This window comes from Lontra canadensis, unplaced genomic scaffold (genome assembly GCF_010015895.1).
Source record: "Lontra canadensis isolate GAN:19392208 unplaced genomic scaffold, GSC_riverotter_1.0 scaffold67, whole genome shotgun sequence".
In the NCBI taxonomy this organism is placed as follows: Eukaryota; Metazoa; Chordata; class Mammalia; order Carnivora; family Mustelidae; genus Lontra; species Lontra canadensis.
Window position 1 is genome coordinate 172003 of NW_022631061.1, and position 72089 is coordinate 244091.

The 72089-nt window shown below is 43.5% G+C and overlaps 1 protein-coding gene across 4 annotated transcripts; it reads right to left on the reverse strand.

The window, feature by feature from the left end:
- Positions 1 to 15540: 15540 nt before the first annotated feature.
- Positions 15541 to 59185, reverse strand: LNX2 (ligand of numb-protein X 2). 4 transcript variants are annotated; one of them, XM_032879956.1, is made up of 9 exons: positions 58705 to 59185; positions 46565 to 46812; positions 45145 to 45344; positions 39858 to 40226; positions 36232 to 36372; positions 32658 to 32835; positions 31540 to 31771; positions 28519 to 28677; positions 24642 to 26503 (listed from the first exon to the last, which is right to left on the reverse strand). In XM_032879956.1, the coding sequence occupies exons 1-9, from the start codon at positions 59109 to 59111 to the stop codon at positions 26368 to 26370; spliced, it is 2070 nt and encodes a 689-aa protein (XP_032735847.1). In that variant the 5' UTR covers positions 59112 to 59185; the 3' UTR covers positions 24642 to 26367. The 4 variants fall into 4 exon arrangements, with proteins under 4 accessions (XP_032735849.1, XP_032735847.1, XP_032735850.1 ...); XM_032879958.1 differs by lacking the exons at positions 24642 to 26503; positions 28519 to 28677 and adding an exon at positions 15541 to 15553; XM_032879959.1 differs by lacking the exon at positions 39858 to 40226.
- Positions 59186 to 72089: the final 12904 nt, after the last annotated feature.

Below are 72089 nucleotides of genomic sequence, written 5' to 3' on the forward strand. Positions count from 1 at the left end.
CAGAAAACTTTGGTTTTTTACAATCACATTTGTCATGGAGATTGGGCTTGGAGGCCATATCATCCCCAGCTCAGACAGGTGGGGGTCAGGGGGGCCAGTTCTTACTAAAGTGTTTGCCCTGAACCTAATGCTCATTATGTGGGTTGTCCATAATCATCTCTCACTATTTTTTCCAGAATCTTCTACTGGAGTTCTAGGTGCGATGTCTCTATGCCACTCTCTCTCTAGTGTTTCATGGGTGAATGAAATAGTGATTGTGAACAGATGCATATGTCACGCCGCCAGCAGACACAATTGTGCCTTGCACAGTGGAATTCCTGAGTGAGGAGAGGCTGAGAAGTCTTCTCTGATGTGTCTTTCTTGGCATTACTTAAACTCTTTGCATCTTTCTCCTTCTTAGTTTTATTTTAACCACCAGTGCCTTGACTAACCGAATTTTGGAATTTCTCCCAATGCCTACACCTTGTAAAGATGAGGTCTGTGCCCATTCCCCTCCTCCCCTACCCCCAAAAGCAGGCAATTTGAATTTGGTGGGGAAGGAGTCAAAATTAAATGTCCTGAGCTGAAGTGTCCCTCAAGGCCCTTTCCAGCTATACAAGACCAGGCACTGAGGTAAGAGCAGAGGTGGGAAGTGGCAGCTAATGGGGGAAAGGAGGGAGACAGCCTCTCTTGAGACTGCTTCTCCCTCCAGGTGTCTTCAACAGGGAAGAGCTGCCTGGCCAGTGGGGGAGGTCCGCTGGGCAAGATAATTTGCTGAATTCTACATCCATAAAACAGGAAAGATGATACTCGCTTTGCAGGGTTTGCTTTGCGCTGGGCCGGTAGGCCAGACCCCACTTTTTTCCCTCCCCGCTTCCAGCTTAATGTCCATAAGGGACACGCAAGCAGGCCGCCCAAATGTGTTTCTTCCTTGTCAAACGAGGAGATCTCTGGCAGTACTCAGTACCAGGTGCTAGCTGATGTACCTGAATTCCGTTTTCATCAGAGTAACATGCACACCGAGGTGTGTTCATCATTCGCTAAATAAAAATTCGCTGAATTCAGTGTTTATTTCAGAGAAACACCTTCTACACTGTGTGCATGAGAAAGGTTTGCATTGTATGAATTATTTTCCCATTTGAAACCCAGAATCTTGCTCAAATGGCTTTCCAACCCATATTGTACTGAAGTATCCTGTTTGTTCCATTAACTATTCACAGAGTCAACTGGGGAACCGTTGTTATTAATTTCAATGGAAAGCTAAAATGCAGTTCATTTTCTATAATTGCAGGCCCACGGTCTAAAGAGCCAGCAAAAGCTTTTAATCTGAGGCATTTTTAGAGGAGTATGATCAGAATTACATTGAACATCTTTTGAAGGTACATAATTATGAAAACCTCAGTCACACTGACATTCAAAGAGCCCTATAGCATAGATGCTAAACTCAGCGCAGTGAGCAAGCCGGTCGCGTCTTAGTTACTCTTGGAGAAATGCCCGCGGGGAAGGTCGACAATGTTTGCACACCTTGCTTTTCCAGTTTATGCGAGCTCTCTGCACACACGGGTGGGGATATGGTGCATATCCCTTCTATGCTGTAAGATGTTTGCTCCTCCGGAGAGCCTGCACGGGGCAGGCACAAGTGAGAGGACACTCCCTCCAGCCGCCAGAGGGCGTGAGAAGGCGACTCAGTGAACCTTGGCTCCCCAGATAGCGTTTAGCATGCATGGAGCCCCCGGGGTTCTGAGGCTCGGCCGCTCCAGTTGGCAGAAAAAGCTAACAGGTTTCTCCGCTTGCTGCCTTCCTCCAGACTACTCAGAAGTCACAAGCTTTGGGTCAGGGCTGTCATCCCGTGGGTCGAAATCCCATAAGGATGGAGCCCCCCACCTCTTCCTCCTCTTCCTCCTCCCCCCCCCCAAAGGACAGGGACAGTAACAGAGGGAAGGGGAGTGACCCCGAGCAGCCACCATGAGCCACCTCACCCCCCTCCCCGACAGGCAGCTTAAACATCATCACCACCACGACAGGCGCCAGAAGTCTGGGAGAGCAGGTGCAGGAGAGATGTCCCTTTCATTCCAAACTAAAGTCCGTTTTACAGACACACCCGCCAGCCCATGCTGCTCAGCTCAGTAAGGGGAGTGCAGAGAAGAGGGAGGCACATGAGCCCTGTTTCGGGTCTGCACGGACATCTTCATGGAGTGATGGTTAATGTGTTGCAGAAACAGTGATGAGGGACATGGGCCATCAGGAAAGGTCCGGGGAGGCAGTGAGAACTTGAACTCGCTCTGGCAGAGAAGAGCTACAGAGTGCAGGGCTTCAGAGAAGGGCAGGAGCAAAGGGAAGAAAGAGGACAAGTCCGGGGGTGAGGGCAGGCGGGGGAGGGGGGTGAAGCCTCAGAGGCAGGTGGGGACAGTGGGTGGCAGGTCCTGTAAGACGTAAGACAGACTGAGGAATCTAGGTTCTATTCAGTCAGCCACGAGAAACCGGCAGTGGTTCCAGAGAGCGACATGGTCAGATGTCTGATCTGGGATGTCCACCCTGAGCCTTTGTTGTCACCACCGCTGGCTGGGTGAGAGGGGACAGTTTAACCACTGTGCTGCCGGAGAATTAGCGAAGCAAGTATGCGTGGCCAACAGGTGCTCTGGATCCCCCGAAAGTCCCAGGGTCGGGGGGACACCTTGTCAGTCACTTTGAATGGTGGGGAGAATTCTAGAGTTCTGTTCACTTTCTCCTTAAAAATAAAAACCTTAAACTTTAACAAATAGTTAAAATACTGGCACCGTCATCCACGCTGCATGTCAAAGTCACATGTCAGGTGGTAGATGAGAAAAGCCATTACAAAGAGGTGATCCTCAAAGAAGGGTGTCGGGGGGAACCTTCACATCTCCATTCTTAATACGTTGTGACTTAACGCAGTGTGTGTGTGCGTGTGTGTGTCTGGTTAAGGGGACTAAAGGATTTTATTATTTAATGTTAAGTACATGGAACCTGCAAAAAACTGATAGATGGCTTTCAAAAGATGGCTGCAAAGAAACTCAGATGGACAAGATTAGAGTTGAATGCACAAGTAGACACAAAGGGGCCACCGAGACCTCTGCTTTGCCCAGAAGAGCCCTCGTCAACCACCCGGCAAGGAAAGCAGGGAGGGCCTCTGCCCATCTGGCAGGCTCAGGATACCAGTGTTTATTTTTAAAAAGCCAACGAATCCATCATTTGCAGAAAAAGGTGCTTTAACAGTAAGTGGAAGCACAATTCTTTCCTTCCTTCCTCTCTTTCTTTCTTTCTTTCTTTCTTTCTTTCTTTCTTTCTTTCTTTCTTTCCTTTTCCCCTAGAGAAAACATATGGGATAGCATTTTGCAAATGAGATGCTTGGAAATGTCTTTCCATTATGGCATTGTTGTTGTCGAAAAGGTTAGATTTGTAGTTGCAGCCCATCGGTACTCTCCTGCGTGCACCCTTCAGGTTGAAACAGAGTTACAAGGCAATCTCCCCCGCACAGTGTTTTGAAACCATTTGTCCAACAGGTAAAATTGCAAGAGCTTTTAATCAGCATGAAGATAGACGGATGTCAGAGGAGATGGAATTTCCCATACTTGAACCAAAACAACAAACTATAATTGGTGGACGGATGTGGAAGTGACACAGGGATGCGTGACAACCAAGTACCAGCACAAACGAGAGTCTAGAACCACTTCTAGATATTGTATCACCAAATACAAAAATGGGGTTTGTACAGAAAATTATGTTTAGCCAATCAGATTGCTTTCACTGAAACTTATTAATAAATACTTTGGCTCAGTTGGTGGAGCCTGTGCCTCTCGATCTGGGGGTGTGTGTTTGAGCCCCACGCTGGGCGCAGAGAGGACTTAAAAAAAAATTAAATTAAAAAATAAATACATTAGAGAGGAAAAAAATTAATACTTTTAATAAACTAAAAACATGTCGGTATTTATTTAATCTTTTTCTTCTATTTTCACATTTTCTCTTATAAGGAATCTCTGTATTAGTTGAGTCATGTGTGTAATTTATAGATTCATGTATAGGTATTGAGCGGCGAGTGCTCCTAATTCTTTATTGAGGGGTACACAATCTTAGAAGTCTGAAGAGACCTGCCTTGATTTGGAAGCGTGGTTTGCGTCCCTTCTGATCTCTCCCCTGGCAGGCCCGCCCCATCCCCCAGGGCACGGCCACTCCTGCCCACCGCACCCCCCCCCCTTTGCTCCTTGTGTTCTTGGTGGGAAGAATCCTGGGTGCCTGCCTGGGGTCAGTGGGGAGCGCTCTCAGCTGGGGAGGCTCGTGGAAATCTTAGAATGGAGAGGGCTGTCCTGGGCACAAAGATGGACGGGGAAGAGGCGTGAAGCTGAGTGGGACACACAGGGCAGCGAGGGATGAGTCCGTGGGACCAGCCTGGTATTCAGCTCATCAGAGAAAGATGGGCAGGGCCAGTGGGAGCAGGTGAGGGAAGGGCTGGAAGGCTGTGGCTGCCACTCTCAGGGGGCCCATTCCCTACAGAGGCTGAGCCCTGATCTCTACTGTCCCTGGGTCACGGAACTTAGAGGCCTGACAAACAGCAAGGTCCTGGTGCCTGGCCTCAAATTACCCAGAGAACTTTCACCCAGATGAGAAGGTGTAGTATGATAAAAACAAACAAATAAACAAGCAAACAAACATAAAAAGAGAACAAAGCTCAGGTGGAACTAATACGGGCCTTCTCTGGGGGTATGTTGAGTGGGTTCTGAGGAGCCTGAGGTCTGGGGCAGGGGCACTGGGGGAGCAGTAAGAGGAGCATTGGGGGTAAAGTGAGCGGCCCCACAGGGCTGGTGTGTGGGGGGATCAGATATGAAAGAGAAGAGAGAAGATGGAAATGAAGGAACCAGGGGCTCCCCTGTCCCCCTGCGGGGGAAGTACGGGGTTAGACCTTTGAAATTCAGCCATGGACACCTTGCAAACCTGGCCAAAATGCAGCAGTAATGAGCTGTGGGAAGGAGATCCAGGGAAGGACGAAGGCGTGGTTCAAAGCAGTGTTGTTTTCAGGCTGGGGAAGCAAAAAACAAACAGCAAAGAGTGCAGGGACCAAAGTGAAGGAAACGAGGGATGGACATGAAACGGAGACTGGACAGGCTGGGGCCGGTAGGCAGGAAACCATGGCTGAGGATTCTCTCATGATCTTGGGGTTTTGTTTGCCCGTTTGTCTTCTTCTTGGGGTTTTACTGACACTGAGCTTTGTGAGTCCTTCCTGGCTCCCCACTCCCCACCATGTGTGCACAAACCACCCTGGGCAAGGTTTTGACCAAGGCAGGCCCTGACGCTGTGACCGCATGGAGTTGACACACACACGGGCTAAGGACAGGGTCGGCCGGCTTCTGGCGGAATAGCCACGAAACTTGAGGGGGATAGACTTGTGCCTGCTCCTCGCCCCCGAGGGCCCCACGCCCCGTGTCATCTGACCCACAGGAGGGGGGTTCCAGCCGGTCGCACTTTTGGAGAATGGGTCTTTTTGTCAACGATACATGATGTTTCTAGGAAGCCCTTTTCCACATTTACTTCTCGACAGCAGGAAATCCCATCTATGTGATTACGTGAAAAGAATCATGCCTGGAGGATAGTTCTCACTGTCAAGCGGCTGGGACAGATCGGACCTTCTTTCCAGCGGCTGGAACCGTCCGGGGACGGGCTGAGGCAACTCAGGGTCTGGCCCGCCAGGCTGCTGGTTCAGTCTTCTCCTTGCTGCCCGGCCACGTCAGATGTTGGATGGTGATGTCAGAGAGGAAGACAAAGGCAAAGGCGGGGTCAGAGTGCAGATTTCTGATTTCTGATAGTTTTACTGTTTCTAGGTGCTCCCCAACCATTTGGTGTCATTCCAGTCTCTGGCTCTTCTCCTAGAGTTTGTCTCCCAGGCCCCTGGGGCCACTTCGCCCAGAGGCTCAGAGAACCAGATGGACCGGGGAACCCTGCCTCCTCCCCACTTCCGGTTGACTCCCCGCTGACCTCGGCAGCATAATAATCCTGTACCGGTGCCTCAATCTGGAGTCTATTCTTTCACTGGCCTATTTGTCTCATTCTTGGTCCTCACAGGCCAACCAAACAGGTAAACATCTCTGCGTGCACAATTCCGCATCCAGCTGTGCCGTCCATCACCCCCTCCAACCCTGTAATTCAGAGCAGGAATTCAGTACAAGTGATGGGAGTGCCAAGAAACCCAGTAGGAACAGTGGAGGTGACCAGAAGTAGGAGCAGCTGGAGGTAAGACCCTTGCCAGGAGAGGGGTGGGGTGGGGACGTGGTGGGACCAGAGCCCGGGCGGCACCCACGGAAAGCTGGTTGTCAAACTCTTGCTAGAGTCACCTCTGGTCTAGTCTGGGCCGGGAGCCCCACGGCCCACCCAAGGCCCGCCAGGGGCTTAACCCAGGCGGGGATGTTAGACTCACACAGAGTCTGTGCTATGTTGCGCTGACTCCTGGCCTTGCCGGGCATGCTTCTCAGGTCCCCAGGTCCTGTGACGCGGACCGAATGAGGGATGCGTTTATAGCCAGTCACCTCTCCAGGAATGTTCTCTCAACAGGGAGATGTTTTCAGATGGAAAAAAAACGTCCCCGTTGTCGGGCAGTCAGTTTCACTGGAAACAAAGCTCCACAACCAACCCCCAGGCCTGGAGACCTCCCTGAACTCAAGGGGCTGTGGTGCCACCTCTGACTGGGGCTTGGCCTTGGTCTGTTGTCTGACGACGCTGTGCCTTGGCACTGAGGACTCTCTCAGTCCCAGGTAGCCTGTGTCTGGGCAGGAGGAGGCCTCTCCCTGGGCACAAAGGCTCATGGAACCTCAGAGTTGAGAAGTCCCTTCTGAAGCATCTGGACACACCCTTCTTGTGAGGTCGGGCGCACAAGCCTGGCAAGCCCTGGGTTCAAATCCTGCCTGTGACTCAGTGTGGAGCATGGAAAGGGGCAGTTTCTTAAAGCCTTGGTTTCCTTCATAGTCAAACAGAGCAGCATTTCTCACTTCCTCATGGAATGGTTAGGGGCATTGACTGTCGTGATTCATGCTCTCAAAAGATACTCAGTAATCCTCAGCGTGACCTGCTAAGAGTAGCCCACTGGGAGCACGTTGCTGTCATGGGCTCTGGGCCTCTGCCCTACTGTGTCCCTTCAGCCTGCCAATCCAGACTCCCCTGACTCAGTTGTCCTTCCTGCCCTCCAGTATGGGATCCCACAACGCTGGTGCTCACCCACCCATCAGACCCAGGCCAGCCCTGGGACAGGACGTCCCCCAGAGCTTGTGTCCCGGGCATGGACAGTCCTCAGTGTGGAGACTGGCAGGCTGGAGCCCCCTGTACTGCCACCTGTTTTTAGAACAAATATTGGGGTGCCTTGTGATGGGGCTCCTTCTCCCAAAGCAGGAAAATGAGCTGCCCCCAATTCCATCACGCCTGTCCCACTTTTCCCCCACCGTGGAATCATTGGTACCTAGCATCTTAGGCCCCCTTGGCTGCCAGGGCCCTAGAGCCTTTTCGTGGCTGGAGTTGAAAGTGTGTCATGGAGGTCAGTTTGGCTTTTGATGGACCTGTTGGTGGGATGAAGCCTGGGCACTCCCTGCAAGCCAACACGAGGCCTGTGCCCCTGACCAGTATGGCAGCGCCCAGCCCACGGCAGCCCGAACCTAGTGCTCAGAGCTCTCCTTTCTCACTGAGTCCCACTCGCTGGTGTTTCTCTCTCTGCCTGCAGGGAGAGCCCCAAATGTCCTCTCTCTGAGGATCTATCTCCTGTGCCTGCTTAGCTCCATCTTCTGGCAGAGAAGACAGGAGTTACTGACGACGACCTCTATTAGAGCGTCAGATCAAGGGGACTCCCCCTTACCCGACTTTGTGGGAGGACAGGGGTGTCAGCAGGAAGCACGGCCCCCTCTCTCACACAAGCTTAACTTGACGGAGACCAAGGTTGGGGTTGGCAGGGTGTGAGGGGGTCACAGCTAGAGGATCCTGAGGGTGTGGATGAGCTATGTCCAGTGCCAAAGCCCCTGGTTGAGGCTCTGTCCATCCTGCAGCTTCCGTGAGCAGCCGATGTGCATTGTAAAGGCCTCTCTTGCTCACACAGTTCAAGTGGTTCTTGCTGTTGCCACTAAAACTACATCTGGATGAACACTTGTGTGTGACCCACTGACCGGCACTGTCCTTAGAGGTTCCTCCCTGAGAGGATGGGCTACAGCCTGGAGGACAGGGAGCAAGCCGAGAGGAGTGGCCTGGCCTGCGCCCCTCTGCTGGCCTGGAGCAGGGTCTGGTGCTCCAGTTAGAGTCTGAGTGATGGAGCACGGGGGGCTGGAGTGGCTGGAGCGTGTCACCAGACAGGGCATGGGTGAGGTGTGTTCCAGGACACAAGGCAGGGAAGCTTCTGGGAGAGGACATATGAGCGGGGCTGTGGGCAGGCTCTTCCGTGCTCTATGGTCACTCCCAGTACCCTGAAGTCATCACTGCTGGCTTGTCCTCCTCATGATTTCAGGCCTCATCTATAGAACGCTGGTTCCCTCCTTTCCAAAGCAATGCTTCTCCTTAATGAAGACAGCATAGAGGAGCCAGCAGCCAGTCCCCCAAAAATGTGGGTAAAGTGTGTTCCAGTGTTGGTGTTTATAGGAATCATTCCTAAAAAACAGAGATTTATGGCACCGACATGCTTATCACTTACATTATGAGAGTCAAATAACTGGAAATGGCTTAGTTGTTCAACAGAGGGGGTTCCTGAATGCTGTCACTGAGAATGCCCGAGGGGACAGCAGCGACAGTGTCTGTCCACTGCGGGGACATAAGGTAGAACAAGAGCACAGCCCCGGGAACTTCCCTGCTTTAATCTGTCACATACATGTGCACACGCGGGCACACTCGCAAACACACACACACGCACACACACACACACTACACTTAGAGGGAAAGGCAGGGAAGAAGGATTATGAGTGTTGTGGGGGATTATTTCTTGGTAGAAGGAACGTGCCGTCTTTTCTTCATGTTTAAATCATTATTGACTAAATAGACATAGTCTGGATAAAGCCTAAACTCTTTATGACCTAATGTGTTAGCAAGAAAGGAGAATATTTAAGATACGATTTTAATATTTGATAAGATGCCCATGAGAATAGTTGAAACATAGACTATGCGGGAAAATGAAAGCATGTAAAGGTGTCTCATGGACCCAGACATTTCTCTCGTGGTTTCTGCTTTTCAAGGCATGCTTCTAAAAGGGAAACCTAGCAAGATAATGAAAATAGTTCATATGGGGGCTTCCCGTAATCTTTGTTCTTTCAGGAACATTGCTATGTAATAAAAAGTTATTTGAATAAAAAACTTTGAAAAGAGGGGAATCACTCTTATGTTCTGCAGGCAGACACAGAAGGCCATATTGTAGGATTCCAGGCAAAGGAAAATCCAAGTCGAGGTGAAGTGGCAGAAACAGAGAGAAGAGCAGTGGTTGCAGGGACTGGGGGAGGGACTGAGCAGTGAGCGATGAGGAGCACAGGTGTCTCTGGGCTGGAAATGTTGTAGAAGGACATGGTTGTGCCGCACTCTGGATGGACCTAATGAGATCTCCATATCCCATTGAAAGGCTGAGTAAAATTTTATGTAAACTCAAATTCTACTTTTATTTAAAAATAAAATCTATTATATAATTATATACATATATACAAAACAGAAGTATTACAAACAAAGCAATGAGGGGGGAGGGGAAGACATGCTTTCGGGCTGCAGCCAGTACGAGCTGCTGCTCAGGGGCCGAGCCTGGTTGCTCCACGGAGGCAGGTGGTGGTTCAGGCTCTTCAGGAACCCCAGGAGCCGGGGCAGGACCCTGCTGGGCATCCAGGTCCGGCAAAAGGCTCAATGGCTCTTCCATCGCAGAGAAGTGAACGAGGGCCCTGACGACCATCTGCCCTGGCCGCAACGGGGCAGGGGGGGTCCCTGCTCTTCCTGACCCGTGGTGAGCCGCCGCAGCCGGGATGGCGGGGGCCAGCTCAGGGCCCAGAGATGCAGCGGGTGCCAGAGCGGCTGCTGGGATGAGTTCCTGAGGCACATCATGATCTAGCTCCAGGGCTGGTGCTGTAGCTCCAAGAAGAGAAAGCATCATCAGCTTGATTGACTTCCCTTGTGCCTTTCCCTTTTCCCACCACTCAGCGAGGTCTGTGATCAAGACCCAGTCCTGGAAGGTGTCCCCAACGAAGCCCATGGGGACAGGGATCTGAGACGACTCACTCCTGAAGGCCCAACCACAATCTACGGAGGCTTCCTCAGGGTGGCCCACCCTGCCTCCTCCTCAGGCCCACATCAGTTACCCCCAGTCCTCCTCACCTGCAGCCTCTGGCTCTGTGGCCTCAACGTGTTGCATTTCTGAGAGCAGAAGCTGGGCCCGGCGCTCCAGATCCGAGTCCGGCACATTGACCTGCAGGTAGGCCAGAAGCGCATGCAAGCTGGGAGACTCTGGAGGCTGCACAAAATCCCCTGGATACTTTTCCACCCATGTGTTCAGGATGGTGTAGACGGCCCTGGGGACAGACATGGAGGCAGAGAAGTCAGAGGACAGGGCACGCATCCAAACCAATATCCCAGGGAACCCCTGTGGGAACCTGGGCCACTGGGCTTCCAGATCCTGTCCAAGACCAGTCGGACTCCTTGTCCACCTGCCTCCTGGCAGTCCCGCACGAGACAGGCCTGCTCCCAGATGGCAGGCTGGCCAAAAGCCGCTAGGAGTGGGAGTCCTTGATCCATGGGGTGAGCATTTCTGTACTTCTTAGGGGAGCTGGACACACTCCTCAGTCTGTCTCCTTGCCCACTTGTCACTTGAATTCAACTGCATGTGCCCAGGGAGGGGTGGTGTCTGGCCTCTTAATTTACCCTCACTGCACTCGCCTCTGCTCCGTGAAGATCCACCCGAGGAGGGAACAAAGGGACTCTGTCTCTAGCCAGGCCGTCCCAGGACCCTCCCCATACCTCCAACGTTACCTCCTCTGCCCATTCACTAGGTGCCATGAGTGGGTCTGCTTCCTCTGACACTCACCTCCCACAGGGTGTGGGATGTCTGCTCCCTGAGCTCTCACTGGGTCACCAGTCTCCCTGAGTCCCCTCTGAGCACCCAGCGTGCAGGTGCCAACAGACTGCTGTGCGATGGTTCCTAATCCTCTGTTCTGGGTCCCAGAATTGGGGCAGAGAGAGGGCTGGGAGGGAGCAGGGATGGAGCATGTCCCTCTTAGGGGTTGAGGCTGTCCTCCATGCCCCTCTGCTCTCCCACAATGCTCACAAAACAATCCCATCACCCCAGGCCACCTTCCCAGTTTCCAGAAGAAGCTCTCAGACCTTTACCCTAAAGCAGGAATAACAGAGGTGTGCGTGAAGGTCCAGCAGCCCCTCGAGCTCACAGTACCCTCACTACCCTGGTGGAGAGGGAAGGCCCTCCTGGAGCAGCCAAAGCTTACTCACATGTTGCTCTTCTCCTGGGGTCCGCCGACCTCGTCATAGGTGGTGTAAACGCATCCAAATCTAGAGGAGGCCAGGGGGCATCACATGAGATGTCTGTGGATGTTGGCTCCCCTCATCTGACCCCCGCCTAGCCTGCAGCCCTGGGGTGCTGTCTGTTCTCTGCAGGGATCACATTCAGCTCCTAGTTAATCGCCTCCACTGACTGGGGCTTCCTGAATGCTTGCTGAATGAAAGGCCCCAACCAGCCCATCACAGACATCTGAGTGGGCCTGGTCCCTGCACACCCCCAGGGATGCCTGCTCGGGATTCACCCAGACACAGACCCCAGAAGGAGTCTCAGATCTCCCTTTCAATGGCAAAGGAGCCCAGCTCAAGACCGTAGTGAGAGTGCGGGATGAGGCAGAGGCTTCATCATGAGGGGCACGGGAATGTTCAAAGAGCATGTCCACAGGCCCGCCAGCAGACTTTTCCACTGGCCCAGGCGCCCAGGTGTCCTTTCCCTGAAAGACCCCACTGAGTCCCTATAATACCTCTGCCCCAGTTAGGAGCAAAGGGAAGCTGGGGACATGCCAAAATCTCACAACCAGGCATTGGCCAAATCACACGGAGCAGTTAGGGGCAGGGGAGGGTGCTCACCTTGCAAAGAGGAGGTCCAGCACCTCCTGGGTGGTGGCAAAGGTGCGGTATGTGTCCAGAAAGATGTGGACATAGTGTAGATCTTGTCTTATGACGGCAGGCACCAGGTGATCTATTGCGGCCTGTAGCTTGTTGGCCCGGTTGGCCAACAGCACTGAGGTCCTACTCCTCTTTCTGGTTGAACCATTTTTCCCCTGAAGTGAATCAGAGGAGACATGAGTCAGTGCTGTGGCCACCAGGAGGGGTGGGGCTTGGAGGGCAGAATGAGCCCCCAGATCTCAGTGACTTATGCAAGAGGTGGGACAACAGAGCCCAGAGTCCGAAAAAGAATCAGGTGACTCAGTGTTTCATTGGGTTAAGCCTAAGGCTCTTGGTTTTGGTTCAGGTCATGGTCTCCGTGTCCTGAGACTGCGCTCCTCGTAGGGCTGTGTCCATAGGGCAGTGTCTGCTTGAGGATTCTGTCTCTCCCTCTGCTTCTCCCCACTCTGCCCCTGCCTCTCTCTCAAATGCATCAATCAACCAATCAATTCAGAAACCTTTTAGGAAAAGAAAATGTTCTTTCTATCCATACAAAGAATTGAAAGAAATGATGTCTGAACTTGCTAGTATCTCAGGTCTCTTCGTGCGCGGAGTATTGATAGCACCTCCCTGAATGAGTGGCATGGATCTTGTGATTTCTGATAACATAGACCATTCTTTTTATCTTTTCTAAAGACTTTTTATTTATTTATTTGACAGAGAGAGAGGTCACAAGTTGGCAGAGAGGCAGCCAGACAGAGAGGGGGAAGCAGGCTACCCGCTAGGCGGAGACCCCCCCCCCCAATGTGGGCTTCGATCCCATATCCCTGAGAGCACGACCTGAGCTGCAGGCAGGGGCTTAACCCACTGAGTCACCCTGGCACCCAACATATCCCATTCTTGAGACGAGAACACAGAGACAATTTAGGCGAGAGGGCTTAGGATAGGAGGGCACGTAGGCTGTAGGATGCAGCACTGTGCATTGGCCACAGAAGGGGATGCAAATGATCATTTGCAAGACTTGCAGAACTTGAGGAAGGACTGTTGGGCCGATGGGGACACCTGGGAGCACTAGTTAGGAAAATGACTAGCACAGGGCAAAAGGAGTGTAGATAAACGGGATGAGATGTGGTCTAAAGTCTCTTTAATGATATTCCTATAAGTATGTGGACAACGAATCTGCTTCTGTCCAAGGCGTGGGCAGACCATGAGGGCAAGTTTGGGGAAGAGATGGGATGCAGATTCATGGGAGTACAGGACTGTAGGAGGCCAGGCTGGCTTCTAGGAAGTGGGGCCCTTGGTGCTGCATCGGCGCCCCGGCGGTCGGGTCTCCCCAGCACCTGCACTCACCCTGAGCCAGCGCCAGACTCTGTTGGCCTTGTGGGGCTTCTTGTCCTTCAAGGAAGGAGAGCAGGGGATGTCGACATTCAGCTCCTGCACCATCTCCTCTGTAGCGTTCTGTAAAGATAGTGCCCGGCAGCCAGGCAGGAGGCCTTAGAGCCCTGTCTGGAGGCCTTTGCTGGTCTTCAGACCCAGGGCGCTCCATTCCAGACATACCACAGCCCAGTATGCAGACCCCTCCCCCAAAGAGAGAAACATGGCCCAGCTTCAGGGCCTTGGATGTGCTCTGGCACAGCGAAGAGGCACCTCAGGAATCCCCTGTCCACCTGGCCCACCATGACATTGGTGTGAACAAGAAGGGCTCACCAGGGTATCCACTGTGCTCACCCTCCTCCAGCCCATGGGCAGGAACCCCCACATATCCCTCCTCCCCTCAAACTCCAGAGGAAGGGATGGGGCTTCCCTAGGACGGTTCAGAGGGGTGGGCATCGCCTAGTCTGCTCAGTAGTAAGTACCTTATGGCATCTCCCTCGAAATGACCTGAGGCATGGTGGGCAAGGTTTGAGCCAATGTCTGCAGCATGGGAACAAGCCATTTTCCTGGGGTTTCTGGTACCCAGAGCCCCAGGAATTAGGAAGACAGCAGGAAAACATCTTTCTGTGTCCGATGTCCTGAGCCAAGTAACCCTGTACTGGACTAGAATGTGGGTGCCTGGTTACAGGGGTTCCAAGTTCTGGGGGGGGGTGGGGTCAAGGAAGTGACATCACTTCCTGAGATCCCCTACTGAGGTCCACTCCTGGTTGGACCCCTACCCAAACAGTGCTCCGGTCTTCCATCTCCTCATCCTCATTCTGCATGCAAGGTCACATCTTATCTGTACACAGTGAGCCCAACACACCCCTCTCCACAGGCCCCCAGGGAAGGTCTGTGAGCAGCCTGGGCTCCAGCTTGCAAACACACCTGGTTTCAGACACAAGTCTCTATTCTTACCTGGTTTTGACCCTAGATAAGCCATTGTGCCTGACAGGGATGGTCTTCTCTGCAAAATATCGATGCTTCTGGCATGTCTTTCTATCAGATGTCCACAGGCATAGGTTGGATAATAGCTATGAGGTCAGAGGAGAGGTGTCACATGTAGGAGATACCTCCCACCAAATTTCCTCCCTCCTATCAACTTCCTGGAATCTGCTACTAATCAGATCCCACCCCACAGTCCCTACTGGGGTGTGTGTGTTTGTGTGCACAAGCACGCTCGCTCCTGTGTGCACACATGTGTGCAGAAATGTGTTCATCAGTGCTCACATTCTGGGGTCCCAGAAGACGACAGCCCCACCCACAGAGGGCTGGGTAATAGCTTCCCAAGATCTTAGGCTTCGAATTTTCAATGCAAACCCTAATGAAGGGTCTGGAGTCTTGGCCCTTGATGGTCGGAATGTACCCTTACCCCTAGAGACCGCCTGTCTTGGGATGCAGGCCATTCCCTCCTTTCCAAAGGGTGTGATGTACTTAGGGGTCCATCCAGTGGGTCGCCATGACCCGGGGTCCTCCTCAGACAAGAACATGGGGAGATGTCTCCTATCTAGGATATCAATGATCACCTCAGCCCGGTAACATTTCCAGGTCGACAGTCACTTCCTTCCAGACAACCTTTACCAGGGCCCCCAGTGAATGGCTAGCTGCGTGCAGGACTCCAACTTTGAGGACACTCAAAGACCTGGGTTCATGCCTGCTGAGCCTCCCTACCAGTCTGATGCTGGGCACACCCCGGACCATGCAGGGATCTTCACAGTTTCCCTTCAGGGGCTCCATTGGTTCCCCAACTCCTCTGTATACATGCTTGTGTGACCCCCTCCCCTGAGTGTGGTCTGCACTTCGTGATTCACTTCCATGTCACAGAACGTGGCAACGTGACCCCAAGGCCCTTCTGAGATTTAGTTCTAAAAGCTCACTGCCCAGCCCCATGCTGACTCTGACCCATGTTCTCTCTCAGATCCTCACACGGGAGCACAAGCCCCTCGGTTGAACCATGACACAGGCATACGCACGTGGCCCAGCCCTGTGGGTCCACAGCAGACAGAAGAACTCAGGTCTTTGAGATGGGCTGTATCTGGCCCATGCCCCGAAGTGAGCTCAGGTTCTCGGCGAAGCAGTTCCTCCCTTGGTGTTGTCAGCAGCCCCAACGTAAGGAGAGACTCTGGAAGGAGCCCCCAGCTGAGCACTGCTGGATTCTGATCCCCTGAGACCACGGGGCAGCGTTTGTGGGTTCAGCCACTGAGTGTGGGGAAGGGCGGTCACACAGCCCTGGGAGAAGGGCTCTGATACTGTCCAACTTCCCGGGCCCTGGCCCCCCTCCCCTCCCTCTCTGCTCCTTCCTCAGCTTCCTCTGGCCACCCTGGCCCCCTTTCTAACCTCCAGTCCTCCGCTCCGTGGTGCCCTCTGCCAGGCGGAATGCACTCGCATTTGTGCAGGGCTGTCTCCTTCTTTCCTCCGCAGGAATTCTCCATGTCATCTCAGCACAGCCTTGTCATACCCTCGCCTGGAGGAGTTCGGGCCTTAGTCGTGGTCCCTTGCTGTTTTCCTGTGCTGCAATCACTCTTTCCATTCACACTCTGGTTTCTCGTTTGTCCGTCTTCTCCTCTAGACCCTGAGCTCTTACGAGGAGAACGCGCCGGGCTGGTAAGCACTGGCACCGTCTGAGTGTGCAGTGCCCAGCGGCGGAATGAACGGGAGACCGGATCCATCCCAGCACAGACCAGCTCCGTTGTTTGAGCCTCACTGGTTTTAGTCCTGTGTAAGCCTTTTGTTTTGTTTTTTAAGTTAACTCTGCCTGACGTGGGCCTCGAGCTCATAACCCTGAGATCAAGGATCCTACTGCCTGAGGAAGCCAGGTGCCTCTCTGGTCCTTTTTAAAGGCTTTAGGCTGATAACTTTTGAAGTGAACATGGTGATTCCAACAGGTTGTACGGAGGTATATTACATTATGCGAATGACCAAGTTAACTCCTCAAATTTTGGTAGCATGTCACCACAGAGGTGCCCCCATGGCAGTACTGAGTGGCTCTTCAGATTGGAGACTGAAATCCTTTATGTGGTCTTTCAGGAGCCCAGAGTCCCTCCACCATCGGCCTTCTCCCTCCCTGGGATGTCATGCACCTCTGATGCCATCAGCACAAGAGGAAAGATGACAAGGAAATACACACAGGAGAGTGTTTCCAGCCAGGTCTTGAAGGCCTCAGTGTACACTTTGACGCTCAGTCTTTTATGTATTATTTTAGGATTTTATTTCTTTATTAGAGGGAAAAGAGCACAAGCAGGAGGGGAGGGGGCGAGGGACGAGAACCAGAGAGATGCTGAGCTGAGGAGGACAGGAGTGGCTGACACAGACCTGTGCAGGGAACAGAGGAGGCCACACAGAGCAAGCCTCCATCCACTGGTAGGCCGGGAGTAAGGAGTCTCCTCAGATCCCTGTGCCCATGACCTGCCATCAGGGGAGACCCTCTAGGGATTGCTTCCTGGACTCAGAGAACATTGAACGGTGGGGAAATTTTCAGTGATTTAGGAGGGGCGTGAAAAGTCAATCATGGGGATGATACTTTCTCTTCTTGGACTGACAGCCCCAACCCCAGAAGAAGATGCTGAACCACGTCAAGAGCTACCTCCAGCTCCCACTGTGGTGCCTGCGGCAGCTTCAGAGCCCGAGGGGCCTGGGTGGGAACCAGTTGTGCGGGTGAAAGGGCTTGGATACAGCCAAGGGGAGGCACCTACCTGAAGGAGCCTACTGTGAAGTTTCCATCGACAACCAGGTGCATGATTGAAACACTTAGGGGTCTACCCCTGTGGGGGACATTCCTGGCTTAAAAGTGTTCAAGGTGGTGAAGCACCACTGGGGCAATATCCCAGGTGTGAGAGCATGATCTCAGGATCCCGGGGGTCCCCAGAAGACCAGCTGGAGCCTGAAAGCTTCAGAGTTCCCAGACATCAGTTAGGGAAATGGCTGAAAACCACGAAGCTAGGTCCTGGCTTTCTGCTCTGGGAAGCAAGCTGGGCCCAGACACCACGTTATCTCATCCACAAAGTCTCACACATTTCGCCATACTGGTTGCAAGAGCAGCCCGGGGACTCCCCGGCTGCCCGGCATCTACTCCGTACCCCTCGGCCTCTGGTCTTCGCAGCCCTACCCCGTGGCAGAATCCATTCTCTTAAAAGTCAGCCGTGGCGCAGCCCAGGGGTTCCTCAACTCTCATCCTCGGCTTCTCCGTGGCTCTTACATCACTGAGCGCTGCACAGTCCCTCGTGCCAGGGGCTGTTAGGTGTGTGGGCGGCTGAGCTGCCACAGCCTGCAGGGGTGCGAAGCTGCGGGGGGTGGGGAGGGCCTCAGCCCACGAGGGCTGCAGCGGAGGCCCGGGGGCGGGGTGGTGATGGTGGGCAGCATCAGGAAGGCAAGTGCTGTGGAGGGGTAGAGGGGAGCAGGCGGGGTCAGGAGTGGTGGTTGTGGGGAGGTGAGATCTTGGATGAGCAGGACTGGGGAGCTCTGCGGCAGCTGGCATTTGGGCTGGGCTCAGGAGGATTAGCGGAGCCACCAGGCTGGGACCCGGCATTCCTGGAGGGGTGGGACAGCATGCTCAGAGGCCTGGCCTTGGGAAAGCTTTGGACCCGTGTCTGGGGAAAGGGAGTCACGTAGGTGATTCAGGCGCATGACAGAATCTGCTGGTGAGGCGACCGTGCTTTTGCCAAAGCACTTGCAATACGGAGGGCCAACAGAATTTGGAGTTGAGAGGAAGCTCCGAAAGCAGACGACTCGCTCACTCCCAACGACTCTCGGTCCCTCCTCGAGATGTGGCTGTGGCATCTCCGTGTCTGCGCATTAACCACAGCCCGTTTCGCACATGTCAGCCCCGTTAGCCGCACGGTCTCTCAGACCTGCAGCTCCCCAGTGGCGCAAGCTCATTTTTCTCAGTGGCTAGATGAGAGCACAGAGGAGCTGAGATGAAATGAATTGTTCCAGGTCTTCCGGGCTGGTGAGTGGCAAGCACTAGACCTTGGGCTGGTTGGGTCCGCCCACTGTGCCCCACTGGGGGCCTCCCCCTCAGTTAGCATCACATGCGCCCCAGCACACGTCAGTGCTTCTGTCTCAAAATGGCAGGAAAGGAAGAGTGCAGGTCCGGCCAGTGTGCCCAGGGCCCATCACGTGGGCACAGCTGTCCCAGATGAGTGATCGCCACCAGCTGATCCAGGGCTCTCTAAACAACCAGCAGGTGCACAGTCCAACTGACAGCAGCCGGGAGCCTGTATCCTGCCTGTGATGTTTTCCCTGACCACCTCTCTCAGCCCCTTCCCCCGGCATGGCCTCTGTCCACCTGGCTCTTTGTTCCTTCCTAGCATGCATCACCACTTAAATGTAAAAAAGGAAACCATTTCTTCCTTTGATTTTATGCTTCCCCTCTCTAGCATGTAAGCTAAGAGATGGCTGGAGACTGTCTTAGGAACTGATGGATTCTGAACTCCTAGCACAGTGCCTGGCACGTAAGCAGATGCTAACGAAATCTTTGTGGGGTGAGAGGAAAAACTAAAGCATCAGTATTTTGTGTATTGTGCCTGCCTAATATTCATTAAAGTATTAAAGATAACGAATGAAGAGCCATCCCCCTCTCCTGAGTGTCTACGCTCCAGATGGGGAGAAAGGCAGGGGCGATCATTGACAATGACAAATGGAGTCGTGAGGTCCCTGACATGGAAGCATTCAAGCAGAGGCTAGATGACCATGTTAGAGAAGCGATTCCTGCATCAGAAAAACATGGATCAGGACTTCACAGCTAAGGTTCAATGATTTGGGGTCAATGGGGGAGGAGAATATCTAGGGTATGGGGACTTGCATGACACAAGGTCATCACATCCTTTGGAATGACTCCCAGGTGAGAGGAGATGAGCACTACTTTTCTTCACACTTCCACTAACTCTCCACAGGGTGAGTTTTGCTGCCGTGAGCACCCACAGCTCCACACGGCGCTGGTCTTCGTCAGCACAGGCTCGGACCCCAGGAGCAGGAGGAGAGCCCGTGCCGGTAAGAGGGTAGGCCATACCCAGAGGCTTGCTTCCACCATCGGGGAGGGAAAGGGGCACAGAAGGGAGGGGGCAGCTCTGCAAAACTGCTCTGGGGTGTCACTTCCCTGGCAGGGTCTCAGGCATGAGTATGGGACTCAGCACTTCCTGTGACCTTGGACATTCTTGCAGAGCTGTGGGTGAGAGAAGACTTCCTAATAAAATCTTGGTGCAGTAAGGATGTCCTTTATTTATCTATCTATTTATTTTTATTTTTTATTTTTAAATTTTTATTTAATTTTTAATTTTAAAATTTATTTTTAAAGATTTTTATTTATTTATTTGACAGAGATCACAAGTAGGTAGAGAGAGAGAGAGGAGGAAGCAGGCTCCCTGCTGAACAGAGAGACCGATGTGGGGCTCGATCCCAGGACCCTGGGATGATGACCTTAGCCGAAGACAGAAGCTTTAACCCACTGAGCCACCCAGGTGCACCGGATGGCCTTTATTTTTAACAGCTGTCTCCCTATGTCAGAGTCTGAGCGGTCGATATTTCCAGCATTACCTCTCTTCAACGACTGGTTAGTTTGGGGGAATTCAAGAAGGGTCCTTGCTGGATTCATCCTTAAAACTGAGAAATTTTGAGGAACAACGCAAGGACTGGTAGAAGTTTGCAAAACAGCCCAACTTCAAAGCATGATGTGCAGTGAGTGACTACAGTTCCGACAGAAATCTCTGAGAGTTCTGCACGCAGCCACGCTTCTCCTGGCTGGAGGCATGCCTTCTGCTGTGTGCGGGGAGGCGCTCGGTCTTCCAGGGCTTGTCTTTTACTCCCTCGTGTTTCATTTTGGCACCTCTTACCTTGGGTACTTTCCAGCCGGTAGGCACTGCGCCTACGTGTTCAAGTTTACTTCTAAAGAGCTTTTGTGTTGCCATAGAAATTAATTGCTAGCATAGTTCAAGGGAGTAGATTTACATTGTAAAATGGCAAGGGCTTTCTAATAAGGACCCTGAGGAGTTGAAACCTTTCCTCCAGCAGGCAGGGGAGAGAGATTTCAGAGAAGGAGCTCGCTTCATGACTTCCTTGCCGGTTTCTGGGCGGCAGTTCACTCTGCCGTGTAAGCTGCAGGGATATGGACCAGTGGAAGAAGGCGTCAATTACGAAGATGAAATCAGGCATTATAAAGAGGTGATTCAGAGCCTGGGTGTCCCGCACACAGTAGGCGCTAGGTGGACTCCAATCTAAGTGGCCACATGGGAGAGAGAACTATGGATCACTGGAATGAATGGGTCTGAGGGCTCCAAAAGTGTTTAAGGCAACTTGGAAACTGTATACTTCAGATGCAGCTTTAATATCCTACTCTTTCTTTCTTTTCTTTTTTTTTTTTTTTTTTTTTTTTGACAGAGAGAGAGGGATCACAAGTAGGCAGAGGGGCAGACAGAGAGAGGGGAAAGCAGGCTCTCCTCTGAGCAGAGAGCCCGATGTGGACCCTGAGATTTTTGACCTGAGCCGAAGGCAGAGGCTTTAACCCACTGAGCCACCCAGGCGCCCCACCCTATTCTCACTTTTTAAATGTTGATTTAAAATACTCCTTCCTTATATATAATGCCAAGGTAACTGCAACTCCGTTTAAGCTTTCAAATTCCCAATTAGTTAGGTCTGAATTAATGGGACTTCAATGTTCTATCACATGGGTGCTTTAAGCAGGATGAACAGCCTGGAGTGCCCTTAGCAACTGAAATGCAGGTTTGTTAACTTCAAATTTAAACCATCCACTTAGCTCAGGCTTCAAACACTTGAGGAATCATAAAGCCACAGCCTATTTCCTTGTACAGAAGAATGGAAACCAAGTCTGGAAGTTACATACAGAATAGCATCTGCAGACCGCATTGTCTTTTTCGAGAGAAAGGGCTGTAGCTAATTTGGAGTGTGAGGACTCCAACCTGCTCACATGGCACAGTATCTTGAGAGAACAAACCCTCTAAATCCTCTGGATTCCCTTCTTTCCACCCACAAGGCCTCCCTAAGGCAGCACCAGAGAAGCTCTCGTTTTGCTGACCGGCTCAAAAATGAATGGAGTGTGTAATTCCCCACACCTATGCAGGCTGTGCACAGTGACTTCCGTCCGGGGCGATAGCGTAGAGGGAAGAGCAAGCAAGTTTACTGTGGAGAAATGTGACACACAGTCTATCAGGCCAGGTGGACAAGGTCAACGCCAACAGCCACAGGTCGTGCTGACAGTAGGCAGCCTCGCTGTTAACATGACGACAATGGCACTCGACCTGCAAACCCATCACCCCAGTGTAGTCAAGAGGGGGGAAAAGCAGACAGATTCCAATAGAGGGCATCCTACAACACCCCCGACCAGTGCTCACCACTGTCAAGGTCCTCCTAAGCAAGGGGAAGTCTGAGAAAATGGCCCCAGCAAGAGGAGCCCAAGGAGGCATGACAAGATGTAATGTGGCAGCCTGGAGGGGATTCTGGGACAGACACACAAAGGACACCAGGCTGACATTCTCCCTCTGGAATGTTCAGGCTCTTCAGAAGGTAGAGAATCTGATATTTAATGTTCGGTTTTACTTTATTTTTAAAAATATTTATGTGGCAGTGAGAGAGGGAAGGAACACTAGCAGGTGGAGTGCGAGAGGGAGAAGCAGACTCCCCGCTGAGGACTCGACTCTGGGCTCGATCCCAGGATGCTGGGATCATGATCTGAGCCAAAGGAAGACACGTAACGACTGAGCCATCCAGGTGCTCCAAATGTCCAATTTTAAAAACTGCTACAGATAGCACTAAGCACCTTCCTAGCAAGCTTTTCTTCTTCCTAGTACACATCCATGACCATAAAAGTATAGTTTAACAAAACCTTTTATTTATTTACTTACTTAAAGATTTTATTTATTTATTTATTTATTTGACAGACAGAGATCACAAGTAGGCAGAGAGGCAGGCAGAGAGAGAGGAAGGGAAGCAGGCTCCCTGCTGAGCAGAGCCCGATGCAGGGCTCGATCCCAGGACCCTGGGATCATGACCTGAGCCGAAGGCAGAGGCTTTAACCCTCTGAGCCACCTAGATGCCCCTAACAAAACCTTTTAAAAGAGAAAAAAAAAAAAAAAAAAAAAAGTGGCTAGCCCCGGGAGGTTTGTAAAGATTTCTCTCCCCAAAAGAGGTAATGCCACTTAAGCCAAGTCAGCCGGAGTAGGCACAGGTGTGGTGGCGGTTCTTAAATGAGGCAAGGAGTGGGGAGAAGCGAGGGGAGTGGTGGGCAGGAAGGGGGACTGGGGAGGGGGCAGGTCATGAAGGGGCTTTTCTGCAACCCCAAGATCCCTAAACAGGGAAATGAACAGAACAATGACCAAAGTTAGGGTTTAGGAGATTTGCAGATCAGAGTTCAGACTGAGGGGCACCTGGGAGGCTCAGCTTGTTGAGCGGCTGCCTTGGTTTGGGTCATGAGCTCAGGGTCCTTGGATCAAGTCCCGCATTGGGCCCTCCACTCAGTGGAGAGTCTGTTTCTACCCCTCCCTTGTGTTCTCTCTCAAATAATAATAATAAATATTTAAAAAGAGTTCACACAGAAAGAGTGGAGGTAGGTAAGCACGTGAGAAAACCCAGAAGTCAGGGTGCAGAAGTGAGGTTAGGTGTCTTCTGTCTGCGGACTGCAGGAGCCGCAGCGCTGGGGCCTGAGCAGCCCTCAGAATTGCAAGGTGGCATCCGACAGGACTTACAGCGCTGAGGGTGCTTAGGTCAAAGCCATGTAAAGGCAAATGAGGCCTGCAGAGCTCCACCCTCACAGGGAGGGTGATTCTCGAAAGTGGGGAGTATGGGCCGGAGAAAGCTGGCTGGGCAGTGGTCCAGCTATGCCCCCCAATATGAGGCACCATGGCCACGCACCGAAGGGCTATGACAGGCGCGTGTGTGGAAAGACCTGAGGGTGTGGGTAGCCTGCTGGAGTCACAGGGGGCAGATGGCACCCTGGAGCCACCCAGAAGATGGCTGAGGGATTGGACCATATAGGCCTTGGTCGGAGCCTATATTTGCTAGGAAATCAGGAACAACTTTCTTCAATTAAAAATTTGTTTTCTTTAAAGCAGAGAATGACCAAAGCCCTCGGAGGACCAGGCAGCACAAGGTCAGGCCTGCCTGGCCTGCTCAGTGCTGTGCGGTTGAAGCTCTGAAGAGGGCTCGTCACAAGGAGACATTTCTTTTTTTCTTTCTTTTTACCATGTCTGCGTGAGAAGGTGGATGTTAGCCGGAAGTCCTGTGGTGACCATTTCACAATGTGTATAAATCAGACCATCATGCTGTATGCCTCACACGTATAGTTATGTGTGTCAATTATTTCTCAATAAAGTGGAAAATAGACATAGAAAAAGACTGGCAGGAAATCCACCAAAAATAAAAAATTAAAAAAAAAACAACAACAAAACTCTATATCAGCCCATATACCCAAGATATTAGCACTTCGACACGTGGCTTGGTCGCATTTCCAGTATTCAGTGACCACACATATTGGACAACATGGTCTAGAGGCAGTGTGTGGGCAAAATTTCCAACAATCAGCAGGGATCACATGTGTTGTGCCTACAGGAGGAAGGATCAGAAGACGAACTTGTGATTCTGAGGTGTGAAGCTTGGGACACCGTAATGGGGACAGCGGGGCCATGAACAAAGATTGCGTACAGAGTCAATGTCTGCTGCTCAAGAAAAGAGATGGTGTCACTAGTATGGAAAGGATGACTTTTATTTCCATCCTAAGCAATCACACCATTATTAAAACACATTTGAAAAATCCTGAAATAATTTAAACTGAAGGCACAGAACAAATCAAAATATTTGAACTATTTACGCTTAAGATGAGAAAATTCAAATATTTCAACAGTAACAATAAATTATGAACAAGTTTCCATCACCAAATATCATTCTGACCAAAAACTATCATGTTTTATAATAAAACCAAATGAGCTTAAGCTGAGTCTGAGATTTCCATGATAAAAATAATGTCGAAAAAATTGTCTTCTTCAAAATACTCATTATATCCCCAGGTTCAATGTAAGTATTTTACATATAACAAAGTAGCCATTAGGATATTTGTTGGTGGATGGCCACGCCCCAAGAAATGACACATTCTTACAAAATGTTTAAAAAAATAGCAAAGTAGGATATAAAATTCTATTTGGGACGCAGGAAAAAAAAAAACCCAACAAACTTGTTCCGTGTCAATTAGAATATCAAAGCATTTCAATACCAAATTGCTTCAAAAGCCAATCATCACATAACAGTAATATACTGTATGGGGTATCCCACTGTATCTCGGTTATATGTTGACCATACAGTGTAGCTAAGGGGTTGAACAAATCAGTAGCAATTACTGTTGCCATTTCTTAATCACAAGTGATAGTTTAAAACAAAATCACTAAAAAACTAATAGGAATAATCAGTGACATGCTACAGATACAATAAATCCTAGCAATGCAATTGCTAGTTTGAAAACAAAGTGGTCATGCTTCATAATATACTGTAGTATTTTCGAAATACATTCTCTGATAATCAATACCATTTATGACAGAGGTCACTTGTAAATGAGCTCAGATTCTGAACTAGGTTTCTAAGTGAACTCTTTTCAAGTATGCATAATATTAAGAAAGTACGGAAATTCTGATCTCACTTGCTTCTTTATGCGTTCTTCCAAGGGACAATCAAGTGGAATGAAGGACTAACAAAATGGGCTGGTTTTAGTTTTCAAAAACATTTAGAAAAATAAGAAATAGTCTAGTGACCAAGAACTGACTGAAAGATATTAACATCTAAAACCTACTATTTTAGATAAAAATCCAGGACTCTTCAGTCTTTTTCTTGAAATAATTAAGTTCACAAGAAATAATGGGGAAAAAATAAGGACTTCTAGAACACTGAAGGCTCTTCTTGGAATGAAATACAAAAGGTCTACCTTCTCCTACACCGAGCTGCGATACAGATGAAGGTGTGTGGAATAGCAACACGGCTTTATCTTTAGTTTAACTGCATAAATCACAAAAAAGCACGTCCAGCCAAGGCTGCTGATAAGTATAATATGAACTCTAGAAAATGAATTTTAGCAAAAACTGCTTCAAAATTTCCCTGCATAACAAAACATTCCTTTGGAAAGGAATCTTTAATGCTTTTGGAATTCTGCAATAAGTGTGACTTTTACCATCTCCAGCACTAAATTATAATTACCTCCCAAATGCCTTTGTCAATGGAAAACATGATCTTTGATTATCTAGTATTCTAATTAATAGTACATTATTTTGTGAAAAGCTCTTTAGTAGTGTCAGACTTCTGTCTTCATCATCTACGAGTACTGAGAGATTAAAGGAGAAATAAAACAAGTCAGAAAAATCATTTTATAAACAGTAAGAAGTTCTGAAATGTTGGCACCGATGGGGGGAAAAATGGGGAAGGGCTACTGGCTACGCGGAAGATGTCTGTACCCATTCGTGGCACTGGCTGCAACAGGGGCAGTGAATGCCACCACCATGGGGTGCACCGTCCCCAGCAGTGGGGTGTGGAACTCATCCTATGACTCGGTTAGGGGAAACAAAGGACTGCCCCAAGTCCTCTAATCCAGCTGGCTCGGTCGCCGTCTGCACACACTTCTTCCGTTATAGTAGGTCACATTCTGACAACAGAGAGTCTGAATTTTGAAAATATGAACTTATGAGGCTTAGTGGAAGACTGTTTCCAAGCTAAAAGAAACGTGCCTAACTTGAAGAAAGCCCTTCTACTAATAACAACAGGACAGTCTCAGTGGTTTGGGTCCTGCAAATACCAGCCGTGCCTGTGGCTTCCAACTGGAAACACAATCCAACGAAAGGGGTTTCTTTCCAAAGCCTTCAAAAGGAAGACAGTCAGATTCAAGACTGATTTCAAAACCTACACCAGGCTTCCAGGCCAGCAAATAACTGTCAGAGTGACTTTGTTCCTCTGCTCCTTCAACATGGGCACTAGTGCGGAATGGCTCATGCCCACAGTTGACAGGCCGTTGACCGCTACGATCATGTCTCCACATCTGGACAAAGACAAACAGAAACGGACCGTTAACTATTTTCATGGATTTAGAAAACATTATCCTAAGGGAGCTCTGTTTGGCATGAAATTCATAGTTTCACTTAACCGTTAGCCACCAATGGTGAGGGTATGTTTTCTACTTTGCAAGATGTCTGGGGCAATTTTTAACCCTATACTGGCCTTCCCATGCCAATCGGGGCCAGCCCTGGCCGAGCAGTTCCAACTGCTCGGTGACTTTGAGGGCAAGCGGAATAACTTTCATGAGAGCTTAAGCAAAATGTGATGAGAATAAATGTGCTGCCTCTTTAAGGAATACTAAATAACGCATTTGGACGGGGCTGCTTATTATTTTGACTGTTCTTTGTTCATCCTTAGAGCTCATACATCTGAGGGCTCAATTACATGGAGTGTAAGACCCACACCACCTCCTCTTTCAGCGGCTAATGCCTGCTGTCCTCTGACAGGATTATCACAAATGGATGATAAATCTGAAGGCCCTTCTATCCTTCAGGATTTTTTGCTCTTTAGTTTGTAACAGCAATATGCTATTTTATTGTTAGCTACTTCAGTAATTTTGGAAGTAGGTGCAATGCAAATTGTAAACTAATTAACTGAGACCCAGAATGCTTGAGTGACTTAGATAAGAGAATGGTTAATTCATCTCTCCCCCTCCTCTTTCCACCTAAAATACTGATTTTTTCATCCATCTCTGTCAATATAAGGAGCATACTGACCCTGGTCAACTTTTCACGAGACTCTCTGGATGGCACTCTGATCAGTATACACTCTCTATTTATGTGGGACTCAAAGATGTCAACATTTACTTTTTTTTTTTTTTTTAAGATTTTATTTATTTATTTGACAGATGGCGATCACAAGTAGGCAGAGAGGCAGGCAGAGGGAGAGGGAAGCAGGCTCCCTGCTGAGCAGAGAGCCCGATGCGGGGCCAGATCCCAGGACCCTGGGATCATGACCTGAGCCAAAGGCAGAGGCTTTACCCCACTGAGCCACCCAGGTGCCCCTCAACATTTACTTTTTAAGAATTGGCTCTTCCATCAAAAAACTAAGCTCTAAGATCCTACACGAATCCATTTCCTCAGTTTGTAGAATCTCTTGATCTAACACCTCTTTCTTCTCCCAGCGCCTGGGCTTTGATAAAGGGAAGAGGCTGCATGAGGCTGGCTGAGGACTTTCTGCCCAGAAGAGGGGTGAAGAGCCCAGGCTCTGGAGAGAGAGTCCTGGGTGTGAACCTCCATCAACCATTTCCAGCTACTTGACTGTGGGCAAGTTTCTTAATCTTTCTAAGACTTAGTTATCTCATGCATCAAACAGGAATAGCAATGACAACACTTACCTTACAGGGCTATTAAGATTCAATACTACAATCCCAAGCACTTAGCACCGTGCCTGGCAGCTCTCACATTCATTCATCAAATATTTACTGAGACGTTACTATGAACACAAGGCACTGTTATGGCGGCCACCAGGAATGTACAATAAATGCAACAGGCCTCCTACCCCCACCCTTTCACGGAGTTTGCATAAATATCGTGTTAGGTAGACATAAGTGCTACAGAGGAAAAATAGAGCAGAGTCATCTAATGACAGGACTGGACTCAAGGGGTGTGTGTGGAATGGCTGCTCAGAGCCAGCTGTCATCTCAATGTGTTGAATTGGATGACTCAGGTCTGGTCCCTGTCATTAGAGTAACAAAACAGAGCTATCAGCGGCGAGATGGTCAAAGGGATGCTTCAGTCAAGATCTGGCTGGTACGTGGCCAGTTAGTAAACAAGTATTTCAGTCTCTGTGGGCCACACGGCCTCTGTCACAGTGACTCAACACTGCCACCGGGGCTCACAGGCAGCCACGGAGGGGGTGCAAACAAGAATGCAGCCACGTTCCAGGGAAACTCGATTTATGAGAGAGGACAAAGGCTGGGTTTGGAGCTGACCTCTGGTCAAGATCGTGTCCATCACAATAAACATGAATCACATTATCTGATCTCCCAAGACTCACTTTAATCTTCCATCATAATAAGCAGGAGTTCCCAAGACGATGGTTTTAATGAAGAAAGGCTGATTGGTGTGGTTCTCTTCATATCCACCAACAATACTAAAGCCCCAACTTCCCAAGTAGCTTCTTCGTAAAACGATATCATGGCAGCTATGAAGGGCACTATTACAAACACAAAAGGTCAAGAAAAAATTAATGGGGAGGCTTTTATAGCCTGTTCACCTTTGCTTAACTCCATATTTATACTTATCGCTGCTGGGAAACAAAAAAGGGCTATTTTATTTCCTTCTGAACACATTATTCTGACAGCCCATTTTCTAGCATAGACTCAGTCCTAAGTAGACTGGAATTTGTCCAACATTGTCCCGTCTTCTTTTCCCAAATGAACACACACACACACACAGCTAAACACACCTGGTTACAAGTTACACCACAGAAAGTCGTATAAAATGATTCTGTGCCTGCGTTTTCTCTCTGCACTGTCAACAATGTCCTCAATTTGGATATCCATCTGTATCTACAGAGTTTGTATCTACAAAAAGGTGGTACACAAGGATCTAGTCCTGCTAATCTCAGCACTCAAATGAAAGAAAGATAGAAAACGTTCTCTCTTCTTAATCTATGTGAGGAGTTATTTGTTGTTTTTTCCTCCTTCACTTAAAATGCACTCATTTTAAGGGAGATTGATTGACAAAATAGAAAACTCAACCTAGAAAACACTAATGAAAATCATCTCTTTCTTTCTCCATACAGCTTTTTTTTTAACTTTTTTTTAACCAGGGACTCTGAGATGCTTCAGTTAAAACGCCACTGTCAGTTGGTGGATGTGACATCAGAACTCAATGAATAAAAACTTAAAAATAGAAGAAAACCCCACCTAAGTGATACAGAAAAAATATCTCCTTGTAAGGTCAAAGTATCTTTCATTTTTAGATGAAATTGGACCCAGGCATCTAAGGTAAGGTTTCCTGTTTTTAATCTATTAAAAAGACTTCTTAATAAAGCCAATTCTGTAAGCGATATATGAAATGCTAGAACTTTTAATCTGGTCCAGTTTCTTTGCTCACCAATAAGAAAGGACTTTTAAAAAGTCTTCTGGCATAGAGCAGGGTCCCAGGTTCCCCTGGTATTTTAGAGACGATATAGGTTATTTTCGTTATTCTGAATCTTCTGCAAAAAACAACAAAACAGCACAACACAAAACAGGTAACTTTTTTTTTCTGGTACACCGCCAGCGGACTGCGGAGAAAGACCCTCCCTTTTGAGAAAGAGCAGAGCTGCTACCCTGTGTGTTGTGTGACCTGCTGGAAGGAGCCGCCGGTACCCACAGAGCAGTGGCCCTCCCGACACCTGGTTGTATATACCGGTCTACACACAACACACGACCCCCAGGAGTCCACAGAATAGTGACCTTGGACTGACAGACACTCTTTCAATACAGGCAAACCCCCCTAATAGATTTCATTATCCCGTGTACTGTTCATCTGAAATATTCATTGTTCTTCCTGGTTCACCTGAAAATGCTCCAAACACCAGCGGTAAAGAGCTGACTGCAGAGCTGGCCGGAACACCAGGTAACGAGAACTAAAGGAGCGCCAGCACGGCCTGGCCACCAGTAGTGGTGCGTGCACTCTCGGCCCCTGAGCAGCCAAGGAGACCACTTTTCCCCCACTGGTGTGGGACGGGGCCTGACATGCTGGGTTTCAAGTGACAGGTCAGTGTATCGGGCTGAGTACTCCAGAGGATAAATGAGTTCCCTCTGATGGCTGACCCCTCACCATTAGGTAGCACGGCCACGGTTTCATAGCAACCATTCCAATCTATGCCTACAGGGCCCTGAGATACGAATTCTGTTACTGTTTCAGGCCTTTTTGGTCTTTTTCACTACCACAAGGACAAGTCAGTAAGTTAGATGATAGACAAATGAATTCCATTCATCCTTGCTTTTTCTGCTATTCTTTACGTGAAAGTACTTTTTTAAAAAATATATATATCACATAGCACTATACAAATGCTAGTTATTACAAATTACACCCAAATGAAGCTAGATGGCTCAGAAACTGGCATTCTTATCGTTTATTTTTATTTAAAAAAATCAGTCATTTTCCTACTTGGCTCAGAATCAGAATGTTTCATCATAGTTCAGTTTTAGGATTCCTCTACACATTAAGAATCTAAAGTGACCTAGAAACAAAGACAGTAATACACATTCTTCCTACTTCAAAACCGAAGTATACAACCCTCATAGGAGGCTGAAACACTTTCATGACCAGACAAGGACCAACTACAGAACGTCCTGGTGGGTGACAGTCCCGAAGGTGGTGAGGAGACCTACTCTCGGACACCAGTGGTTTGGCTGAAAGAGTCTCTCAAGTCCAATAAAAACTGAGTTTTGACATCCTGCCTTTTTAGAGAGAGTTAACAAGATTAAGAAAGGGGTTTTAGAAAAGCTTCTCAAAAGGCCCTACACTTTGACCCGGTTTTTCTGGTGAAAATTGCACATGAAGTCTGAGCATGTACACGCGGTGGTAAATGACAGCTTTTCTAAAGCAAGAGCGTGAACATCCAAATCTCATGGCTGGTCCACTTGAGAACCTTGTTAATAGTAACGGATAGAATGGCTTTATTCGTTTTTATAAACTGATACACCAAGTCCTTTTAGCCTAGTTCTTACTATTAAATTTACCTTTTGTTTATTTTTTAAGAATGTTTTAATTTTAAAAATTAAAAAAAAAAAAATCTTTTTTACAAACTCATGGCCCGGAGATCAAGACCTGAGCTGAGATCCAGAGTTGGATGCTTAACCGATTGAGCCACCTAGGTGCCCCTTAAATTTATCTTTTAAAATATAATAACCTAAGAAAAAAATACCCTTTTCTTCTGTAACTTGATATGCCATTGCCACTTTCATCTCTGACCAGGGCCTTCCCCCCCACACCCTGGACGAATGAATTTACTGTGTTACATACTGAGAAATGTTGTCACTACGATTATTCCACGAAACTGCTGAAACACTGTCAGTACCTTGGAAGCCCAAGCCACATGACCCACGATGGGGACCAGCTGGAGTCATACTCATTCTCGCTGAAGGTGCCTGGCTGCTCTTCGGTAGCCTGAGCTGCCTCCTCAACAATCTGGACCTCAAGTGCTTTCAGGACAACAGCAGGGGATGCGGCACTGGCTTTTAGCATAGCAACAGCCTCACTGTGACTTAAATTGGTCAAATCAATGCCATTGATATTCAACAATATATCACCTGTCCAAAGGAACAAATAAGAAAAATGAGATGAGCTACCAAGTCATTATCTTCCCTATACGTCCTGTTATTTGTAATTTTTTCACATCTCTGTCATTCTTAACGATATCAAGGGAAAAATCCAATTCATGGAAAACATTCCAAAACAACTCAAAACTTTAAGATAATTTCATCATATATAGGGAAAAATGTGGCTTGAGGCACTGTGATTTGACTGGAAGTCCAAGTCATTAGACCTAGTTTTGCTAATGTGCAGGACCTGGGCATGTTCATTTCTCTTCTTTGGGCTTCAGTGATTTCTATAGTTCTTTCCTGCTCAAAAATTATTTAATCTTTTGCTCTTAGAAATGAATTTTTAAAATATCCTGTTTTAGAGTTACACCGTTTTATAGATAAAGATAGTCCTACATAGTTTGCTCAGCGTGAATGTATCAGAATACTTAAAGAGAAGAGATCCTTGGGTCTACACAAAGAAATGAAACTTGTGATTTGAGCATCTTTTGCTTAAGGAAGAAAAAAAAGTGCTTGTTGCCCTGCCAAGTAATATAATAAAAAAAAAAGGGCAACGAAGATTATATAAAAGGTTAGGAAGGAAAAGATGAGCGTTATATTTTTTAGAGGGTCTTTTCCAACATAAAATAATCCAATGATGTGAATAAACATTAGAAAATAACAGAAACATCATCAAACTGCAGCAATTTTCCTTCCCATTAGGCATTTTTCTAACCTTAGAGAGAGGTTTTACACTTATATATGGAGGGGACATTTTAAAAGATTTTTTAAAAATCAAGTTTAATAGAAAATTTGGGGAATATTTGTTATTTTTTTCAAACATGAATGCAGGGAGAAGATGTGAACAGTTTCACTGTTCACAGCCCTATCTTACCTCTCTTGATGCGGCCATCACGTGCCAGACAGCCATGAGGTGGCACACTGGTTACAAAGATGGGCAGTTCACCACTCTTGCTTCCTCTGCCCCCCGCCACTGTCATTCCCAGGGACTCATGTGGTTCCTTCTTTACAGTAATGTGTTTTTCTTGGCATGTAACACACTGGGTAAGATCCTAACACATGAGAAGAAAATTTATTGGATAGTAAATAATACATAGCTGAAGTAAAGTAAGGAAACTGAAGGAAAAAATACCATGGCAATGATAAAGTCATTTTTAAAATCAGTTACTGTAGAAATAATACAGTTCTTCATGGTACAAACACGACACTGAACACTGGGGATCACAATGTCAAACTTTGGACTGCTGTATTTTCATATGACTATTTATGGAACGGAAAAAACTCAGGACTGTTGATATATGGAAGTTAAAATAAGACCAATTCTACAAAAGTAAATAATGCATTTGAGTTTTAAGATTCTGAAGACAAGCTAATTAATTTTATTTCTCTCTCCTCTATTCTTTGAAAGAAATGTTGACAGAATAGTACAAAAGTAAAGTGCGGATTTTGTTAACTGCCAGAAAAAAGCTATAGATTTATCTTCTGTTTCTTACTCATGAGAATGCTCAGTCATGAAACAGGTGCAAACTGATCTTTAAAACCTTCACGGAAAGTTATAAGGATATGAAATAACTGAATTTTCGAAAAAGTTAATGAAGAGAAAAAATTTCCAACAAACTATGCTCTCAGGAAAAAGCAATTTTTAATGATATTTATTGTTGCTACTTATGGGGACACTCCTAGAAGAAAAGGAAAATTTAAAACATCACCTTTCTTTTTAACTAGAATGCAATAAAAAAAACAAGGTGTACATATGCAATATTAATATTAAAATAGCAATAGTAACTAACATTTATTGAAAATTTACTATGTGTAAAGCAAATGGCTTCACATGTATTATTTCATTTTAATCTTTACAATGGTCCTGAGTGTAAATCCTATGGTTGGCCCCATTTTATAAACAAGGGAATAGCCTTATTAGAAAGGTCATGTAATTTGCTCCAAACTATATAGCTATACATGACCACACTGGGATTTGAACTGATTCAAGTTTAAAAAAAAATACACATATACACACATAGTGTATATACATAAACATGTATTCATATGTAGTTGTGTATGTTCATACAGCATGATGCTATATGCATCCACACTACAAGCGTGCTATCCCATTAAGTGTAATAATGGAAGCTAATATCTCAAAAGGTTCCTAACGCATATACTGTAAGAGCATACTGTAGATAACAAGATAACTATTACCACGACTAACAATATCAACAGTAGAACTAGATGAATTCTTTTGCTAGAACTGTAACATTTCCTTTAGTGACACTGCTTCAGAGTGGACAGGTATGACGTGTCAGTCAAGCCCTGGACCTGCAGGAGTGTCTGCTCTTCTCTGCTCCTAAAACCCACACTCTTTGAAATTTTATTGAGGGCACTACATAAATAGCCTAGAATTCCTAGAATTTTGACTTCATAGAAAACCTGTAAACGTCTACAGGTGGTATCGTAGCATATGACATCTATGTTAGCATCCTTCAAAACTGGGCAAGACCCATGTTCTTATGAAGACGATCCAGGTAAACTCAGCTGGGAGTACATTTACTTCAACGCTTTTGTCTGTCAGGTATCGAATCAATTAGAGGTGGTTGTTTTATTCCTTTATATGGCTGAGATGTATGCATTTTAGCCAAACTTCACAGATTACACTTGGTATACTTCATGGAAACTTCTAAGGGTTTAACACTGTATGAATGTTTATCCAAGCAGCTACGCAGGGGCTTAGTAGTAGAATAATGTGTGCTTTAATTTTTAACAATGATTATCCTCTGAACAGGTTGTTTTGGTGAATTTGTATTTGTTTTCCCTAGGAGACCTTTATTTTTTTAAATTAGGATTTGACATAACAAATGCTGTATGTTAACGGTAAATTGCTAAATTAATGCTTAAAATTACATTTCATGTGGCTGTTCCAACAATCAGGTTTACAGAGCACCTAGCATAAGAATTCAGCATTGCTATTTAAAACACCGCCACTTAAAATTAAGGAATAGGAACTAGTAAAAAGAAAAATATATGTGCCCAAAACAAACAAAAGGACAGAAATAGTTCTCTATATGAACGCTGAAATGGTTAAGTAGTTCTTAGAACAGTCTTAAAATTGTAGTGTTGTCTTTGAGCACCCATATTTCAAATTCCTGTAGAATTCATTGATTCAGTTACCAACTTTTGCCTTAATTATGATTCTTTAGGAATATGTATATATATGTAACTTGTAAAGCAAGGACCAGCGATACGAACAACTCCCATTCAAATTCCTTTTCGAAACAATAACTGCTTTTTGTAGTCATCGTTGTGAAAGCAAAATTATAGGTTCCCTTCACACATTTTGTTTTCTGTTCAAAAATAAGAATAAGTTTGTGCTTATAATTTCTTAAAAAAAAGTTTTAACTGACCAAAGACCAGTGACAAGTCTATACTTGAGCTCAGAAAACCAGATAAACCTGATGGGCCAAAAATACTTGTGCCTTTAAATGATGCTTTCTTGGGCTCCTGTGACATTACAGAGTTATTCTCTCAAATTGTACTTACATTAAGAAGCCACTTTAAGTTAAACATGCGTTTCTGAAGTCATTCTCCTTAAGTAAAATTAAATTGCTTTACTAAATAAAAACTTATTTATTGGTCTACTTAAAAACTATAGGAAGTAAAAAAAAAAAACAAAAACAACTATAGGAAGTTTCCTATGTGTGATTTTCACACAGTTGGTAAATAGCATCGTTTTAAAAATTCTGGCCTACTGGAAGTTGAGTTCAAATGAAAGATCAAATGAAGTAAATAATACTGAGAACACAGTAAAGTGCCACTGTTTTTTGATTTCTACTGATTTCTGCATCCAAAGTAAGACAGCATCAGAATTTTTGGCACAGATAAATGACCTAGGAATATATTATAAAAGCGTTGAAATATGAAAGATGCAGCAAAAAGCTCAACATACGGGAATTTAAAATGATCTAGGGTAGTATTCCTATAAACTGTAACATAAAAAGTAATGCTTTATGTGTTTTGCATGTACCTATCAGAAAGTATGATTTATCCTTCATATTCACATAGAGAATTCTGTTGTTGTAGGCAACCTGCCCAACCGCTAAGTATGGACTTGTTGGTCATTGTCTTTTTTTCAGTTACATAACCACCTGTTACGACTGAATGAGCAAACCAAGATAAATCCCACTTTCAAGCAGGACCAAACAAAGAAGTCTTTGTAGAAGATCAAACACTTCTCATCAATCTGGCAGAGGGACCTTCTTACTAAGAAACCACCCCTACTGGCTGAGGAACAGACTGTACAGGGACTCTCAAGGTAGCCAAACACACATTCCACACCCCAAACACCTGTGTTCACCTTTTCCAACAGAGTAACAGCCCTCACTTAAATCTTACCAGTTTGTAACAAGGATCCCCTGAGGGCAGATGAATGAAAACATGCAAACTTGAGGCCTCACCTTATGTGAGCTGGGTCTGTTGTGGTACAGCGGCTGCGCATGGTGCTGGCTGCTACTCTGAGCTCCTGCGTCTCGGACAGGGTTACCAGGCTGGGATTTCCCCAGCCTAGCAATTGTTAAATCCACCCTCTCGCCACTAGCCTGGAGAAAACACACATATATAACCGCCAGTCATTAATGATGCTTCTCACTTAAAAAAATTATAGGGATCGTAATTTTCAATGCACTTATCATCGCTGTATCAGAGCCTCACCTGAGTGAGGACTGCAGGCCCCTGCTGGGGGTGGGGCAGAGGAGGGAGTTCATTTCAGGAGTTAAGACTTTAAAACTTCTGCAGGTAAAAGAGCCACACACAGACCTCTTGGGTAAGCCTTCCCTAACCCTGGAAATACCAAGGACATAACCAAAGCAAAGACTGGGTTCTGATCTCCCCATGATTTCTTGAAGGGTAACTGTCTTTTCATACTTCCCTCCCCTGCAAAATTGGCCGTGGCACTGAGAGAAAGAGAGCAAAGAAGATAAAAGGACGAACGGATTCAAAACTGGATTAGAATCCTTTGTGATTTCTGAAATAAATTCCAGGATGGCTACTTTGAGAGTGATAATCAATGAAACTACGTATAGCTTTGTTTCCACACACTACAGGTTCAAATCGAAAATAGGATATCAGCTTCAACAGTCCGGAAAAGAATGATAACAAAGGTCCTGTAAAACAGGATAAGTATTATGTACATTACATATTGTGTGCGTATATAGGTCATACGTGCACTCACATATACATGTAATTTTAGAGGTGAGGACAACCACGCTGAATTTAGAGGTCCATTATCTATATTTTTAGATCTAGATCTGAAACAGATTCGCATCTATTATACTTTTTAAAGCTATTTTATCTTTGCTTTTAAGGTACAGGCCTGGTCTACTGATGGTGATTCTTGGTCATGACTACAACTTCCCAAGTTTACTATCATTTCTATGGGAAAATTTGACAGCCTGCTTTCAAGAAGCTGTGGTGGCAAGTAGAACCCTCCCCCATGACTGCAGTCAGTAATGTTAGGTAATCACTCCAGTTTCAGTTCTCAAGTTGGAAAAGGAGTGAAAACCATAATTTTTAAAAAAGATTTTATTTATTTATTTGAGAGAGAAAGCGAGAGAGCAGGGTGGAGGGGCAAAGGGAGAGGGAGAAGCAGACTCCTGGCAGAGCAGGAAGCCCGATGTAGGATCTGAGCCGAAGGTAGATGCTTAACCACTAAGGCACCCAGGTGCCTGAGTGATAACCAAATTTAAGGCCCTATTAAAGTCATTTACTTATTCAAGCATTTCATTAAACTAGTTTCAGACAATTCTTCAAAACAACTGAAAGAATAACACTTCTCATGTGGCCAGAGTCTGGGGATTTGATCTAACAGGTAAATGCCAAAGTAGAACGTTTAGAATCCAGATATTTGAGATTCTGACACTTCCGATTATTAGATCACACAGTGTGAAGGGTGAAAAGCCCCTCTGTGATCTCATTTCAATGTTAAGAATTGTTTGCTTTACTGCCTAACACTCGCCCCTACCAAATACTCTCTACCCAGTAATTTAGCTTTACGGGAAGACCCCTGCTTATGCAAACCTATTAACAAACAAATCCCTGATCTTTTTTGATTTCTTAAAAGACAAAATTCTGGATGTGTGATGGAAGTGGACATATAAGCTTTAAACGATGGGCCAACATTTGGGCTTAGGCTAACTGCCTATCTAACACTTCAGGGTTTCAAGTACAACAAAAGAATTCTGTTAAAGTCAAGATTTTTAAAAATGCAGGATGCCTAAATGACAATACCTGTATTTCATAAAAAAGTGGCATGCCCTATTGCTGGGAGTATATACTGGTATGATCTTTCTAGAGGGAAGTTTAGCAAAATGTCTTAAACTTGAAAACAAAACGTTAAAGTCTGTTGACAGGGGAGTGTTTATGTAAGTTTTAGCACAACACGCCTACTATACAGCTATATCATGATGCATCTATTTTCAGGGTAAGAGTCCACAACATACAGCTGACATAAAGAAAGGGTGGCAAACTCAGAATTTGCAAGCTGAGTGCATGTGTAAGTACCTACGTAAATATGTACCTATTTATTTGTAGGCATATACAGAAAAATGTTTGTAACGATGTTCTTCAAAACATTAATGTCACTATCTTATGGAATTTAGACTGACTGTGATTTTGACTTCCTTCTGCATTTTCTGTATTTTGTCTTCCTTAGTCTCCTTTTCAGACATGGAATACATGTTATTCTCAGAATCCAAAACATTAAGATTTTTTTCACAAAGAAACAACTTGAGCAATATATTATATTGGATATCATATACAAGTATCTGTATCCAATTTTTTTAAACCTCAAGTCTGTGACAAGAGACCAACGCCTAAATCTCCCTCCTAATGCAAGATGGCTACCAGGTGTGTGTGTTCCCATAGTTATAATGAACCAAACATTTGTGAAAAGGAGTAACTTAAATGGGATTTAAATTTGGGTTTTCTTACATAGTAGCTTAAATCTTCATTGTTACTCAATTCTGTCTACTATACACATTTCTCAGTGACTATCAACCTACTTTAATTCCTGATGCTCGATTATGTTACTGCTTGGTTTCCTTTATGTAAGAGTGTTTTCTTGTGCTTACTTAAAAAAACAAAACAAAATAAAACACCATACACATCTTTGTTTCACCCCCATCACTGTAGGAGATACCCATATCATTAAATGCTCTGGTAGGTTATAGAACCGGAAGGTCTGCTCTGGATAATTTTCTACTTTTTTTATCTTATTTTTTAAAAAATTTTTTAAAGCTGTTTTCTTTCTTTAAAGATTTTATTATGTATGTATGTATGTATTTATTTATTTGACAGAGAGCAAGAGAAGGAACACAAGCAGGGGGAGTGGGAGAGGGAGAAGCAGGTTCCCGGCTGAGCAGAGAGCCCTGATGTAAGGCTGGATGCCAGGACCCTGGGATCATGCCTGAGCCAAAGGCAGATGCTCAATGACTGAGCCACCCAGGTGCCCCTCTACTTTACTTATTTTAATGCTTATTGAAAATCTTTTTTCTCTAATAATAACCATTTTTACTTCATAGGGATACTGTAAGAACACAAGTTATGATGTGTTTGAAATGCTCTGAATGCTTTATAAAAAAGGCACTACAGAGATAATGAGTTATTCTCAATAAAAATTGATTTTCCCCACTTGTATGGAGCTGAAGCGGAGAGTGAAAGTTACAAGAGCAGGTAAGTCACAACTTTGGAACCACAGCTCCTTCAAGTTTTGCTTGTCTCCCGTGTTAAATGTGGACGTAAACGTGTTTTTTATGTCTGGGCTTAGGTGGAGCCCATGGAGCAAATGAAAAACCCATGTGAAAATATAGAGCCTCCACTCTATAAAGAGCAAGGCTAAATGTTCACAGGGATACAGTTTTCCAGACAGGATTTTACCTGTAATGATAAAATAATCTATTGTGCATTTTGAAGGATTTGGGGAGCCATGTTTGATTTCCCCCATGAAATATCAAATATCTCCCAGGTTCTCAGGTTACGAAAACATCGACATAAAGACTGAGCGCGTGGAATGCATATCCGCATGTACCTGAATGATCTGGGCGGCAAGCTCAGGGGTTCCGTGCTTCAGGTCATGTCCATTGATGGCAAGCACTCGGTCATTGCTGCTCAGCCTTCCATCCTGTGCAGCCAGGCCCCCTTCCAACAGATCAAGGATAAAAACACCTGGTTCATCGGTCCTTCGAACGAGTTTAATGCCAAGCTGTTCACCAGAGTCCCGTTTATGAAGGACCACATGGAAGACCTCTTCCCGGGGAGAGCTACTGTCGGGGTGGCTGTACGTCCGGTTCCCAAAGCGCCGCTCTCGCAGCACGGTGAGGTGCAGTGTGGTACAGGGCTGGGAAAGGGCGGCTCTGGCATAGTTGTGAGACACATTGCTGATGTTACAGTTGTTGACCTGGAAGAAAAGGTCAACAAGGTGGGACAATCTTTTATCTTCTCAACTTATAAACATTTATATGCCATTTCCAAAAGAAACTGACTTTGGAAAATGATATACAGTCATTATTTACAAAGAAAAGCCCTCTGAAGACATTTTAAAATGCACAGTTCCTAAGCTTCACTCACAATGACTAGCACGAAGTAGAGAATGGCAGTTAGGATCTCAGGCTTCAGCGAAGGTGCTGAATCAGAGTCCTGGGTCCTGCCAGTAGCGGGATGTCTGAGTGTGTCCCCTGAGCGGTGAGATGGGTTTACTCTCCGCTTCACAGGACCAGGAGGAGAATGCGGAGACAGCAGCAGCATATGGCAAGTGCCAACAAAATACTAGTTCTAGTGGAACAGAAACTGAAGTTCTACTGGATTGATGTGGCTTTTCCAAATGAAAAACACATACGCTGGAAAAAATACACCGAGTTTTATTTTAAGAAAAGGGACACATTCCAGATACACTACCTGATCTCAGATCAGTCATTTTTACTTCAAAGGAAAGCAGGTAATTACAGTTTCATTCTGTTTAGCACTCAAGTGTAACATCTATCTAATACAACAAGCTTAACTCAGTACTCACAGAATATTTATTTACTAAACCTTATGGCCCTGAAATGAGTATAGTGACTGATCCTGGGACATGAACATGACTAAGAAAATACACCCAGCTTCAGTTATTCACCTAGTCAGAGGAAGGCGTTGGCACAATTCTTAGTATTTATCACAATTAGAATTCCTCTCTTCATCTGTCTGCACCAACAGCAAGCAGGAAATTGACATTCTCTTGTATCGGTTATGTGGCAGGCTCTGGGATAGGTGCTTGTGATTACCCAAACCCTTCAATCTTTTTCACGTGAATCTATGTTAAGGAAAGCATTCCCCCTTCCTACTCATCTCGGGTTGACAGTTTTGAGCACCACTAACTTGAATTTTATTGATTTGGGCCTGCTGACATCTTTTAAAATTCAGGCATCAAATGCCATAGATCTCATACAGACTTGCTCTTCTCCCAATTTTGCAACATCTGTGCATTTGGTTGCCATCCAAATCCTTGATGAAAAAATTGAGTAACATAGGGTCAAGAACAGAACTTAAAGGCAGCTTCTAAAAAACCAGCCTGACGTGGATTTGTTAGTCAAAACTCATCATTTCTGGTTATTCAGCTAAAAAGCCACTTATCTCTAGGTTCTTATTTTTCCATCTTAAATTCACATCTATCACAAATGACTTTACAAACATCTGGCTGGAATCCAGCGCTAGCCACGTGCAAGTATATAGCCTCACACCATCTTTGTGATGTGGGTTGTGGAATATCCTACAATCAGAGATTTTCCCTTCACAAATGTGTGGTTGCCAGTGAAACACAGAGAAAGCAGAGACCAAATAAAATACTGTTGCTAGATGTTGTAGAAATAGCACCAAAAGAGTAAACTTTACCACATCTTTAGCTAAATATATTTTGTACCCATGCAGTCAAGACACGACTGCAATTATTTTCCTTCAAAACCAAAAGTGAATAAATCACTGACGACTCAGATGGCACTGTAAATACGTACTTTTAATCATGTTCTGAAATTTGTATTATTTTTAATAGTAATACTGATGTAACCTCTTACACTATTTTATTCTTCAAACTGCTCAAAATGCTGCACTGCGAAAGACCCTGAGGGTATATGGTTCTCCTTTTCAAAGAGGTTATTTAATAGAATAACATGGATATGTGGGTATATATATAAAATACACACACACACACACACACACACACACACACATACACACACACATATAATCAGTGTGGGAAAACCAAAGCCACGCACTGTTACTACATCTAGTTTGCTAAACTAAAAACACAGGCTAGCTAGCCCTTTGGTCTGTAAATAAACCATCTTAACGACTCTAAGGTATTTTCAAATTGGCTCACGGTATTATTTATGCAGCTTACAAAAAGTGGAAGATAACCAGGTAGTAAAAATATACTAAGGAGCCTTCTTTCCAAGTGTTTCCTTTTGAATCACCATAAATACTACTCTGTATTTGGGCAAGTAGTGTGGCTTTACTTATTGGCTCCAGCATACCAGCCAAAGGCCAATGAGAAGTCAGGCCCACAAGAGGAAAGACCCTTTGTGAATTCAATAATCAGGTTATGTGCTCATAATTTTTGTATCAATTTGAAATCATTAAACTGGATTTAAGATTGTCATTATTAGGGTTATTAATATGTATGCCTCCATAAACAATAATAATGCACTGGAATGTCTACAATGCTGATTTATAGCTTTGAGTTAATTCCCCAAATTACAGCCAGTATTTCAGATAATTAGATTTTTATTTGAGGTATACAGATTCAGTTGTGTTATTAAACAATTCTCCAAAGCAGACCAGTAAAAAAGCCTGTAGATGAACTATATTAGCAAACAAAACCCTATAGCAAACAAAACTATATATTAAATATATTTTTATACATTTTTATATATTTGCTAATATATTAGCAAACTATATATTAAATACATTAGTAAATCTGAGGTTACAGATTTAACCTCAATTATACTCAAAGAAATGCAAATAAGAACAAAGCATTTGTTTTTACCTTTAAAATTTAGAAAAAGCATGAGAAATATGTGAAAATGTTAATATCCAAAGCTGGCACACTGCTGGTAGCAAAGAACAAAAGATGAAAATAAATGTATACTCAGTTATAGCTAGAAAGGCCAGAAGTGGAGAAGAAAAGAACACTGTTAAGCTGCAGAAAAGGGCGATCTGGCTCTTTTGGTCTTGGCCACAAAGATGTCAAAATGTCAAAACCAGCTACAAGAGTTCCTCCACGGATAATCAGTTTAGGAGCTGGGGTAGAAGGAATACAGGGTAAGGTGTCCAGAGAGCTGTGCCAACCTCATGCAACCAGAGTACTACTGATACCATAAAAGGACAGCAAACACAGTAATGCGGTAAATAGCTAGCTATGGTAGGATCAGAAACTGGATTTTACATAAGCTGGATTAGTTATGCTTCCTGTGTTCTCCTATTTCCTCTTCGGATTTAGTAAAGAACAAAACACTGGAAGTTCGGTCTGTGTCAGCCAGGCCAAGTGCAATGAAGGAGGGGTTTTGGGCTCAAGTGTTGACGTGGAAATCACAAACTACAAGAGGCAGAATACGGATGGGCGTGGAACCCAAAGCCAGGAACCCCCAATGGAAAGGTCAATCCTTGCTGCTCTTGGAGCCTAGTTTGTCTGTCTTCCCCTCTGGACATTTCTCTTGAAGAACTAAAAATCCTAGAGGTTCTAAGCTTTGTTTTAATGAAGAAGACAGCTATTCCCAACAGGATATCATAACCAATCCACGCTCTTATTGACTCAGCAAGTATGTCCAGGCACAGCGCTGTGAGAAGCCCGTCCCATAGTACGCACTATCACGGCAGCGGCCATCCCCAAAGGAAGACGCTGCCTTTGAATAACTCTCCGTGACTGATTATGTGTTAAGCGGTGAAGAGAAGGAGTGTCTTCGGCACTTAAAGTGAGGGGAGGTGTGACTGGGTGAAAATGGAGGGCAGGGCTTTCTGGATGAAGGTGGGGAAGCTATAGCGCAATGGGGACAGGCCGGAATACGGAGGGAAGCAAGGAGATGGCTCTGTCTGGCTTTTCTGCTAGATTATAAATTCTATGAGGGCAGGGGTTGCTTTTTGCTCTTAATTATACCCTCAGCTCTGACCACCATGCCTATGATGTTTCAGTAATACACAGATGGCTTCAGCTGAAAGAAAAAGCAAGGGTTAAGGCTGAGGGGACAGGTTGTGTAAGAGTCCACAGAGGACCCTGACTGTTAGATGAATCAGTATGGACTTGATCCTCTGGTCCAATCTTCCCAGGGAAAGCAGAGTCACAGATGTATTAACCTGACAACGGTCGTAGCGGATTTCAGAGCGGAGCAGGGAGGCAGGGGTATTGGTTCTACTGGGTTAGACATGAAGCAGTGAGGGCACAGACCAGAAAGGTGGCAGGGGAAAAGGGAAGGGGTGAATACCAACAGACCGTGGGGAAGGACCGAGCAGTGAAATCGAGGAGGCAAGAGTCCTTGAGCTTGGGTTCCTAGAAGACATCTTTTCTCATTCATGCCTATTTCTTCTCTCCTAATTCTTTTAGCTTCAAGTACCCCTTACACTCGTATGGGTCATATATCCAGGTCAATTTTCACATGAACTCTAGAATTCACATGAACAGTAGAATTCTGGCCATCTCATGCCCATCAGTATGCCCTCTAACATAATATCATCTTGCCGGAAGCTAGTTCTTTTGTTGGAGTAGCTATTTTTCTTTAAAGAGAAGAGGGAGAGGGTAGCATCAAGGGTTAGTGCAGAGTCAGGCTGTTTGTGGACGAGAGTGCGTTTGAGAGCCAACAAGAGGTGGCCATGATTTCCGAATTCTATCTTAAATTCAATGGTATAAGTTTTAAGTAACTTGTGCTGTGTGACCTGTCTTTTCTAGATTATAGTAATCACTGTAGAGAAGGATAAATTAGACAATGTAGGTAACTGATGCATGGTACCCTGGGACTAGGGATACAGCCAATGGGACAAGAGAATTTAGCAGTGAAGGTGGCCCCGAAATAGCCAACCATGGAGTCCAAGCCAGGAGGAATCCAGCTGGCCCGGAGAGCCACGCACTGAGGCACACGTGGGATCAAATTTGAGATGGGGGTAAAAATACATTCCATGTGTTTGGGGGAAATCGGAGAAATTACAGATAAATTCTGATCTGTTTTGCATAAAAAAACCAGTAAAACTTACCTTTTTATAAGTCAGGTTCCCCAGTACCATAATTTTCTCAGTTAAATTGATGAATAAGAGCAAAAAAGGAGGCAAGTTAACAAAATAATTTAAAAATTTGATACCTGAAGAATCTGGTCTCCAGCAAGGAGTCTTCCATCTTTGGCGATCACCCCATCCCGATAGACTTCCTGGATAACAATGTTAATCAGTGGCGTTTCATTGCCGCCCACAATGCTAATTCCTAGCTGAATATAAGGATTAGACCGGTGAATTTCAATTGTGGTAATTTCGCCTTCCGGTAAACTAACCGGTTGTTGCGTAGCTGCCAGGTTAAAAACGAGAGAGAGAAAAATAGGTGGAAAGAAAAACGTTTTATATTTTGATTATCTTCAGGTAAGTAAGTTATCGTCTATCATTAGTGATGACCTTATGTTATTAGATGATTAATAACAAAGCAATACCACAGGATAAGAAAAATAGAATGACCAAAACACCAATAGGTAAGATTAGCAAAACACTTCCTCTTCGAAAGGTGACCAGTAAATAATCAACAAATAACTACTATACATCAGATCACTAGGGACCACACAGTGATCTGATAAAGAAATATACAGATAATATCATCTTGTCCTAATTGATCAGAGAAAGTTTGACCCATGAAACAACTGTAAACAGTGCAAGGCAGTACATATGAAATAAAAAAGACAAACTCTGTGACATACAATCACCGTAGTGGTTGACAAAGTAACCACATTAAGCAAGAAGAGGAGGGTCTTGATCTGAGCAGTAGGAGATGGAAGAAGTGTTATAGCCATGGCTGGGAAAACTGGGATTTGTAGAAAAATTGGAATTTTCATAAGAGATAAACGTATTTAAAAGTAAGACACAGGGCCAACTACTAAGATATGCCCAAGATCTATGACTAGAGGTTTTCTGCCTGTTTCCTAGTGGGTCATGTAGACAGATCAGTGGCTGCTACCAGAGGACAGCAATAGTCAGACGCATGGCCTTGGAGTCACATACATACCCAGCCATTTCCTGGCTCTCAGACTTTGACCAATGACTCTCTAAGTTTCCTCATCATTAAAAAAAATCCAGTATTGGTACAAGCATTTAATAAGTTAATATATGTAAAGTGCTTGGCACAGTGCTGACACAGAATAAGCACTTAGGCTGAGGTATTATTTTTGTTCTTCTTGATGCTGTGGATTTCTTAATCAAGAAGCAACAGGCTTTAAAACAAACTAAAGAAGCCTGTTGATGACCAGTGAATTTGTGGACTACAACAGAAGAGCGGGAGGGGGAAGGATAACCAGCCTCAAGGTAAGACTCACTTTCTGTTTCTACACTGCAAACTGTTAGACTTGTACACTTAAAGGGTGAATATGCGATATGTGAAGCATATCTCAGTAAAATTATTTGTTGAAGAGGAAAAAAAAAAACACCACCCCATGTAGGGAAAGTAATAGGGAGTAGTGAGAAGAAAGGAAATATCTGATTTGAAAACAGATGAAAAACAAAAGCAAGGTGAAGAGCACATACTGTCAGTGGCCGCGTTCTCCTCGAAGGCGGGATTGTCCAGGCCAGGCTCCTCAGGCCACGCGGGCAGAGACGCTGACGTCAAGCTGCGCTCAGCAGGCGCTGTGCCTGTCCCTGAACAGTCCGTTTCGAGGGATAAAGTACCTGGAAGATCTATTATAGTGGTTCCGTTTTCATTCTCAATCTCTGTCTGAGCTTTATCAGTTTTCCTCCTTTCTAGGGCAAGTCTCCGATGAGAAGCTCCGGGACATCTAGAAAGAGAGCATTAGGGGGTTCCCAGATGATTTGAAAGGAAAAATGATGGACAGCTTGTTACCCAACAACAGAATAGCCACTGCTTCAAAGCCAAACTCACCTAGAGGTAATCCACAAGTGGTATGTAATTCTGATTTTAACCTCTGCTCAAACTAAGTTCCTACCACACTGTGTAGCAAACTTAAAACAGGCGTTGGCACAAATAGTGGCTTCGTGCGTGTCTCAAAAAATACTTCAATAAAAACCTGTATTCAGATATATACTAGTTCCAGAAATACACCAGCACAGTTGACGGTACACTGCAAATACTATTCTGAGATCCTGATTGCATAACCCCTTTTTCACAGGGACGGCTTAACTCCTTAACAAGAGTGGAAACAGCAGTCTTCTTCCAGTGTGCTCCTGCATCCAGCCTTGGACCTTGAGTGACACTGTTCCTTTCCGCTCTCAGGGCCAAAGGTACACATTCATTTATTAGTGAGGAGCAATAATCTGAGGCTCTGCCACTTGCAGAAAAGCGGAGCAAAGGCCCAAGAGGCTGTGTATGGTGGGTGGCGGTCTTATGTTTAGGGCTGCAGACTTCATTCAGCGATAATATTTTTTAAAATCTCAAATTTCATTAAAAATCAAGTATAGGATTAAATTTATTGAAAACTGGAAGCTATCCCTTAGCTGTAAAAGTAATAAATTTCCCCTCACAAACTCCCCTCATAAAGATAAGTTGTGGGTTTCAAGTTCTTGAAAAAGATTGCTATGGAATTTCTTTATTCAGCTTTTTCTCATTCCCTGTTTCTGCATCACCTTATTAAGAAAGAGGACAAATGATTTTCGTTCTGCATTGTTGTGCAGGACTCCAGGAAATGTTCCTGCAAGGACCTGACAAGTAACTTGGAAAACTATATCACTGAGAAAAATGATTTTTGTCAAGTAAGTAGATTTCATGAGAAATGCATTTTAAAACTATTTCATTCAATAAAAAAATGGTGACAAAAACTGGATCATAAAAAAGTACTTGAGACTAAAAATATAGGTGAAGATTCAATTCCCCAAATGCATATCACACACTGGTATCCATATGCGTAACAGCCAGTCTTCGATGGGGAAACAGACTAGGAACAGGAAGTGGGAAGGAAACATAAGCAGAATGCGCATAGCTGGGAAAGAGCCTAGCTAACAACTACAAAATCCTACAAACTAAGTAACTGTAAAGCCCCTCTTATCTTATCCAAGAATACATTTAAAACTGGAAACCTGAAGTTGTTAGAGAGATAAAGAACCAGGTATACTTACATCCCAATGGGACAGCAAATTGCTAAGAGGGACTAAATAAAGGTATTTCATGTGATATCACAGAGAAATATGGAAGAACGCATTCATCCAGCACTCAGGAAGGTTACAGAGGACTGCGCAACACCCACCTTTAAACAGATGGGCAGCTGTGCACACAGAGACGGAACAACTAGCCAGAAGGAGACCATGAGAGAAAGACTTCAAACTACACAAGGGAGGCAAGAGTGTCAACAAAGAAAAAATGACCAGTAGTGCAAATGCCATGAAAGAGGCCAATAAGATAAGACCCAAAAAGCATTACTTTGCTTTGGCAGTTAAAAGGTCATGGTAACCTCAGAGAGAACACCTTCGGTGATGAGGGCAGAAGCCCAGACTATGGTACAAGCATTTCTGTTCACACAGTGTATGCCTTCTATTAAAAACTGCACACTAAAACTTACTGGGCTTGAGGGGAAATGAGGATTGGGACAGACCATTCACAACCTGGGCATCTAGGGCATGGCTGCAATGGGTACCGGCTTTCTCTTTGAAAATGTTCTAAAAATTCGATTGTGATGATGGCTGCAGACTTCAGGGAGTATCCTCAATAACACTGACTTGCACATCTTAAAAATAGATGAATTGTATGGTAGGCGAAATATACCACAAAAGAACTGTTTTAAAAGACAGGGAATGAGTAAATCAGAGCAGGCCTGGAAAAAAGCTCTTGACTACAGACAGCTCAAAGCCATGGTTCCTCCAGTCTGTAAACATTTGGAACTGAAAGAGAAAGGAAGACTCATTTGTTGAGTGTCTAATCTGTGCCAGTCACCGAGGAAAGACCTCTACATACCACATTTCACTGAATGCTCACAACCACTCTGTTATCCCTATTTTACAGATGGGAAACTTGACACTTAACTAAGGCAACGTCCCACAGCTATTAAGTTGCAAAGTCAAAATCCAAACAAACTCAGAGCTGATGCCAAAGACATCTGTTCTTTCCACTACATCATGCTAAATTCATTCTTTTTTTTTCTTTAAGATTATTTATTTGAGAGAGAGAGAGAGCAAAGAGAGAGCAGGGGAGGGGCAGACAGAGTGGGGCAGGGGCAGAGACAGGGAAAGAGAATCTTTAGCAGACTTCTGTGCTGAGTGTGGAACCCGATGAGGGGCTGGTCCCAGGACCCTGAGATCTGGACCTGAGCCGAAACCAAGAGGTGAAAATTTAATTGACTGAGGCAACCAGGTGCCCCTTTCCTAAATTCATTCTTACGGAGTTCTTTTTCTAGGGCAAAGTGAATTTGTTCCACAAAGTGGTATCCAGAAGCACAATCAGAGAATATGAGAATGAGAAAGTTCTTAGTGAAAATTAAAAAGCAAACAAAAATCACAAACAAAACCAATGCATCTTTTTAAATGGAGCATTTAACACCACTACCACAAACCACAACTGGCATCGGGGGTATAACTTGGATCATTCAAGCAGGTAGGTCAATGTAGCAGGAGGCTAGTACAGGAAATACTAACAATGAATAGAACAAGGATGGCTGGTAATCACTTGGGAGGCTGGTGGCAGGGGGCGCAGAGCTCCGGTGTCTAGTTGTAAGTGGGCACTGAAACAGTCAATTACTCATAGTTGAGGACTCTCACAGTGGCAATGGTTTTGGTTCTGCAACTGCACTTTTAAATAAGAAGCCTAGAACACCACCAGAGGAGTTAAAATTAGAAACATCAAAACCTAAACTGAAGAGTCTCTAGAAAGAAGACATTCCACTATAAGAGAAACCCCTAGAAAAGGATGGCTTTGGATGACAAGCTATGCCGGGGAGACTTAAGAGTCATGCTGGCTTTATCAGTGAAGCAACTTGAATTGTCACCATGGGACGCAGAGGAAGCTCAAGATAAAAGCAAAGGAAAATGGGGCAACAGTGAACAGAACAATGACTAAGTCTCCCCACAGTTCCAACTGCTACGTAGCCAGTGATTATTTAGATCTGGGTAAGATTCTGGAGGAAGGGGATTTTCATGGTGTTTCAGGGACAAGAAAAGCAGCAGTGCACGCTGCAATACGAAAGAGGAAGACCCACAGCGGTGGCAGTGCAGATGGCTCTGATCTAGACTCTGCATCCGGTGAAGAATCTGAGGGTGATTCTGATTTTAGTGAGAGTGAAAACATGATGTAGATTTCCCTATGAGAAAAAGTAAAGTTAAAGACATTAAAAAGAAGTGAAGATAAAATCCCCAGTAGGGAAAAACAAAAACAAAGAAACAAAAACAAAAAAAAAAAAAAAAAAGAGAAGAAACCGAAATTCAAGTGTAGTACTTTGAAGGCCTGTAGGAAACCATTACAATACTCTGTGTGTCAGCACGAAGCAGAAAACCCAGGTGGGTCCCACCAGCAGTGTGCAGCGGTGTCCTGGGTCCCACCCAGGAGCCCAGGGACAGGAGTATCTGCTAAGACTCCAGATCAGTCCCCACCTGGGCTTGTCCAGATTAGCATGAGTTAAACCTTTGCATCCAAATGCAGCCATGAACTGTGTGGTAGTAAAGAAATGTTTCATTCAGAGGATCAGTTTTACAAGTGTTGATACTTGATGTGTGTTTCTATTTACGGAGGGTATCTAAAATAAAGGAATCCTTTAACATCATAGAAATGATCTCTGCCCATTCTGTGATAATGTTCTCTGAAGCTATTCAAGACTTCGATAAGAGATTTGCTTTTAAGAATTATCTCGGAATATCATTTCCTTCTGAAGAACATATTCTACTTTTCTTACGTATGATAAGTCATTGTCATTACGTGGTTGTCAGTTTGACATGGAAGAAGTACACATTACATGCTGTTCTTTTCTAGTAACATGAAGCTCCTTTCTAGCCTTGTCTAATTTATGGCATCTTAACTTGAACTGTTTAGAGTTTATCTGGCAAAAGGAAACATTCCCATTTTTTTTCCAGGGGACACTTCTGAAATCTTACTTAAGCTACATTGCCAATTTTGTTGCAAAGGTGTTTCATATTTTAGCCAAACACTTCTTTTAAAAGATTTTATTTATTTATTTGACAGACGGAGATCACAAGTAGGCAGAGAAGCAGGCAGAGAGAGAGGAGGAAGCAGGCTCCCCACTGAGCAGAAAACCCTATGCGGGGCTTGATCTCAGGACCCTGGGATCATGACCTGAGCCGAAGGCAGAGGCTTTAACCCACTGAGCCACCCAGGTGCCCCGCCAAACATTTTTATAGAAAGAATTCAGTATTATTTTACACATTAAGATGGTTGCTGTAAATGGCCTATGTCTCCTACTTAGAAGTAGAGGTTTATTGTATAACAAATAGAAGGTACTGACATTTTATAAAGATCTCATTGTCAAAATCTTTAATTAAAGTGAAAAGGTTTTGATACACTCTTTTTCTTGATTCTACCGTATCCATGTCTGTTTCATGATTAAATGAATGCTTTAGGGGAAAAAAAGAATAAAAATAGAAAAGAAATGCAAGCAACATTTAATTAGATGAGAGTAGGCATGTATTGACACAATGTGGGCAGAAAGGGAGCTCTGAGACAGTGGGCTGCCCCTTAAAAAGGACACTGTGACTTGCCATAGGCTGAGGGCTATACTGCCCTATGGAGGTATCTCTATATACTGGTGTGTCTTTTAACTTTCTTAAATAAAGCCAGAAGGCTCGTACAGTCCTACTGAAGGTTATGCTTGTATTCCCACTATTCTGGCTCTCTTCAGGAAGAAAACTACATTGAACTAACTTGATTTAAGATATAGTAGTGTCAGATTAAAAGATTTCACTCATAGGGGATTTAAGAAACAAAACATAGGGGAACATAGGGAAAGGGGGAAAAAAAGAGAAGGAGGTGAAACATAGGAGACAACGACAGAGAACAAACTGAGGGTTGATGGAGAGAGGTGAGTGGGGGATGGGTTAAATGGGTGATGAGGATTAAGGAGGACATTTGCTGTGTTGAGTGCTGGATGTTATATGTAAGTGATGAATCACTAAATTGTACTCCTGAAACCAATATTACACTACATGTTAACTAACTAGAATTTAAATAAAAAAATAAAAAAATAAGTAAGTGATGGGTACTAAAAGGGCACTTGCGATAAGCAGAGGGTGTTGTATTGAAGTGCTGAATTACTATATTGTACACCTGAAATTAAAATTACACTATATGTTAACTAACTAGAATTCCAATAAAAATGCACAAAAAAAAGAAAAAAAAAAAGAATGTCTGAAAAGCCTCTTTTCCATAAAGGAATGAGAACTCTGGCAAAGATCATCAGAACCAACTCTTTCTGAGCTCTGGAAGTTAGTCAAAGTTCTATAGCAATCTGGAGTGCATTTATTCAAAGAAAATGATGGAATCTCTATGTTCAGAGACCTTATTAAAAATGTATAGCGTTCAGTACAAAATTAAGACACATGCAAAGAAACAAGGAAGTATGGCCCATATATAGGAAAAAAAATAGCAGAAACCTTATCCCTGTAGAAGCCTAGACATTGATCTTAGCAGACAATGACCTATATCAGGCATTACAAATATGTTCAAAGAACAGACAAAATCATTCCTAAAGGAAATTCCTAAAGGAAAACATATGAATGATGTCTCACCAAATAAAAATGTCAATAAAGAAATATAAGTTATAGTAAAGAACCAAATAGAAATTCTGGAGTTTAAAAGTATAATAAATAAAATGAATTCACAACAAATTTGAACAGGCAGAAGAAAGAATCCATGAACTCGAAGATATGTTAATTTAGATTACCCAGTCTCAGGAACAAAAAGAAAAACAATGAGGATTAAAAAAAAAAAAAAAAAAAAAAGGATAGACTCTCAAGGACCTCTGAGATACTAACAAGAGTATTAATATATGGAGAATTGGAATCCCACAAAAATGTCATATGCCATTTTTGAGAGAGAAGAGGGCAGAAAGAATATTTAAAGACATAACCAAAATCTTGCTGAATTTGATGAATCTTGAAAGTAGCAAGAGAAAAATACCTCATATCACATACATCTGAACCTCAGTAAGACTGGCAACTGATTTCTCTTCAGAAACCATGGATGCTAGGAGGCTGTGGTAAACACAAAGTGCTAAACAAACACTGTCCAAGAAGCCTATAACCAGAAAAAAACATCCTTCAAAAACAGGAGAAATGAAGACATTCCCAGACGAAAAGTTTGTTGCTATCAGACCTGCCCTACAAAAAAACACAAAAGGAAGTCTTTCAGGCTGCTATGGAAGGTACTTAGTACCTCATATCCACATGAAGAAATGAGTGCTGGTAAGGGTAACTACACAAACATAAAAGTATACAAGTAGTTTTGGGGAGCGCTTGGGTGGCTCAGTTGTTAAGCGGCTGTCTTCGGGCTCAGGTCATGATCTCAGGGTCCCAAGATCCAGCCCCACATGGGGCTGCTCAGCGGGAAGCCTGCTTCTTCCTCTCCCACTCCCCCTGTTGTGTTCCCTTTCTCACTGTCTCTGTCAAATAAATAAATAAAATCTTGAAAAAAAAGAAGTAGTTTTGGTTTCATGACTTTTTTATTTTATCTGATTTAAAAGACAACTGCAAAAAGAAATAATTATATTGTTTCAATGGGTATATAATGTATAAAGATGTAATTTGTATAACATCAACAGCACAAAAAATGGGGAAGAAACAAGCTATCTATGAGCTAAGTTTCTGTACTCTAGTGATATTGTTTGTATTAATCTAAACTAGACTGTTATAAATTAAGATGTTAATTATAATCCCCAGGGCAACCACTAAGAAAACAATTAAAAATATATATGTAAACAAATGATGAAGGAATTAAAAGGGAATACTAGAAAATACATAAAAATACAAAAGAAGGAAGTAATGGAAGAACAAAGAAACAAAAAAATGACAGAATAGCAAAATGGCAGACATAAATCCTGCCTGATCAGTAATATAATGCGATAAATTTATAAATATAAATAATATAATAAATATATTTAAATATAAATTAAATACTCCAATGAAAAGTTAATGATTGGCAGAATGGATACAAAAATAAAAGATCCAACTGTAAGTGTGTCTACAAGAGACACACACAAAGACACATATAGGTCAAAATTAAAAGAAGAAAAAAAAGGTATACCATGCAAATAATAACGTAAAGAGAGCTGAGTAGGTATACTAATTTTAGACAAAACAGACTTTGAGACAAAAAATTGTTTCTAGGGGTGCCTGGGTGGCTCAGTGGATGATGTCTCTGTCTGCCAAATAAACAAACAAAAAAAATCTTAAAAAAAAAATTGTTTCTACCGACCAACATTTTACAGTGATGAAAATGTTCAATCTATCAAGAAGCTGTAACAATTATAAATGTAACTAACAAAAGACACTCAAAGTCCATAAAGGAAAAAATGACAGAATTAAAGGAGAAATAGAGAATTCAACAATAATAGTTTAGGACTTCAATGCCACACCTGCAATAATGGATTGAACCCTTATGGCCAGATAAGAACAGGGAAAGAAGAACAGGGAAAGACTTTAATAACACTATGAATCAACCAGACCCAATGGGACATCTATAGAACACTCCACCCATCAAGAGCATAAAACACATTCTTCCTCAGTAAACGTGGAGCATTTTCCAGGGTAGACCATGTGCTAGGTCATAAAAAAAAGCCTTAATTAAATTTAAAGGACTGAATTACACACAGCATGTTCTCTAATCACGATTAATTAAAAATGGATCAAAGACCATAAAAGTCTTAGAAGAAAACAGGTATAAATCTTTGTGACCTTGGATTAGGCATTGATTTCTTGGCCATGACACCAAAAGCATAAGCAAACAAAGAAAACACAGAGAAACTGGACTTCATAAGATTAAACCCATCTGTCCTTCAAAGAGCATAGGAAAGTGAAAGGATAATCAACAGAACAAAAGAAAACATTTGCAAATGATATATTTAATAAGGTTCTAGTATCCAAATACATACAGGATGCTTACAATTTTTTTTTTTTTTTTTTTTAGATTTTATTTATTTGAGAGAGAGACAGTGAGAGAGAGCATGAGTGAGGAGAAGGGCAGAGAGAGAAGCAGACTCCCCGTGGAGCTGGGAGCCCAATGCAGGACTCAATCCTGGGACTCTGGGATCATGACCTGGGCTGAAGGCAGTTGTCCAACCAACTGAGCCACCCAGGTGTCCCGGATGCTTACAATTTAAAAAAAAAAAAACCCATTATGAAAATCGACTACTGATGCTGAGCATTTATTTACATGCTTATTGGCCATTTAAATAATCTTCTTTGGAGAAATATCTATTCAAATTTTTCACCCATTTAAAATTGTGGATTACTTGCTTTTTCATTGAGTTGTAAAAATTCTTTATATATTCTGGATACTCATACTCTCATATGATTTGCAAATACATATATATATATATATATATGCTTTTTACATTATACATAAGAAAAGAATGCTGGCAAGAATGTTTGAAACACAAACCCGAACCAAAGGCAGATGCTTAACCAACTGAGCCACCCAGGCGCCCCTGAAATTCTATGAATTGATAAGAAACTTATCTATTTCTTTCAAATGAGTGAGACTGTGTGCTGAGATGCCACAGTCAGAATAATCATATTCTGTGACTCATGGTATCACTCAGTTGCCTGTCTGGGTTGGTGTTAAAACATGGCTGCAAATGTTTGGCCTCCTCCCATCACAAAGTGAAGCCCAGGTCCCCTGTCCCACTGAATCTGAGTGGACTGCTTCAAACAGAGTGACAGCATAGGGGATAATATGTGACTTCAAGATTAGTTCATACAAAGCCATCTAGCTTCTGCCACACTGAATGCCACATAAAAACTTTAAATACCCTGAGGCTGCCATGCTGGAAAGGCCACCTGTAGGCTTTCCTAGCTGAGCCAGTACCTCTGGTTTTCTCCACCAGGGTGCCGGACATGTGAATCAAGAAGCCATCTTGCAAGTAGATTCTCTAGTTCTAAATGTTTTGGTCCTTGGCTTTCAGTTCTTCCCCGCTGTGGCCCAGATTACACCTAAAAGGGACAAGTCATCCCTGCTGTGCCCTGTCTGAATTCCTGACTCACAGAATCCATGAGCAGAATCAAATGCTTGTTTTGTGTCACTACATTTGGGGTGGCTAGTTTCTCAGCAACCGATACCAGAACATAGATTAACCATTTAAATGAAGAAATGTTAGCTGAGTGTCAGTTTTTAGCAAAGGGATTCAAAGACTAGTAAAGACAATTCACAAGCCAGCATTAGATTCTAATTTGCGCTCCGCTCGCAGAGACTACTTACCATCAACCTTTTTAACTGAAAACTAGAGAAAGGTCGGGCTGTTCCACCTATGTCTATTCCAATGGGATAGAAAAATTGTACTTTGTAATTTGCCTTTTTATTTTTCATAGTCAATAATCATTCTTGGCTCTTTATATCAAGCCAGTCACTCACCTTTTCAAATCATTCACCTTTTTCAATGTATCGTTCACTATATAGGACTGAGATGCTTTGGAAATGACTAAACGAGTAGCTCAAATATTAACAAGCTTACTTGGAAAATGGAACTTGCAACTGGACATGAATGCTTAGCCTTTACCAACCTACAAATGAAAGGACAGTGTGCTGTTCCCAAGTTTTTACATCACCAACATAAACTGCTTGATCCAAAATACTAATGATACATCAATTACATATTAAATTCTTGCAGGCATATTAGTTAAGTGAATATTCCTAAAAATCCGTGCAATGTTTACCTCACTGCTCTCAAAATAATTGGTAACTGAACTGAGACTTTGTTCAGTTCTTCTAACATCCTCTAACTGATACTCGTAAAAGAGTCACAGAAGAAAACTCTTCCCTAAAAGGAATAGTCCAACTGAGAGAAATAAGGCAAGCCTAAGATATTCCTCAACCTCAGTAACCCAGAATACCCCCACCCAGAATTACCCAGAATACCACATTCAAAAGTCTGGTGTCGATTTGTACAAGGTCTCTGCTGTCGTGCTCAGATCCTACACCTGCTGGTGACTGAGGACACAAGGAAACCTAAGGCCACAAGCACTTTCACAAGCCTCTGTATCTACCCTACACTTTTCCTTAGCTCTTACTAGATAATACAGATTAGATTTAAACAATTTTTCTATAAATCTTCATGTTTCTGACACGGTAAAAACATCTTGTTCTTTCTCATGTTTCTTAAGTATTTCTAATGAGTATCCTCATTTTATAACACTGATACTTAGGAATAGAAGGATCACATATACACATGTCTACAGGAAACTTACTACCACATAGTAGTAGGGAACATGATTTGACCTGTGGTCAAGTCAGCACAGTATATCAGAATTGTAAATAAGAGTATTAGAAGTTTAGGCCTAACTATACCATTAATTAGCTCTAAATCTTTGTGATTCAGTTTCCTGATTTGTAAAGTGAGGGGATGAAGTTAGATAATCTCCATCAATTCTATGATACCCCATACATATACTGTACTGTGAATTTTTCACAGCAATCCTAGCTTTCTATTGCACAAGTGGCTGAACTCTGGAATCCAGAAATCAATACATTTATTTCTGTCATATTATGTGATTCTTCATACATAAGACATAGAGATATATTTTAACCCTTCCTAAGGGTATAAATAATTCTAAAACCCAAGTCTTTCACTAATGTCAAATTATAAAACTCACTAATTGGCTCAATAAATTACTTAACCTTTTAATAAAAAGCTTTATTAGAATAAAAATCCCCATTGAATGCTTTAAATTTTCCAACCCCTAGTTCTTATTCAGTCTAGTCCTTGAACACAAATTCTTTATAAGAGCCTAGCAAATAAAATCATGTACCCTCATTTCCATGTTGCAACCAAATTACTGTTTGTACTGTCTGCATAATATCCCATGGAGTTGATGTACTATGGTAGTCTTAACCCTTCCCTACTGTTAATTAGATCAACTCCGATTTATTGAACTATGCACAATGCTGCAGTGAACACATCTTTATACATAATTTTTCCTTCTTTTGGATTATTTCCTTAGGATAATAAGCTACATAAAAGGATACTCACATTCACACTTTTTGAAACAAACTGCTAAACTGCTTTGGAAAAAAGTCTATCACTATACCCTGCTGCCCACATCAATGTAATAGCTTCATGTTATACCAGCAAAAATGTTAGTAGGTACTTCTTCTTTTTTTTTTTTTTTTTTAAAAGAGCTTATTTATTTATTTGACAGAGATCACAAGTAGGCAGAGAGGCAGGCAGAGAGAGAGGAAGGGAAGCAGGCTCCCCGCTGAGCAGAGAGCCCAATGCGGGGCTCGATCCCAGGACCCTGGGATCATGACCTGAGCTGAAGGCAGTGGCTTTAACCCACTGAGCCACCCAGGCGCCCCTAGTAGGTACTTCTTCACTGTCGTTTTCTGTATCTATGTTTTTGATAAATTGTCATGTAAAAATGTTGTTCCACAGAACTTATTTGTGTGTCTCTTGTATCTGATTTGTCCATTTACTTACTGATGTCTTGGTACTCTTCAGGAAGTTTTTGTTTGACCAACCTTTTTATCAACCCTAGACTTTACTTCTCTTCCCTTTATATTTTGTGCTTACCTGTTTTTAAGATGTGCCTCCAGATCACAGCGTTGCATGACATCTTGGCACACTGAAGAAAATGGACATAACACTAATAATTTGTCCAGAAGCTTATGAACTAGAATACTGGACTTCTTACACAACTTAAAGTGGAGTCTTTTCCGGTCCAATGGACAAAAATCCTTCTCCTGTAAGAAGTTTTTGAGGCACTTGCAGCAGAACGTGTGTCCACAGGGGGTGTCTAGTGGCTGCAACAGAGGCTGAAGACAAATATGGCAGACCAGGTCGTCATCTACTTCATTCTGGTAATTGTATAAATGGTTCTCTCTTGTCCAGTGCTGCTGGCCACATTCAAAACACAGAGGATTGAAGGAGGAGGAGGAGGTCTGCTCCACAGACACCATCTCATCACTTGTTGTTCCCATTTTGAATCAACCAAAGCAGTTTCTGTATCTTCATACGTTAGACTTTCACTTCACGTATGGGTTCCTCTAATGGGCAATGATGTATGTGACTAAAATCAAGGTTTTTCTAGATAAACAAAACAAACCACAACTGTAATTAGTATCAGTCAAGAGGGACTAAAAGTCATCAATATAATATTACTTAGTTAACTTCTTTTTTAGGTTAAAAAATAAAATAAAATTTAGATCAGGTGATAAATTAGTCATAAAATCCTAACAAATTAACTAATTTGCTAGCTGGTTAAGCTACTTGGCTACAACATTGCCAAGTTCTTGATGAAAGAAGAACTTGTGATTAAAAGCAAAGATGCTGCATACGGTGTGACATAAGAGAATCAATCCGTTTTACAGACTGAAATCCTTCAACACTTCGCTGTTAAACGGTAGTTTTTAAAGCCAATTTATCTACATAGCATGCTAATAATGCAAATTGAGGTATATTATGCAATACATTTGCATCTGTCATCCCAGGCATGGTTCTTTGCTTCTCATTTTATGCATTTACATTGCCATACCAAAGACTGTCTTTGAAATGTTGTCTCAAGGATAATTCAGTGTCTATTTAAAAAAATGACCTTCGCCCTGTACTATGTTTGGAAAAAACGGATTTCAAAATATGTATGACTTAAATATTCTCTATGTAGCCCAGATTATAGAAAGATAAACTACACAGCATATATAGACAACATCTGTGCAAACTCCGTAAAGTGCAGTACTACTTTAGAGCATTAGGGAAAAAGCCCACTGTCATTCAATTAAATGGGTACAATGTGTTATAAATTATAATTCCACCTCGTATTATTCAACACTTTGATCTGTTCTTGCTTACTCAAAACAGCAGTTTGTGTGTGCGTGTGTGTCCATCTCCTGTCCAACTACAGAAGGCTCTCAAAGCAGCCCCCCCACCCCCAGGTCAGTGCACCTCTAGCAAGGAATGTTGCCCTCAGGTTCTCCCGCAGCACCAGGGCTTAAAAATCAACTCCAGAGGCAGCAGCTGTCTATATTCACCCTTCAGTCAGTACTTAGTCTCTAGTTTGACTACACATTGAGTAAGGAGATGGGAGAGGTAGGCAGAGGACAATGAAGAAAACCCAGTATTTAGAATTCAGCGTCCTCCAAGAAAGCCATGCACAGGAGGCTGTTAAGTGAATACAGAGAAAGATGAGGAGAACTGCTCATCGAACTCAAGTTTGGCTTTATAGTTGGAAATACTTTCAAAAGGGGAAAAGCGCACACTGCTGTGCTGTGACAGGGCGTGGGCCAGATGGAACCAGACAAGGGCCCCTCTGTGGAGCCTCAAGGGCTTCAGAGCACCTGGCACGCTTCCCTAGTATGCAGCAGGTCAAAATATCCGAGGCACAACACATTCAGGCTGCGGGAATCATCAAACCTGGGCCTCCCCGCCACAAGAGCGGAATGGGCAGGACACCCAAGTCAATGCTCCCAACATATGTTTTGATGAGAAAATTCTCCTCCCATCACACATACATATTTATCATTTTGTTTATCCAGAGTATTAGAAAAACAATATTAACATTTTAACAAAGTTAACAAGAAGTGCCGTGACTTCTGAGCAGGTGGCCAGGATTCAAATGGGATGGCTGGCCTTCGATACACTGTTTTGAAAAACGACTTAATAAAATAACAAGGGCAGCCTGTGATCTAAACTCCTATCGGTACCAACATTAAGAGAGCAAATGTAACTCACAAACCTTTTTCTTTACCCTCTGGGCATCATAACTTTTCAAACGTCAATGCAAGGCATGTGAGATTAAGGAGAGAAACAGCATTTATCCCAGACAGACAGACAGACAAAGTATTTTAATACAGAATGTCTACAGACTCTAATTCCAGTTAGCAAGAAAACTCACATATCCTTTGCTCTTCTTTCTTTGTGATAGTGTTTATTCTAATTTTTCTTTTCCTCAAGAAAATATACTGCAATCCTAGCCTCCCACATAATGACTAAGAAAGCATTTCTCTTGACTATTATGTTTTAGTTATTTTTTAAATCTCTAAATAACTTTGAGTTCTTTATCACAAAATCTTTTCATGAGGAAAAATAACATGTTCCCAGTTAAAATACCAAATAACAACTGCATTATCTTCCACCCCCGAGATACCTCTGTTACCATGACACAAACATTAAGTGAAAAATCACCCTGTGTAGCTCACTAGCATGTGCTCGTGCGCACTGACTGAAGAACCGGCAGGCTGTGCGGCGCAAGGACTGAAGAGCGCGTGCTCTGGAGGAAGTCTGGGAGGGTTCGAATCTTCGCTCTGCCACTTAACGAGCTCTGTGACCGTACTAAATGTCTGTTTCCTCCTCGTGTGTAAAATGTAAAATGGGGGCAACCATGGTGCCTATTTCAAAGGGTTGACATAAAGAAAAAATGAACATATAAAATAATAAACGAGTGCATAAAACAGTGCCTAGCACATCGTAGGTACTGTGTAAGTATTAGCTATTATTACCATTATTAAAGATAAACAGAAGTTCAGACAGATGTTATGATTTGTAAAAAGCCAAACAACTTATAATTACTTGGTAAGAGATAAGGGTGATAAATCTAGTTCTTTCTTGCTTCAAAATAACCCAAGAGCAAATTAAGTAATTATAAGAAAGAGGAGAGGTATTTCATGAAAGCCTTAGTTGTATGAATTTTGTAAGGACTAAGGACAGCCTGATCCTGTCTTTCCACCCCCTAATCCCTTCCCTCTACTCCCAACCCAGGCAGATGATTTCATTCCTTCTTAGTGTGCAAGTCTAATTGCAACACCTTATACTACTTCTCATACTAAACTGAGCTCCTTAAGAGCTGGACCTCCCACAGAAGAGCAGTTCAGTGAATGCTGCGTGGCCACAGAGATGACAATTTACTTATGCACTCTTACTACATTTAGGCAGCCAGAAGTACATCTATGTTTATAGGAGGATATGCCCATGTTTAGATATAATTTTGAGTTCAGATATTCTATGAGCACAATCTGAAATATCAAAATGCAAATTAAGCAAGTCCTAAATATTTTTCGTAATATAAAGATATGTATACATATGTAATATATGTGTCTTCACAAACTACATTGTATGTTCAGCTAATATTCCAGGAAGAGTAAAGAGATGGAAGTTATTAAATTGGCTGAGAATATTACAACACATTTTATTATTATTTTTTTTTATCAAATTTTCTTATTTATTGGATTATTTATCATTGAAAATTTGTATACTTACAATATGTCACAAGCTATAACTGAAGCAAAGAACCATAGGTAAAGGGGCATGGTCTTTTTTTTAGGGTGCTTACAATTTGGCTGGGTATCTGTTTTAATAATTAAAATAATACTAAATAATTAAAATAATATTAAATACTAAATAAAATAGTACTAAAATACATCAGCCCCTATATATAAAGTCCTGTGCGACACTTTGTAATGTCTTTGTAATGAAGGCTAAATGCTCAATTCCTGAATATGTCTGACTTCTTCTGTAAGATATTATTATTATTTTTAAGATTTTATTTATTCACATGAGAGAAAAAGAGAAAGAGAAGCAAGCAAGCAAGCAGGCATAGCAGAAGCAGAGGCAGAGGGCGAGGGAAGGGCAGACTCTGTGCTGAGCAGGAAGTCCTCCGCAGACCTGGATCCCAGGACCCAGAGATCATGACCTGAGCCCAAGGCAGATGCTTAATCATCTGAGCCACCCAGGTGCTCCTTACAATATATTTTAAATAATATCTTGAAAAATACCCAGTACACTGGAAAGGAAGTAAGAAGACATTGTTTCCTACCTAACTCTAGTTAGGAATAACAGGCTTGCCCCTCCTGGTTTATGAGACAAGAACACCTTGGTGCATCAGAGACTCTCAGGAAGAGCTATGGTTTTTCATAGTTAATTTGCAAACTCCAAAACTACATGTTATTCAGATCATTTCTCTTGAGGTTATTTTTTTTTTTAAGATTTATTTATTTATTTGAGAGAGAGCATGCATGAGAGAGAGCAGGGGGAGGGGGAGAGGGAGAGAGAGAGCAAGGGGAGGGGGAGAGGGAGAGAGAGTTCCTATTCAAACTCTACTTACTCTGTAGAACCCACCAGCCCCACTAAGTGTGGAGCCCAACTACGGGCCCAGTCTCAGCCCCTGAGATCATGACCTGAGCCAAAATCAAGTTGGATGCTTGACCAACTGTGCCATCCAGGTGCCCCTCTCCAGATTATTTTTAATTCAGATAGAAAGAGTCCTCACAGTCCTTAACTTTGGAGATCCAGCCCAAAAAAAAGGGCCATGAGCTAAAGATTCCCACCAAAGTACGGTTAGATGGGAAATCCCTAGGGCTCCTTTGACTCATCAACTTCAAGAGTCTCAGGCTACTCTCTTCTCAAGTGTCCTTCTGGCAAATTCCTACTCAAACTCTACTTGCTTTGCAGAACCCACCAGCCCCACTCCTACTCCTAAGTACATCTCCCTTCCCTCATGCCCTTGCTGCTCTTACACATACCTTCATTTCAACAATTACTACATTTGCCTTCTTATCTGTCTTCTCAGCTCTTTGAGGGTAAAGATAGCATCTTCTTTATTGTTTGTGTTCGCCATTCTTGGCACATATTACACACAAAATTTTTTTGTTCTCAGGCTCCTACTTGGGTCTGAAATGCTAAGAGTGCTGAAATGTAAAATATCACTTTATAAACATATAGGAGAAGACCTTGCAATTTATGGCACTGCCAAGCAGTCGATATACTGGACCCTGCTCTATGATTACAAAGAATAAGATATAACTTCTTTTAGTCTTCAAAAGTCTGAGAATTTTGAAGTTTGTTTTTTTTTTTAATTTTGCCTGATATCAATATAAGAAAACTCTCTTACTGTCTATGTTATACATCAGTTTTGATAATGCCTTTGTATAAAGCAATGGGTGTCAAACTTTTACACCTAAGGATCCCTTTATCCACTTGGGATAAGTGTGGCAGTTCCTCAAAAAACTAGCATGCTACTACCATACAATTCAGCTACTGTGCTCCTGGATATTTATTCCAGAGAAGTGAAAGTCACACATATATCTACAGCTTTATTTGCAATGGCCCCAAACTAGAAATAACCCAGACAACCTTCAGGGGGTGAGTGGGTAAACAAACCAAGGAACATCTGTACTGTAGAATGTACTCAGCAAGAAAAAAGAATGAATTATTGCTGCACACAACCTGCACTTATCTCCAGAGAATTATGCTGAGTGAAAAAAGCCAATCCTAAAAGGCTCCTTACTACACTGTGCCATTTAGAGAACGTTTCTGAAGTGACAATGGGATTGCTTAAATATTCATTTGTTAATAAAACAATAAACCCATTACACACCAGGATTTTTATGAGAAAGTTTTTTATGGAAAAAAATTTTTTTTTTCTTTTTCCAAAATAAGAAATATAGCGAGAAGAGAGGCCATTGTTTTATATCTTTGCAAACCTGGAGCCTCAAATCTGTACGTTTTCAATCTGTGGTGAGGTCGCATGCATCCTCTGGAAACTCCACTGGGCACTCATGAGAGAATGACAGCGAGAAAGGCAGATAACGTCTTAGCTTTAGTGGGAAAACAGTGTTGACCTTGTGGACCCAACAGAAGAGAATAAGGGACCCTGGGTCATACTTTGAGAATAGCTGGTACAGAGCACTAACGGTATCTGATATGCTTTTTTCACAAGAAGTACCAGTTAATAACTAACACTACTGTTAAAAAAGACAGAAACTGAAAAAGGTCAAATGCTGAGATGACCCTGCATTGGAGGAGTCTGTCTTTCTTGGAATAATGCTCTCTCCACAGAGTTTTTTCATACTGGAAGATGCATGTCTGGGTATTTAGCTGTATAGAAATACTTAGCATGCTAGATGACAGTCTTAAATGGATTCTTTTTTTTTTTTTTTTTAAGATTTTATTTATTTGACAGAGAGAGGGAGAGAGAGCACACAAGCATGGGGAGCAGGAGGGGGAGAAGCAGCAGCCCGATGCGGGGCTAGATCCTAGAACCCTGGGATCATGACCTGAGCTGAAAGCAGATGCTTAACCAACTGAGCCACCCAGGCGCCCCAAATAAATTCTGTTCTTAATCAAAACTTACTTCCTATTGCATGTCACTAAGAAAACTATAAAAGAGCAGTTTTCAACAATTCCACACATAGAATTCTCATTTTTCTACATAAAACTGTAATTCAGCACACTTAATTTGTCTATCCCTTCTTACGATGTTGAAAAGCCATTTAAAAATTCTTAAGATGCTACTTGTAGTAACATGTACCCTATTTAATAATCTAGAAAATTAGTAAGCTAAGCAAAAAATGCTAGAAGCAATGAAACTTAGGCTCTAAGCTCTATGCCAGCTGGGTAACTAGGTCACTGCAATTAATTCTTTCATTCAACAAATGTTTATCCAATGTCTACTACGTGCTAGTATATCATATATATTCTGATGCCTTGGCTTCCTGTGTATAAACTATCAGCTTTGCCTAGATACTAATTGATCTCTCGCTCTCTCTCTCTCTCACACACACACACACACATACACGGAGTTAAATGTAGCTCTAAAATTCTTATAAGTCTGCCTTTTTATATATAATAAAATGCTCAGTGATATGTCATATTTACCTGTCAGTCCCAAAATTTGTTATTGTTTTTGAAAACTTCAAGATCTTAAATTTCTACAAAGTGGAGGTTAAACTGTGGTGAGCAGAGAAATAACCAATCTGAAATGTCCTTCTACCACTAAGTCTTCCAATTTTGAACCACTATGCTATGATGAAAAACTATTTTAAATGCAAAAAGATAAAGGCCAAAACCAAACTGAATTACCTCCCTAAGTCTTATAGGTTCAGATAGTGATACTAAAGCTGTATTTTAAAAATCATACTGTATTATGTTACCTTAGAGTAATTTAAAAATAGAATTGATATAAAACTATTTCGAAAAAGAAATATACCATATGGAATGTTAAACATGTCTAGACAGTTAAGTATCCAGACAAACTTCTGCCAATAATTAAAGACCTCTGTGGAAAGAACTTTATTCCAGGAAAGACAGGTTCCAGCAGCACGTGGGCTCTTCCCAGCAGCACTCCTTACCAGCCAGCTGAGCTGGGGCAATTTCTAACGTCTTAGAGAGTGTCAAAAATTCCAAAGTATTGCATATACCTAGAAGATGCAGGGTGGGTGGCGGGAGGGAACTACAGTTTTCACTGGTTCGGTTTCATTGCGGATGTTTACCAGCTGGCTATTATTGAAATGCTTCTCTCTATTACACTCAAAGGCAAGGGCTCTCATCTTAATAAATTAAATCATGTTTTCTTCTAAAGGATGAAAACGTTCTTTAACTTCTTGCACAGGACATACAGAAAACATTTGTTTCCAAGTGACTGATAAGTTCTTAATTTTAAGGTCTTTTCAAAAATCTCTAATTTCAATGATTACAATTCCTAACTCTCAATTACCCATGGGAGTGAAAAGCATCAAAAGAGCCCCTGGAGTTAGAGTTCGTAGAGTTTGAGACCTGGGTTCAAAATCTGGCCCTGCCCCTATTTCACTAGCAATGCGATATCGTGATGTGCACAGCGCTTAAACGTCTATAAATCTAAATTTCCTTGTGTGTAAAGTAACAATGGTTTCTTGCTTATATATAGGAATACTGTGAAGCTAAAAACATTACATGGCTGGAAAGAAAAAGAAAGTACGACAGGGAAAGCAGTACGCGGAGAAGGGAAGCTTTCTAAGTAAGGTGATCAGGAAAATGCTCACTTCAGTTAAAGGGACACTTCAGTTAAAACCAAAAAGTGACTAGAAAGCCACACAGGTACCTGGTATAAAAATGTCCGTTCCAGACAAGTGCAATAATAAGTATAAAGGCCCGGAGGAGGGAATGTGCCTGGTGTGTTCACTGAACAGTGAAGAGGCCAGTGTGGAAGAAATGAACAAAGCAGAGAAGAAAACAGGTCAGAGCGGTAACTGGGGCTAACTAAATCTTGCAGGGCTTACAGAACTCTGGCTTTTACTCTGAGTAAGTACCTTAGCAGGATCACTGTGGGCTGTTGTGCTGAGAACACCGTGAAGGGGCCAAAGCTACAAGCACTTAGGAACCTACTGAAATAGTCTAAGTGAGAGAGGCGGTTGAAAGAACCAGGTGGACATGTCTGAGCTCAAGAGAGAAGACTCAGGGACGCCTGGGTGGCTCAGTTGGTTAAGCAGCTGCCTTCGGCTCAGGTCATGATCCCAGCGTCCTGGGATCGAGTCCCACATCGGGCTCCTTGCTCGGCAGGGAGCCTGCTTCTCCCTCTGCCTCTGCCTGCCATTCTGTCTGCCTGTGCTCGCTCTCCCTCTCTCTCTCTGGCAAATAAATAAATAAAATCTTTAAAAAAAAAAAAAAGAGAGAAGACTCAGTTCTGGATGTATTTTGAAGACAGGCCAATATGATCTGCTGATGAATAAAATGTGTGCATGGGCTGATGGTGGGGGGGGGGGAAGTCCTGGGTGATCCCAAGGTTTTTGGTCTAAACTGGAAAAACAGAATTAACATAACAGAGACTTAGAAGTGTATCAGAGAGGAGGTTAAATGGCTCGGCTCAAGCTTGGACATCTTAAGGTTGAAATGACCATCAGATTTCCAAGTACAGACCCTGAGCAGGCAGCTAACTATACAAGCCCAGCTCAAGGTAGAGGACTGAGCAGGTCATATAAATTTAGGAAGCATCAGTGTGTGGAAAGGAAAAGCATATAGACTAGAAAAGATCACCAAAGGAGAGTGGATGAGTAAGCAGAAGGGAGGCCAGGGGACTGAGCCTTGAGAGAGTCCAACATTATAAAATCTGTGAGATAAGAAGGGACCAAGCTGAGGCGGAGTAGACACTGTGGTAGGAAGAAAATTAGGAGGACAGTGAGCAGAAACCAAATAAAGTGCTTCAAGGAAAAGGGAAGAACTGACTGTGTTAAATCCTGCAGGCAAGTAAAATAAGATTAAGACTGAGAAATAAGCCTTGGATTTAGCAACATGGAATTCACCAGTGACCTTGATACAGAGTTTTGGTGGAATGAGAGCAAAAGCTTCCTGGAAAGAGTTCAAGAGAGAATTGGAAGAGAGGAATTAGAGCACAGACAATTCTTTTGAGAAATCACGCCATATGGGAAAGGGGGAAATCTTGAATTCTGGGAGGAATTGAGACTACCAGAGGTCATAGCACTCTCCCCACCCCCCAACACTTTTCAACCGCACATGTTCAAGTTTATTTTATTTATATACATCCTTAATTCCTTCCTCTTGCAACAGATCTCCCAATTCCCCGTCTGAAAGCAAATTCCCCATCCCCGTCTCCCCCGACTTGGGCTGTCTCATACCTTTTGGCCCCCTATGTCATGTTTCTTATCTTTCTTCAACCTCTCTTTTCCCCCCACATAAAGTTCATGTCTTGACAGCTTTATATATGAAAACAGGGGTGCCTGGGTGGCTCAGTGGGTTAATCCTCTGCCTTCAGCTCAGGTCGTGATCCCTGGGTCCTGGGATGGAGTCCTGCATTGGGCTCTCTGCTCAGCCAGAAGCCTGCTTCCTCCTCTCTCTCTGTCTGCCTCTCTGCCTACTTGTGATCTCTGTCAAATAAATAAATAAAATCTCTAAAAATAATAATAAAAATAAAAATGAAAACAAAAGATTGGTCTACACTTATCACCCTTTCTCCCACCTTCTTTTCACCTCCAATATTTCTGAAATGTAAGACCATCAGTGCAAACTTCAATTCTTTACCCAAAGGGCTTCCATCTCCATCAGCCATCTCCATCAGCCTGGTTTTGTTGTGGCCACAAGTGTCTAACTGCCAAATCTCATGATCACTTCTCAGTTCTAGCTTCTTGCTTTACTTCCCTGCCATTCACTAACTGCCCTCTGAAATGGTTAATAAAACTTTGATTCCTACCAGCAATGCGTAAGCATGCTAAGTACTCCCAAACTGCTCTAATTGAGGTTATTTTTATTCTTTTTAATAATAAATCTGACCATTTAAAATACAAGTGTAATATATAATTTTTTCCTTTAGTTGCACCTCTAACTTTCTATGATTATTATACTTATTTCTCTTCTGAGCACCTCTATATCCCTGGCCCATTTCTTTTTCTATTAAATTATAGTGTTTTTCTTGACATGAGGTTAACATATTAGTTATAAAAGCTCTTTGGCTGATTAAAAAAAACTCTTTGATTATAACAACTTTTCCCTAGGCATCCTATATGCCTGTGTGTCCACGGACATAAAAAAGTTGTCCATTTTCATGTAATTAAATACATTCATTTGTTCCTTTAAAAATTCTTCCACTATTCTAGTCCTCCATAACAAGATGATAAAGATGTACTGTATTTTCTTTATTTGTATAGTTTTTAATAAAATGATTATCACATTGTTCTGGTCAGTATGTAATATGAGAACAGATCTATCTTTATTTTTCTCCCAACAGTTATTAGATAACTGTCCCAGTTCCCATATATCTGACTCACACTTATGTTCAAAAACCATGTCATTATTTCCTTCTAAGTGATCCTATTACAGCACTTCCTAATGGTACTCCTAGACTCCCAGCACCCTATAACTAGAACCAGAGAAGCCTGTTTCTTTCCCACTCTCTGCCTCGTTTTCCACACCCAGTCACCAAGTTCCCACCGACCGCCCCCACCCCCCCGCCGGGAACATGCTGCTTGTGTGTCCTCCACCCTCCATCCATCCCACCACTGCGACCAAATTAGACTGCAGTTACATGTTGCATCTGTTCTTTTAGCCACCACTCAAAAGGGTTTTCAGGCATGCTCCTCCTCTCCTAGCTACCCTTTACAACACTAGGATCCCCCAAACAGTGATATTATTTTCTTCACATTCTTCTGCAGCACCCAGTTGCTTCTACAAAAGGAAAGCCAAGTTCTCCAACCTGGCCCTTAAACCTAGATCTGGCTCCTCTAGTTTCATTTCCTGACACAATTTTACACATTCTACCCTTTGGCTACGCTAAAGTACTTACAACTTTCTGACCTCAGCATGCTAGTCCCTCTGCTTGGAATTTCCTCTCCTACCTTGTTGATCTGCAGATCCCCGCTCCATTTAATGGTCAGCTCAAGGGAACCCTCTGCTACAGAGCTGTTTCTCATCCACCCAAACAAAATCACTCACTCTGTCCCTTGAGCTACCATTTTATTATTATTTCATTATGCCCTTCACTGCTGTAGTGAGCTCTCACTTGCTTAGACGTATCGTCCCTGCTGGGCATCCCTTAAAAGCCAGGTAGCATGTCTTACATTATGCATAGGCCCAGCACCTTGTAGCATGCCTGACACAGCACGTGGTTAATAACAATCTCAAGACTGAAAGAGAAAATGAGCAAATGAGTCCTCTGCTTTCACTTGCCTCGCCAAATCTGGATTCTGGCACTGGAATGTTCCCATTGCCTCTGTTCTAAATCAGGCTCCTGTTACTTCTTGATAGCCTCTTGTTTCTCATTTCACCTCCCCATGACAAAAGATGATTTCATGACAAACGATTATGATTCTATCATTTCCCCTTAATGGGAAAAAAAAAATCTGTTAATAGAAGATAGGCCAGGTATCTTAACAGGATATATGTGACTCTTATTCCCACCTCTTAGGCTCCAAACCCCGGGTTCTAGCCAGATGTTCTTCAAACCACCCCCTGAACATAGACCTCATACCACTCTGTTTCCAGGGATTGCTGGTTTGTCACTCTTCTCGGATAATATCTTCCTGAGTCTCTTCTTCCTTTTTCTCCCTTACTTCCTCCTCTTCTCACCTATGCTATTCCTCTGTACCCCAGCATCACACTCCCGTTACTCTTCCCACCAATTTCCTAGGCTTCTTCCCTATTCCATACTTACCTTCTTAAACAGCAAATAAAGATTAATTATTATATATATCCACAATTCTTCCACATAAAGCATTACAACTGAGTCAATTTGTTAGTTTTTCTGCCACATCCCTTAATGTTTGTCATCTGTTTCTCTCTCTCTCTCTGACAAAGATACGAGAGAGAGAGAGAGAGAGAGAGAGAGAGAGAAAGAGAGAGAGAGAGAACTTGTAGTTTGTTGCTGCTAATCCGCTCTAGGCTGGGCATCCAAACTCATTAGGAACTTGGAGCCAGGAGCCGGGCTTGGTGAGGCTTGGAAAAAAAAAAATCACAAGGTGTGTGGCTCCCGTGAAGCAAATTGGACACAAGTGGTTATAATACTCGCCAGTCTTTTTCATGTCTGGTATTTCACCATTCACCATTCTTCCTAAAGAATGAACTCTAGAGGTACCTGGGTGGCTCAATCATTAAGCTGCTGCCTTCAGATCAGGTCATGACCCCAGGGTCCTGGGATGGAGCCCGCATCAGGGGAGTCTGTTTCTCCCTCTCCCACTCCCCCTGCTTGTATTCCCTCTCTCGCGGTCTCTGTCAAATAAATAAATAAAATCTTAAAAAAAAAAAAGAATGAACTCTAAATTAGAGTCCTCGATGGAGTAAAAAGAAGTACAATTGGTCAGGGAATCTAGCTGATCTCAAGAGTGACCCAGCACAATTAAGTTACCAGAGCTGCATTATAGCTTTGCCAATGTGAAAACTTAAGAATGGTTAGTTCCCCCTCACTCTCTGCCTCTCCTGCATATGCTCGCTCTAATAAATAAATAAAATCTTTAAAGAAAAAAAAGAAGAAGAATGGTTGGTTCTAGTGAACTAAATCCCTTTATCCAAATATGTAAGTGGCTTACTCATAAACCAAAATGTAATCTTAAAATATCATGTGAAATGTAACTGCCAAGCAGATCAGGTGTAAGGGAGCAGATTTTCACTTGTTTGGTGAGCCTCTCACTCTCACTCTGGATTTTATATGTATGTACATATATCTTATCTTGAATACATATATATGTATATCCCTTTGGTGGTGTTCA

Bases quoted from the DNA above. Each gene is read 5' to 3' on its own strand.
- LNX2 (XM_032879956.1), bottom strand. From the start codon at position 59,111: ATGGGAACAACAAGTGATGAGATGGTGTCTGTGGAGCAGACCTCCTCC. The intron at 31,772-32,657 runs GTAAGATAGGGC...TCCTTTGGACAG, and splicing joins TGATGGCCGCATCAAGAGAG to GTGATATATTGTTGAATATC. The intron at 26,504-28,518 runs GTGAGTCTTGGG...GTCTTTGTCCAG, and splicing joins TATTATGATGGAAGATTAAA to ATGTGGAGACATGATCGTAG.